The sequence below is a fragment of the Ahaetulla prasina genome, chromosome 1, assembly GCF_028640845.1.
Source record: "Ahaetulla prasina isolate Xishuangbanna chromosome 1, ASM2864084v1, whole genome shotgun sequence".
NCBI lineage: Eukaryota > Metazoa > Chordata > Lepidosauria > Squamata > Colubridae > Ahaetulla > Ahaetulla prasina.
In genome coordinates, this window is record NC_080539.1 from 328202763 (window position 1) to 328274851 (window position 72089).

General features: G+C 39.8%; 1 pseudogene; it reads left to right on the plus strand.

Annotated features, from left to right (window-relative positions):
• Nucleotides 1-964: 964 nt before the first annotated feature.
• Nucleotides 965-49695, plus strand: LOC131187819 (dual specificity mitogen-activated protein kinase kinase 3-like; annotated as a pseudogene).
• Nucleotides 49696-72089: the final 22394 nt, after the last annotated feature.

Sequence of the window (72089 nt, forward strand, 5' to 3'; positions counted from 1 at the left end):
TCGAATCCCAGTAAGGGTATGGCTGGCTGATGAGAACTAAATAGCTCAAAATAGATCTATACTAGTCTCCCTTTATTTCTTTATCAGCAAAATATAAATTTAGTATAAAAATGATTTCTCGTGAATATGACTGCTTGAGGGCTCCTAGATTGGAGCTGAAATTTAAGACAGCAAGTAAAAATATGGAACATTACAAACACTATACTATGGAAAGATACTTTAGAAGCCACATGCCATGTTAGAAGTCACTAACAAGGCAGTGGAAACTTTCTGTGATTGATGAATGTGTTTGACAGAAGGCTCAGCACATGGTTTTAACTATTTTTCAAAACTCACACCATCCTCTTTTCCTTGCTTCACTTGTGCAACCTTGATTCATCTTGGCTGATCAGCTTTATATTTTCTTAATATACCATCCCAAGCTGCTTATGATCATCAAGGTATCACATCGCACTGCTAAGGAACCATTAATGTAGGAATCAGTGGTGAAATCCAATTATTTTTACTACTGGTTCTGTGGGCGTGGCTTGGTGGGGGTGGCAGGGGAATGCAAAATCTGCATTCTCACCCTACTCCAGGGAATGGATACTGCAAAATCCCCATTCCCTCCCCACTCCTGGGGGAAGGATATTGCAAAATCTCCATTCCCACCCTACTCTGGGGCCAGCCAGAAGTGGTATTTGCCAGTTCTCTAAACTACTCAAAATTTCCACTACCAGTTCTCCAGGTTCTGTCACAACCTGCTGGATTTCACCCCTGATAGGAATTTCTACTTCACAATTTTAATACCAGAGGGGTTGACCACTGAATATATCTTTTTTAACTCTTGAAACTATACATGACAGTTACAACTGTTATAATTTATGGATATAATTTATAATCCATATATGACTGTTATAAAAAAGAGAGTCCTCCCTGCAAGGTATGTGTGGTTTGCTGGTTCCATCACTTCTGAGAAATCAGCATGAACAAAAAACAAGATCCCAAAGGATCCTTGGAAAAGCACAAAGTCAGAACAAAGAAGAAAAGATCACTATTTCAATAATTTCATTGGTTAATAAACAATCACCTGTTCCATTAACACCTCCAAGGAATTTTAATTCCAGGACTTTTATCACCACTGGAGAAAAGAACTATGAAGCTGAGGCTGATGACTTGGTGAGCATCTCCGAACTGGGGAGAGATGCTTAGAGGGTGGTGGAGAAAGTGCATCATGTGAAGAGTGACATGATCATGGCTGTGAAGAGAATCTGAGCCATTGTGAATACTCAGGAGGAGAAGATACTGGTGATGGATCTGGATGTCTCCATGAGGACAGTTGACTGTTTCTACATGGTCACTTATTATGGAAATCTTTTCAGAGAGGCTGATAATCTGGTCTGCATGTAATTGATGGCCATGTCTCTGGATAAATTTTACAAGAAGGTCTGGAGAAGAAGACCATTCCTGAAGATATCCTGGGAAAAATAGCTGTGTCTATTGTGCAAGCACTGGAGCATCTCCACAGTAAATTGTCAGTGATTCACAGAGATGTGAACCTGTCCAACATCATGATCAACAAACCAGAGGTTAGAGCAAGGGTGAAATGCTCCCAGTTCAGACTGGATTGGCCGATCTGGTAGAAATGGCAGTGGGTGGTTTAGAGAACCAGTAGCAAAAATCTCTCCCCCCACCACCCATGCCCACCCAATTGCCCGCTTGCCACTTCTTTCTGGCTCGCTTGCTTTTCCTGACCGAATGTTAAGAATAGGTTTTTAAAAATGCTTTTAAAAGTAAAAAAAAGATCATGCACCACAGCTGATCACCCCTCCATGCACTGTTCTATTTACCCCATGCCTTCTTTTGGCATGCACTGTACACGTACTTCGCATTTGATGCGTGGTGCGCACTCCTCATTTGCTCACGCAGCACACATTTGGCGCACAGTGCGTATGCGCAGCCAGCAAACCGGTAGTAAACTGGTTCAGATTTCACCACTGGGTCAGAGTCACAGAAATGAGACGGGCAGTGAATAAATTTAATAAATAAAATTTTAAAAAAATGAATAACCTCTTTGAAATCTTTGTAAAAAGAGATGGGATATCACAAAAACCATTATTCATCTGAACTTTCAGAACAGAATCAGAAACATTTGTGCCTCGTAAGTCTACTCATGAATTAAAGGTAAATGCTTTCATAACCAAAGTTATATATCAGCTTTTTATGGTTGAAGTTTTACAAGCAAAACTCTGACTTCATACAAAATAATATATAGACTTTTACAAACCTTAGCTTTCTGACTCTGACAGTTATTTTGTTGGCTGGTAATACCTTTTTTACCATTAGCCATATACTATTGCCAGGACTAAAGTCTTAGATAATTAAGCAATGATATGATGGAGTTATTTAAATTAACTAAGGGTTATTACAGAATTAAATACAAAGATTTATTTAATGCAATTGGTTGGGTTACAGCCAGAAAGCCCAAACGACCACAAAAGTAGAATGTACTTAAGAAAAATGCAGAGATCTCTTTCCAATAATAGCAACATAAGCACGCCAATCATCTTGAAAGCTATTTTTTTAAAATTATCTTTGAAACTATCGGTAAAATTCTACTATTGTTGAATATAAAGAAGGAAAAGATAGGTTTTATATATAAGAAAATTATAGGATTTTCTATGTACTTTCCTATTTACTATAGAAAGCTATAATCAGTTTTGTTATAACCAGAGAGGGCATGGTGGGACAGCAGCCTTAAAGATGCTGGATTACAGCCCACAACACGACATGGCGGAATGAGCTCTTATCCTTTGCCCCCATCACCTGCCCACCTAATAGTTTGGAAGCATGTAAAATGCAAGTAGATAAATAGGTACCACTCTGGTGAGAAAAGCTATCAAGGTTCTATGCAGAAGTGGGAGTTGTCATCAGACTTGCCTAGATGTAAAACAAGGTCAGCGGAAGAAAGCCTGAATGACCAAACATCCCCAAATGCTGCTAACCAGCTGGCGCAAAGCTAGTTCGCCCCCTGCAGTGTACCGTGGATAAAACACATGTGAGAACAAAATGAACTAGCAATCTTAGGCTGCCAGAACTACTTTGTGGTTAAAAAGCATTGTAGACTTCCCTGGCTATGCATACCATACATTAAAAAGCGGGAAGGATTAGTGTTGTTGATTTATGTAAATCCACTTTATTACAACCTCTGACTGATATCCAGACTTGTCTGTTCTTGATCCATGATTTTTAAATACTATTAGCAGAACTGATATCCCAGTCTATCGATTTAACTCTCAGAAGGGCTACTGTTCTAAGTTTGTGAAGGCAAAGCAAGCAGAACAATTCATGCCAGCGGAATCCTCAGTGGGTTCTTTCCTCCAGTAATCTTCATTGTGCTCACTTCCTGATGCCTTGCCGACTTCGCATGGACTAAGTAGGAGTCTGTTTGCTTTTTAACATGTCAAAAGAATTAGCTGAGGTTTACAATAAAAATTGTCTGAGGTTTTCCTAGTCTGCAGTAAGGATGTTGAGAATTTTGTTTGGTCTAACTTTTTAAATGAATTATCCTGATTTACACTTCCTGGACTATCATGCTGATTAGAATGTAATTATCTTTTGGTTTCTCATTTATCCAGATTTTGTGCTGTACTTCTAAGCGGTACAACCCACAGAAATGGATTTTCAAGCCAATGAGTAGACAGCATATATTTTATTTGAAAAGATATATTTTGGAGGTTGTTTTTTTTTTAAGGAGAAAACATGTATGAAAATGAATTTGAGGCTTACCATAAAAGGTTCTTTAAAGCAGGAGTCTCCAACCTTGGTCCCTTTAAGACTTGTGGACTTCAACTCCCAGAGTCCCTCAGCCAGCAAAGCTGGCTGAGGAACTCTGGGAGTTGAAGTCCACAAGTCTTAAAGGGACCAAGGCTGGAGACCCCTGCTTTAAACTACTCAGGGGTTAAAAATCCTGTCTGGATTTCAGCAGGAGAGATTTTCAACTCCTGAATGGAGCCTCCCAGGCTCTCCTCCATCCCCAGAGATACACTGGCACTCCTTACCTGATACTCTGCTAAATGACCCTGGAGTTTGCTTAATGACCATGATAGGAAGTGCCAGGATTGTAGTTGTTGAGAGAAGAAATTACAAGTCTCATCTAATTACTGTTTTGCTGAATGATCAAGATTCCAGTCCCAATTATAACCATAAGTTAAGAATTACCTTTACAGGAAAAGAGACATCTCTGACAAGTGTGTGAGAAAAGAATATTCAGAGATAATTTTAACATATAATATAAAATAATGTAATTTCTGAGATTCACAAGACATAAGAACACAAGGGGTACCCCGATGGATTGGATCTTTGACCCATTTGGTTAAGCAGTCTATTCTCAGAGTGGCCAACCAAATTCACAGTTTTCCGCTCAGATGGCCTTCAGAGGCAATCCGACTTTTATCAAAGTTAATATCTATTGAGCTCTGTGATTTCCATGAATTGGTCCAAGCCATTTTGAAGCCAGCCAAGTTGGTAGATGGCACCATATCTCGTGATATTGGACTACAAAATTTAATTATGCACTGCATATAAAATATGTTAGTCTGTCTTGATTTTTACAGGATTCAATTTTATAGTGTGAACTTTGGTTATAGTATCTTGTGTGTGTGGGGGGATAACAGCATAACAGAGCTGTAAGTGACCTTGGAGGTCTTATAATTCAATCCCCTGCACAAGCAGGGGACCCTGTACCATTTCGGTATTTTGTTAAAAACTTCCAGTGATGGTGTATCCACAACTTCTGAAGGCAAGCCTTTCCACTGATTAATTATTCTACTGTCAGGAAATGTTTCCTTATTTCTAAATTGGATCTCTCCTTGATTAGTTTCCATCAGTGGTGGGTTTCTACCGGTTCGCCCCAGTTCGAGCAAACCAGTAGCGGTGGCAGTGGGAGGCTCCGCCCACCCGCTCTGAACATGCACAGAAGTGCTGTGCGCTCACAGTTCCAAACTGGTAGTGAAGGTAAGTGAAACCACTACAGGTTTCCATCCATTGCTTCTTGTCCTGCCTTCAGGTGCTTTAGAATATATGTAGACCCTTACCTCTTTGTGGCAGTTTCTTAGCTATTGAAACATTGCTATTATGTCTTCTTTTCATTAAGCTAGATATACCCAATTCCTGCAATCTTTCTTATTCTCCACTTTATCCACATCGTGCATACAGTAATTTTCCACACTCAGTCATGTTCCCTTTCTATGTCGTGTCCCACTCCTCCACTGACGGCCGGGTCAGGGAAATCCGAATCAGGCTTGCCTCTGCAGCTCTGCCCAAAGTCCTAGCAAAGTCCTCAGAGCAGGCAGGAGACCAGTAAGTGACTTCAGCAAGATAAGTTCGACTTTGCCTGACTCAGAGACTGCCAGAAAGCAGATCCTTTTTATAGGCCATGGGGTGTGGCTCCATGACTCAGCACTCATTAAGGCCTGCCCCACCTTTCCTTCTGTTGCCTCCGCCTATCCAATCTTCTGATGCGAGGGTCACTCCAATCAGCTGTTGGAAGTAAACTTTCCTCAGGCTCACATGCTGTGGAGGAGGGGGAGGGGTCTAGCTGCTCCGTTTGCCTGGGCATGGAGCCAGGACTGGGGCCGGGAGGCATACATTCCTTCGTGTTTGGGAGCAGATAAGCAGACCCCGGCTGCGGTGAGAGCGGACAAGACACAACATTCTAGACTAAAAAGCCCCAAAAGTTACTGCCTTTCCTCATGAGGAAGCTGCTCTTCAGTCTCTTGTTCCTCTGAACCTTCCCTAGTTTCATTATACCCTTTTTGAGATACAGCAACCAAAACTGTACACTGTACTCCAGATGCAGTTGCAGCATTGATTTTCATAAAGGCATTTTGGTATTGGCATTTCTATTGTCAATATCATGTCTTATTATTCCTTTTGGCCATTTTTACAAGGGATGTTGACAGCTTCATTGAGCTGTTTACTGCTACTTCAAGATCTCTCTCTTTTCATCAGTCAATGTTAGTTCTGATCTCATTAGTTTGAATCAGCAGGTAGGATTTTTGACATCAATGTCAATCAGCTCACATTGAATGACATCTGTTATTTTGATGCCTTCTCCTTTAAACTAGAGAATTTTTGGAGCTCTTAACAGTCCATTATTATTTTTACTAATCAGGGTTTATGAAGTTCTTTAAAGCTTCCTAGAGTTCTGACTTGTCCAGCCAGAATCCTGAAATTTAGATGGGAAATAAAGAGCCACTACCAAGCTATTCCAACAACACATCTTCTTTTATATGATTCCTCTAATAGTTATTGTTCATTTAGTAATAGAATTAACTTCTTTCCATTTCCTTTCACTTCTCTGAATTTTTAGTCATAGAAACATATTAATTTCCTCTGCTGAATATGCAGGAGGACTAAATGTTTTGCTTGTGTGATTTTGAAGAAAACAAAAAAATCTGGGATCAAATTAAAATTTCACATTAGAGAGTAAGTATGAAGTACATAAACAATTAAATCGTAAATTCACCAAACTGTTGCACTATGTAGCCTACATTTCAAGACAATAAATCACTGATATAATGAAATTCAAAATTAATTATGTTCTCAGCACTTAATGGTTTATGATAAAATAAACAACATATTTCCTAAAACAATGTTTTATAGATATGCCTGTGTACCCATAATCTAAATTGACACTCAAGGTTTTTTTTCCTATTTAAATGTACTCTTAGACACAAGTGCTACTGATTTTTGATTTACACCCTGTCTTTAATGAAATTCCTAGGCTAGGCATTCAAGATTTCAGAGTACATTAAAACAGATTAAAAGCATAGAACAAGAATCAATATGTAGAACATAAATAGAGCAAAACCAGCTAAGATAAAATAGATCAAATCAAATTAAGGGACCTTAAAATCAAATAAGGTATCAAATCCTTATTAGTGTACTCTTCATGAGACCTTTTGTAGTTTAATGAAAATAGAAAAAGTAAGGATTTTACAGACAGCTGAGAGATGATTGTGCAATGGAAAACAGGATCCATTAGTTACTTCCTAACTAAATATGTACAAGAATGTTCCACTCCTTCCATGAGAATTTTGGTGAGCTCATAAGAACAGATTTAGAGAACATGGGAATGAAGAATTAGAGAGAATTACCTGAAAATACTTACATTTCTGCTCCTATTGTGGATGCCATCTGCCATACAAAGTACTATAGACAATGCATTTCTTCTTAATTGCCATTATCTGTATTACTATTCATATAGGTATATACAGTACGTATGAGTACATGCATAATGTGAAATTGATGTTTGCTTATAGAAGATAGGGAGTCACATGCTGAGTTAGTACCAGGTCATGCCATGTATACGAGTCCATGGTTTTGTAGCATACTTTGCCCAGATGTATTCATTACCCAAGAGCAAATTCATATCATTTGCCACTCACATTTCTTTCTTTGTATAAGCAGATAGTTAGAACATTGAAATACCAACAGGTTTGTAGTTAAATAAAATATGCTTATGGTTAGGGAGCTAGGAAAAATGCAGCCAATTATCAGCATGCTTGAATGGGGAAAGAAATTGAACGCTTTGAGCAACAAGAACCTTTGTCTTGGAGCAGAAAGAAGAGCTCTTAATGAATCCACCAGATCCATGTTTGAATTCCCTTCAGGTTTAATTGAAGCAGAAGTGGACAATGTTTGAAAGAATTACAGGAATTACAAATCAGCCTCCCCACCCTTTGCAGAGTAGCAGGAAGCTGTAACAGCCCTGGAAAAAATATGGATTTTAAAAATTGTACTTTTTTTCCTATTCTGTATGTTTTAAGGATAAGAGCAGAAACTAGAGTTTAAGGGTAGGAAAGTAACTGAAAAATAAAATGAAGAAACTCTATTGCAGAAAATACGACTTCAGCAGTAGAGGGGTCAACACCTGGAATGCTCTACCTGACTCCATTGTGACATCCTCAAACCCTCATAGCTTCAACCTTAAATTGTCTACTGTGGATCTCACCCCATTCCTAAGAGGTCCGTATAGGGGACGTGCAAAAGTGCAACAGCATGCCTACCATCCTTGTTCTACTGTCCCCATATACTTGTACTCATTCCTTGTTCATGTCAATGTTTATACCTATACCTGTTATCTAGTATATGTTTGACAAATTAATTAATTAAATAAATAAATAGGCACACACCAATGAACACCATGTTCCTTTGAAGAGGAAAATGTTCTTCTATGAGCTTCCTGAGCATTGGGCCAGGAATACTTGTTTAATGGTATCTATCATTTATACCCATATTTGGTTTTGTGGCATTTAGATATAGGCTGCCTTTTAACAAATGTCACTGTAGTTTATCCAAATTTGTAAGTAGGGGAAAATAAAGCATTAACCACATGTGAAGACAATATTAAAGCAACATTGTAAAATATAGTACATCACAAAATATTATTTTAAAAGGCCAAATTGTTGGATGTTCATTCCAAAACACTGAAAAGGTGGGGATGAATCATAGCTCTGGAGCAAGACTAATTTCATTAAGAAGATACCTTCCTTGTTCCTGACCAGTGGCTCGCCCCTCTTTGAGATCTTAATACCTGAACTAGTTCACAGTGGTATTACTCAGCTACCCAGGATTTGAGCTATTTAAGCTTTGACAGTTAGAATTCGCATTCTGAACTGTGCCTAGAAATTAATTTGCAATTGGAGCATTTTTTTTCCAGAATCATACTTAAATGGTCACCATGACAGGTCACAGCCAATTGAAGTTTCCGGCCACTCTTCAAAAATATCCCTATAGAAAGCAGGCCTACCATAGTCTAAGTGTGATATAATCAAGATTCTCAATGTGGTTTGTCTCTAAAAATGATCAAGGTAGGCGGATCGTGTTCATTGCCACTAATAGTATTTGGAGTATTTGTGTTCATTGCTACTAAGAATATTTGGAGACAGCATATGGTAAGCCAAAGGAAGTATTCTTATGAAACCAATTGTGATTATTAGGGCCGCGGTGTGGCTCAGGCTGTAAGAAGCCTGTTATTAAAACACAGTTGCCTGCAATTACTGCAGGTTCTAGTCCCACCAGGTCCAAGGTTGACTCAGCCTTCCATCCTTTATAAGATAGGTAAAATGAGGACCCAGATTGTTGGGGGGGCAATAAGTTGACTTTGTAAATATACAAATAGAATGAGACTATTGCCTTACACACTGTAAGCCGCCCTGAGTCTTCGGAGAAGGGCGGGATATAAATGTAAATAAAATAAAATAAAATAAATAAAAATAATTATTGGGAAGGGTGCACAAATTGAATCCCAACCTCCACACAAAGATAAAAAAACTCTTTATTCTCTTGATCCGTTATTAGATTGTTCTCATTCATCCAAATCTTTTCAAAGAAATATTCAAAGGACTGCAGTTCCAATGTACTGCTTTTCTGTGATTGATATATATGAATGAACAGGGGAAAAATGAGTCTGAGATAGATGGATTGATTCCTTTATCTCCTCTTTCCCCTCTTAGTTTTCATCCCACCCACTAGGTGACATGATTACATTTCTGGTGCTGCTTTTTATTCTTCCTATCAGTCACCCACAGGATCAAGAATCCTGCTTTAACATAGAGTGACAACTTACGGGCTGAATGCTCTTCGGATAGTTACATCCCTGTAATTGTTTTGAGAGGAACTGAGAAACTTATAGTGAAAAGAGAAAATGACTTACAATTAAAATAAAAGCTTTTTTTTTTTCCCTACTACATTGCCCAGGTACCAAATGCAGAGGCAAGGCTGGTGGGACCAAAAAAGGGAAGAGAAAAAAGATAGGATTTCCTGAATAAGAATGTTGCAAATGTATAAGAATAGTATCTCATGTTCCAGTGGGTATGGATTATTCACAAAACAGAAAGGATATCTGTGTATTAAATTGTTACAAAATGATTTTTTGTTAGAAAATGATTTTGTTACAAAATGATTAAATTGTTACAAATGAGCCAGCAGTGTGCAGCTGCTGCTAAAAAAGCCAACACAGTTCTGGGCTGCATAAACAGAGGGATAGAATCAAGATCACGTGAAGTGTTAGTGCCACTTTATAATGCCTTGGTAGGGCCACACTTGGAATACTGCATTCAGTTTTGGTCACCACGATGTAAAAAAGATGCTGAGACTCTAGAAAGAGTGCAGAGAAGAGCAACAAAGATGATTAGGGGACTGGAGGCTAAAACATATGAAGAACGATTGCAGGAACTGGGTATGTCTAGTTTAATGAAAAGAAGGACTAGGGGAGACATGATAGCAGTGTTCCAATATCTCAGGGGCTGTCACAGAGAAGTGGGAGTCGGGCTGTTCTCCAAAGCACCTGAGGGTAGAACAAGAAGCAATGGGTGGAAACTGATCAAGGAAAGAAGCAACTTATAACTGAGGAGAAATTTCCTGACAGTTAGAACAATTAATAAGTGAAACGACTTGCCTGCAGAAGTTGTGAATGCTCCAACACTGGAAATTTTTAAGAAAATGTTGGATAACCATCTGTCTGAGATGATGTAGGGTTTCCTGCCTGGGCAGGGGGTTGGACTAGAAGGCCTCCAAGGTCCCTTACAACTCTGTTGTTGTTGTTGTTGTTGTTGATTTTAAAAAAATACCACTAAAAATACTAGACACAGAATGCAAACTATCATAATTGATATAATTATTTCATTTTTCCTTCCTTCCCTACAATAATCAAAGGCCTAAATTGTTGATTATGTCAGTAATGAAAGTGATGATGGATACCTGGCAAAAATTCATTTTGATTACACTCTCATTATAAACTATCCAACTGTTATAAAGACAAATACCCCATTTTTACATAAGGGGAATCTGTGCAACTGGCATGTGTGAATGTAGGTTGGCAAGAAAATGGGTTGACAATTATTCTCTGTCTGGGTGATTGTTTATTATGAGTCATAGCAATTCCTATGAATTGAGATTTGCTTTTCTATTTTGTTATGGTAGTTAAAAACTATAACAGGAGTTTTTCTCTTTCTCTTACTCTCTGAATCAGTGGTGGGTTGCCCCCAGTTCAGACCAGTTTGCAAGAACCGGTAGTAAAACCGGCAGGAGGCTCTGCCCATTGATTCAGACATCATCAAGAAGCTTTTGCGCATGTGCAGAAGTGTGCGCGCCCCCATTGCAAACCGGTAGTAAAGGTAAGTAGAACCCACCCCTGCTCTGTATGTGTGTGTGTCTATTCTGAACATCCAGCTTTGCCCTGTCTTCATTTTGTTTGTTTGTTTGTTTGTTTGTTTGTTTGTTTGTTTGTTTGTTTTGTCGATCATATATAAGATAACAGGTAAAAGTATAAACATAATTTGGATACATGAAAAGAGTAAGTAAAAAGGAATATTAGGACAGGGACGGTAGGCACACAGGTGCACTTATGCACACCCCTTAGGAATGGGGTGAGGTCAACAGTAGACAGTTTAAAGTTAAAGTTTTGGGGGGTTGGGGAAGAAACTGCAGAGTCAGGTAGTGCATTCCAGGCATTCTGTGTTGTTTGAAAAAACAATTTCCTATGAAAGAACACAGAAGGAAATAGTTTTTAAAATGCAATATTTGAGAAAAAAATAAGTTACTTTAAATGTTTTAGTGAATACCTGAATAGGTATGTAAGAAATACAGCCATGGGTATATATCTATGCGTAAGTATGGTAGATCAGACTGCAAAATCAACCAGCTGCAGCTTAGAACCTGAACTGAATAGAAATAGAGGAATAGGTTCCTATTTGAAATGAAATACTTCTCAACCATCCTACATCTGATGAAAACTTCAGCAATCCAATGACTGGAATAAATTCCATTTAAGCCACTAAGTAATTTCATCTTCACCAATGGAGCAACTCTTGTGCTTGGTAATGAGAAGATTTACTGTAAAGAAAACTCTCTCTGCTGGCATATTTAGACCTCAATAGAAACATTGCTATTTCCCCCCCTCCCCCCCCACTTTTGAGATAGGAATAAACAACCAAAAGCATTCAGGCTGTATTTCATTCACCACAATGATCTGTGACCTTGACAGTTCTTTCCACCAAGTTCATGAAGCTAAGCATGTTTTCCCTAATTTTAAAAAGGAGAGACCTTTGGTTACAAATATGTAGTTTATATGTATTTTAAGATTATATTTTCCCTCTCCTGTTAAGTCCAAAAGTGAAACTTCACTTTTGAAGTTTCTATCTCCAAGGATGAATGGAATCAGTATCTCTCTCTATGAGTTACATTTTGGAAAAGCTGTGAGCACTGCCCCCCAAAGTGGTCTTATGGACATTGCCAGTTATCAAACAAAGAAGAAAACAAACAAATAAAAAAAAAACACCAGGAGACTGAAAAAGCCTTAGGAGATTAAAGAACTCACTTTAAGATTAAAGGAAAGTCTCACTCAAGAAATCATCAAATTGCAAGACATCAATCATTTTCTCCTCAATTTATCTGAGTAGTGATGATGGTTTCCTTTTTCTTGTCACATTGTACAGAAATGTTTGCTTATCACCAAAATGAGGCTGCTAGGCTCATTTTCATGAAGTTTAACTGAACTCACAAATTGAGTTAAAAGCTGCAATTAGTTTATGGTCTTGCAAACGTCATGCAATCCTTCTTGTGCATTTGCAATTCTTCTGAGCATTTGTCTTTCTGTGCATTTCCCATGTATGTTAAAATTGTACAACCCTCCTTCAACAGAGGTGGAGGGATATGACACTACCCATCTCCTGTTTACCACACAGTCCTTTCAGCAGTCACAAGACAGTTCCACACCCATTTGCATTCTGAGTCGTGTGCTTCTGAGCATACAGATAAACCACCAAGTGGGTCTACAATAACTCACCATGGCCAACTTGTCACAGACAACTTGCCACAGCCAACTTTCCACAGTCAATTCGCAATGGCTAACTCACTGTGGGACAACTCATCATAGTCAACTTGTTGTGGGACAACTCACCGCAAGACAAGAGTTACACTAATATTGAGGAAATAGTCGAATAGAATCATTAAGAAATGGTGCCAAAGGGGGGACAAAATAAAAGGTGAATGACAAAAATTAAAATAATGTTTAAATTATTTTAAATAATTAAATTGAATTGTCCCACAGAAAATTGGCCATGACAAATTGGCCATGGCAAGTGGACTGTGGAGAGTTGGCCATGGTGAATTGTCCCATTCCCCCACCAAGTGGCCTCAATAAATTTCAGAGAGCTAGTAACCGACCTTAGAGTACTAACAGATGACTGCAAAGAATATAAATTCTTCTATTCCCCTTCAGTCAGTTAGAACTGAAAACGCTTCTTGGATGGGAAGTGAAATTTTCAAAGAAAAAAAAAGTCCAATTGCCTTTTGGAAAAAAAACACTTTTGGGACCACCATGACCTGGATAGGTTGAGACTCTCTATAAATGTCTTTTCATTTAAGCTTTTGTTGGGTACATATCACACAGAGAGATACACACAGACATAGACATAAAATATATTAATACATACATACATATGCAAAGTGAAGACAACAAAATCTACATCAATGAAGACATTACAACCAATTTTTTAAAAAATCCATTGTTTCATTTTTACAAAATTAGCTGAATGTTCTTTGTATTATTACCAGAATCTTTTGGTATTCTAGTGGCTATAACTCTTGCTTGCCCCATATTTAAAACTCAGCAGAGCTACGTTGTTTTTGTTGCTATAAGTTTTCTTTATCCAATATAATTACTTTCCCACTATTGCCGCAATAATAGCAACAACATAAAAATTAAAAAAAGTGGAAAAGTAGGTAGTTTGGGAAAAATAGTTATTAAAATCTATGTTAGCTTTGAAACAACAGCATTCTACATGCCAAGTAAGAGTTATAACCATTACACACTGAAAGATTCTGGCAATAATAGCTATAGCAGAGATTAGAGAATTACAGAGGAGTGTCCTTTGACCCAGGATGTGAAACATTCCTGTTTTTGTGCAGTAACCAATCAAAGAGAAGGTTGTATAGAACAGACTTTTCCAACATTTTATTTTAACCTCTGGAGAAATTCTTGAAATAATTTTATTTTATCTGCAGCTCATGGAATGTTAAAATGATTAGTAAACTGAATCACAGTCCATAAAAATCCCCAACTATTGCAAAGGTTTTTTTAAAAATGATCTTTTAAAATCACAATCTCTCACAGAATCCTAGCAACCTTGTTGCAAACCTCTTGGATTCCATGGAACCCCATTTGATAATGATTGGTCAAGAAGAAAGTACCGATAGCAAGCAAATTGGACATCAACACTCGAATCAGTAAAAGCCTTACTTTCAATTCAGAGCATGAAAATGTGAATGAAGGGCATTTGCTTTGAGCAGGAGAGAATACAAGAGAAGTTGTCCATTTCAGGGTGGTTAACGATTAATGCTCCATATTCCCTGAAGGTTTTCAGAAAGAAGTTGAATACTTAATTGTTTCAAAGAGAATTTACACTAAGTTCATGACTTAGACCATCCTTGTCTTTATTTCTGTATTTTTGATAGTTGCTGGTATGGTTTATTGGTGTATGATTTTATAAGCTACATATTCAATTGTCATGTTAGATATACCATGGATATTTAATTAACATTTTCATGTTATGTAAGCAATCAAGAGTCTTTGGGTAACATCAGGATACAAATGCAATAAATACAAACAGTGAAGCAACAGGACAATGTGAATATGGTTGTAGTCAAAGGGACAACGGCTGAAATGTCATTCCTGACCCAGAGGTTATACAACGATAGATCCTGAAACTTCTGAATCACAAGGCCACATTTGGGATAAAACTTCAGCACACCGTTGCTTCTTAGTGCAGCCTTTATGATGATTAACTTGGTTCTATCAATTTTGTTTTTCCTGAGAAATAGAAACATTTGACCTGAGAATGATGAGATCTCTGAAATGCCAGCACAGTCCCTATCTACCTGTTGTCTGTTACTTGTCTCTAGGACTGCTGAGCCGTCTGACAAATTTGTAGTTTATACTGGTGGGTGACACATTCTCCATTGACAGGCTACAAACACTAATGGATTTATCTCTCCCTTACACATGGAAATCAAATAGTGTCTCCTTTTCCATCAAGAAAAAGCTGACAATATCTGCATAGGAAAACAGCCAGGCAAGGGCACAGAGGTGTCAAACATTTGCAAAAACTTACTGCCTATTAGAACTCTCTCCAGAAGGTGCCTGGCAGCTCCCAACAGAATACTGAAGACATGCTATAACATTTGAAATCTTCAATTTGATGTATATCCATAGACCAGGGTAAAAGAATCCAATAACCAAACTGTTGTTGTCTTTTCTATTATTAATATAAATTGCAAAAGCCCAAAGACAAATTACTTTTCAGAAGCCTCAGCTTTCTTATTCTATGTGAATCAATCCAAGCAAAGCCACTTAATGAAAAGCTTTGGAGCTATCTTGACAAGTGTCTCAGTTAGCCTTTCCCTAGTCCAGAGAAGTATTTGGACTGGCCATACAATCACCTGCCTGACCAGTATTGCAGAGACACAAGTATTTGCTCATCAAGGCAAAGGGGAAAAATATCAAGTATAAGACATGGTAAAAACATGTGTTTAGAAGAAATAGTATGCAGTTTGACTGTCCTTTTCTGTACAAACTTAATGGAATCCAATAAATTCCAAATATTTTAATTGTACAAGTCTTAATTTGAGGTCCAGCAACACACTTTTCTTTTATGTATTCTGAGACCGTATGCACCAAGACAAATTCCTTGTGTGTCCAATCACCCTTGGCCAATAAAGAATTCTATTCTATTCTATTCTATTCTATTCTATTCTATTCTATTCTATTCTATTCTATTCTATTCTATTCTATTCTATTCTTACTGTAGAAATCAAAACACACTCCCATTGTCTAGGGCTAGGCAATATAGGAACTTTCATGCTTTATTTGCTCATTGCTTAGGATCTTCATATCAGATTGATTTATTGATAACAAATATCTATAGGAATAATAGCCTTTTTAGTTTTAAAGGATTTAATGAGTTGTGGTACTATCTCAGGTGTCTCAGAAGCTGAATGCTTTCTTGTCCAAAGAAGTTTTTACAATGTCTTACATGGACTAAGTTTTGGGAGAAAGTATTGGATAATATCATCATAACTGTGTGACAAAAGCTAGAATTTTCAGAAAATAATAATCTTTTGAGCTACATACCTAATGCTTGGAATTTGACAATTTGACAATGTAAATGGATTCTTGATATCCTTATTATGGCTAAAGACTGATTTTGCAGAGTTGGAAAGATTAAATTTAAGACTTCTTTCACTCAATGGCTTGAAGACCTGATTGTGCTTGCCACCTATAAGCAGATAAATGTATATTTTATAGGGACAAATATCATGAAATTTGGCACTCATTTAAAGAAAACATAGCAAGTTAAAACATAGTAATTCTATTAATGTACTTTAAGTATATATGCTATTTATAAAATAATGATTTTATTAGACAACTCTATATAGAACTGGAAGTATTTACTATTAAAATGATATACATGTTTTCTTTCTCCTTTGTTTCTTTTAAAAGCACTTTAGATGTACTTTTTCTTTTGTTTGACAAGGTATTCATTTTTATCTGTGTTTTATTTATTTTTTTTTACTTTTTTTCTCACTATTTTAAAAGCAATACAAAATAAATAAAAATAAGTGATGGAAGGCCTTTCTCTGATAGGCTGAAATTGGTCCAGCAAACATCCAGCAACAGTTCTTGGAGGCTAAGGTATATCTCTCACATTTCAGGCTTATTTTTTAAGAATCCAGAAACGTAACTTGCTAGCCTCAGAGAAAAAGGGAAAAGCAAAGATACTCCCAGTATCTTTGGGCCTCTGAGTGGCTCAGACTGCTAAGACAGTCTGTTATTAACAGCAGCTGCTTGCAATTACTGCAGGTTCAAGTCCCACCAGGCCCAAGGTTGACTCAGCCTTCCATCCTTTATAAGGTAGGTAAAATGAGGACCCAGATTGTTGGGGGCAATAAGTTGACTTTGTATTGAAGACTATTGCTTGATATAGTGTAAGCCACCCTGAGTCTCTGGAGAAGGGTGGGATATAAATGCAAATTTAAAAAAAAGTATCTCCAAACAACACATTTACAAAGGAAATGTTTCAAAATATTAGTCACTTAGAATACTGCCCATCAGATCTAGATTTAACAGTAAGTAAATTTTAGTGTCTGAATGATCATAAATTATATTCTACACCAGTGAGTGCCCAAAGCACACATGCGTGCCTGAACCCCCAAAATGCAATGCACCTGCAGCTGTACCTTTGCTACCAGTTCGGAACGGTGAGCGCGCATGCCACCTCTGCGCATGAGCAGAGCATCCATAGGTTCTATCATATTGCAACATCTAAAATGGACAGCTAACATCAAAAACATCATTAAAAAAGGACAGCAAAGAATGTTCTTTCTGTGCCAACTCAGTAAGCTCATACTGCCCAAGGAGCTGCTGATTCAGTTCTACAGAGGAATTATTGAGTCTGTCATTTGCAGCTCTATAACGGTCTGGTTCAGTTCTGCAACTCAACAAGAAAAACACAGACTTCAGAGGATAATTAGAACTGCAGAAAAAATAATTGCTACCAACCTGCCTTCCATTGAGGACCTGTATACTGCACGAATCAAGAAGAGGGCCGTGAAAATATTTACAGACCCCTCGCATCCTGGACATAAACTGTTTCAACTCCTACCCTCAAAACGACCCTATAGAGCACTGCACACCAGAACAACTAGACACAAGAACAGTTTTTTCCCGAAGGCCATCACTCTGCTAAACAAATAATTCCCTCAACACTGTCAAACTATTTACTGAATCTGCACTACTATTAATCTTCTCATAGTTCCCATCACCAATCTCTTTCCACTTATGACTGTATGACTATAACTTGTTGCTGGCAATCCTTATGATTTATATTGATATATTGACCATCAATTGTGTTGTAAATGTTGTACCTTGATGAACATATCTTTTCTTTTATGTACACTGAGAGCATATGCACCAAGACAAATTCCTTGTGTGTCCAATCACACTTGGCCAATAAAAATTCTATTCTATTCTATTCTATTCTATTCTATTCCATTCTATTCTATTCTATTCTATTCTATTCTATTCTATTCTATTCTATTCTATCCATGATGATGTCTGGGTGGGTGGGCAGAGCCTCCTGCCGTCATTACTGGTAGAACCAGCGCATGCACCCCAAACCTCTATGCATGCATGCGGCCCCTGCATGCACCCCACACTTGCACATGTGCCACCCACTCATGGCCTGTGCATGCGCACAAGGCCCCACATGTGCCTCACACACCCCCGCATACGCCCCGCCCCCGCACATGTGCGGCAGAAACCTGAAGACAAGCTTGCTGGCAGGAGGCACGCACACATACGCAGCTGAACTAAACTGGGGTGACAGTTCACATGCCATCAGAAAGGGTGCTGCGTGTGCCACCTCTGGCATGCATGCCATAGGTTCACCATCACAGTTCTACACTATTTATAAAATGCCACAACTTCTATGAAATGATTAGTTCTGAAGGCACCGAGATTTGTTACTGAAAGAATAGTACTGCATCAATTACTGCTATTTTTCCCTCATTTCCTATCTCTCTGACCTTTTCTGTTCTTCTGCTTACAACATGATAGTTATAATTAAGGCCTTAGAATTAAGCCCTACATCTTAAGCTGACATCACTGGTTGTACAAGTTTAGAGATGAGGTGGATGGATGGCTTCAGTTTAGTTCTATGCAGTTCTCTTGTAACCCAGCTTTGAACTATAGAATATCGCCAGATCACTTTCTGGTGAGATGAAATTAATTGCAACCCAGACTCTCCGGAGGGCAAATGAACCAAATAAAATGCTCTTTCCCTGCTACCTTATGGTTCAAATGGTCTTGGACAGATGTTTGGGAAGTTTCTCAATTATCTTGCAAGTTATGTTGAGCATTCAGTTATTCTCCCATTTCATAGGATTGCAACATCCAAAAATGGGCAAAGTTATAAATACATGTACAGTGTGAATATATCTTTGTAACATGAAACATCTCCTTTGTGATTTGATTTTTTTTTCCAGTTAACAGTTTACTTAATCTTGCTGAAACTAATAATCCAGTATATAATTAATTACCTCATCACTGGCTCTTTGACATTCCATTCTATGTTAAATGGGAGTTGAAGACAGATTCTCTGTGGTAAGTGTTTCAGATATCATTATATCCACTTTTTTCACAGTTTGAGTGCATCAAAATGTGACTGCTTTTTCTTAATAAATCTGCAACCTTTTGGCATTTGGCCTTGGAAGACTGTTTGGAAGGCCAAACTAATGTGACCTTAATATTTATTTTCTTCCCTCTGGTTCTTTGGCAGAGATTTTTCTTTCTATTTCCATTTTATCAATCTGGTATTCAAAGTCTTCAGAATCATGGCAGATTCTTTTCCATAAGGGAGGGACAAATAAAATGTTAAATTAGGTGGAACATAGAGAGTTCATGTAGAAAAACAGACCAATCCACTTCAACCCTTTGATACCAACAAGGAATAAACTGAAAGCTGTATCAAACTATGCAAGCTTCATTCTGCAATCTATTTACTACTAAACCTCTCACTGTCATGACCATTGACTGAGTGAACAATGCATCATATGGCAGCAATTTTTGAACTAAGATACTTCAAATGGGCTAGACAGTGTCCAACATCTAAGATCATAGATCCTTCAACCAAGGGATTGAAATTTGAGGAAGTTATGGTTGCTTCAGTACTACTAGTTGATGCTGCACTGATGAGTTGCTACAGCTGTCATATGATCTTCATTTACAATATACTATGACAGTTTCCCAGTCAGTCTTGCAATCCCTCATGCTCTCTTCCACCCAGCAGTCCTGTAGAGAAGGGAAGGAAGGGGAGTGGAGGGAAAGGAAGGAAGGAAGGAAGGAAGGAAGGAAGGAAGGTTTCTGATGCTTCCTCCCTGTTCCCACTCAATAGGAAAGTTGATAGGAAATTGGAAGTTGCTCCCATTCCACTGCTTTTTGTCCACCTGTGGTTATTCGGTTTCTCTGTTTAGGTAAGAATCTATCTCTGAAATGATGACCTAAAGCATCACAGGTTTTCTAGTTTATTTCTGAAACTCTCTTTATTGGAATTCTTGCCAGGTAGAATGCTGGACAAAGAGGGTTTATCTAAAAAGCTGGAGGCCAGTCACACATTTGTTTTATTTTGTTTCTGGCAAGTAATGCAAACATATCACAGAAACACTGTAGCTTATTACACAACAAATATGATACTTCCTTTTCTCTTAATAAATGCAGATTATGAAGAGAAAATCCCACTAAAAGAAGCCTAACATAATAGAATCCATATTTATTATTGCATTATTTTAATACTTCAGTGCCCGTTATAAGATATTTTCTGTTGGTGTTAATGAATCCTGACAGATTCATCTGAAATCTGGACTTGCAAAGTAATTAGCAATAAATCTCATTCCACCATGAGCCAACTCCCTTCTATGGAATTCTTCCTGGACAGGATCTTCTACAGTTTTCCAGGTTTTCAGATACATAACTATCTTTGCCTTCTTCCATCATATACTGAAATCAAGATGTGAAACAGTTTGGAGATGCCAGGGACAACTTTCCTGAGCAAAAGAATCTTATGAACCAAGTTGCTAAGCAGAATGAATAATTAAATACAATCTCTCTTTTTGTAGAGTACAGGATTCGGAATAATGGATTTAAGTTACAACTTCTGATTGAATGTTAGAAGAAATTTCTTAATGGTAAGAGCAGTTTGACAGTGGAACCAATTACCCAGAGGGTTGGTGTCTAAGCAGAAGCTAGGTGGTCATATATCTGTAAAGTTTAATTTGGATTCCTTCATTGAGCAGGAGCCTAGACTCAGTAGCTGAAATGGACCCTTCCATTTTTGGATTTAATCAGAATCTACTTTCTGTAAATTAAATCCATTATTCCATGTCTTGCACTCTGCAACAAGAAAGAAGAGGTCAACATTTTTCTGAGATCTCCTTTCACATTTGAGCAGTGCTAACATATTTCCCTGCACTTGTCTTTTTTCAAAGTCAAACATACCTGGCTCTTCATATCTATGCCTGGGTTTAGTTTCTAGTCCCCTGATCATCTTAACTGATTCTCTTACATTCTTTTCCAATTTTTCAGAATCCTTCTTAAAATGTTCTTCTAGGATTTAAGGCGGGCTCTGACCAAAGCAGAGTATTATAGAATAATGACTTCCCCTGGTAGGTAAATTGTATTGGTGCAGCCTGCAATTGCATTTGCTTTTTCTTTTTTTCTTTTTTCTTTTTTGAGGCTACATAGTCTTTGTTGTCTCATGGTAAGTCTCCAATCCACTATTATCAAGTCATATTTTTTTTGCAAATACTATTACCAATCCTGATATTTGTGCATTTGGTTTTTTTTACAGACTTCAGAATAGAATAGAATAACAGAGTTGGAAGGGACCTTGGAGGTCTCCTAGTCCAACACCCTGCTTAGGCAGGAAACCCTACACCACTTCAGACAAATGGTTATCCAACATTTTCTTAAAAACTTCCAGTGTTGGAGCATTCACAACTTCTGCAGGCAAGTTGTTCCACTGATTAATTGTTCTAACTGTCAGGAAATTTCTCCTTAGTTCTAAGTTGCTTCTCTCCTTGATTAGTTTCCACCCATTGCTTCTTGTTCTACCCTCAGGTGCTTTGGAGAATAGATTGACTCCCTCTTCTTTGTGGCAGCCCCTGAGATATTAGAACACTGCTATCATGTCTCCCCTACTCCTTCTTTTCATTAAACTAGACATACCCAGTTCCTGCACTTTGTGCTTATCTCATTCTTATCTTATTCAGTTTAATCTAGTTATTTCAGCCCATTTCACCAATCTTTAAAGATCCTCTTTGATGTTATTTCTGTCTTTCTAGAAAATTGGATATTCTGCCAATCATATGTATTGTGGAAAAGCATGCCTTCCTCTTCTTCATCCAATTCATTCATGAAAATATTCAAGTAGAGGGCCAAGGACAGATCCTTATGATAACCCACTTGGTATTTTCTCTGTAGGTCGATGAAGTCATTGATAAATATTCTTTATTTAATTTGCTAATCAGCATGTCACGGGTTACTTTGACAAATGCTTGTAAAAATCAATGAATATTATATCTACAGCATTTCCATAATATATTAACTTCGTTTGATTATTATTATTATTATTATTATTTATTTGATTTTTATACCGCCCTTCTCCCAAAGGACTCAGGGCGGTGTACAGGCAAGATAAAACAATACAATATACAGATTAAAATACCATTTAAAAACTTATTTAAATTAGCCTGAAATTAAAATTTCCGTAAACTAAAAACCTTGTTTAAAAATTAATAAAATTTCACATTTAAAAATCCAATTTAAGCCAGCCCCGCGCGGATAAAAAGATGTGTCTTCAGTTCGCGATGGAATGTCCGAAGGTCAGGTATTTGACGTAAACCCGGGGGAAGCTCGTTCCAGAGTGTGGGAGCCCCCACAGAGAAGGCCCTTCCCCTGGGGGCCGCCAGCCGGCATTGTTTGGCGGACGGCACCCTGAGAAGTCCCTCTCTATGGGAGCATACGGGTCGGTGGGAGGCGTATGGTAGCAGCAGGTTGATTGACAAATGGTGTAAGATTAAGATGACAAGATTTGTTTTCAAAAAATCCAAACTGACTTTTTGAAATACCCACTAATTTCAAGCAATATTCAATTTATTTGACGGCATTCCAGTTGGAAGTCTCTATGAGCTATATTCATCTTCTCAGTATCAATATTAGACTGACTGGTCTGTAACTTCCTGGAGCTTCCTTCTTTACCTCTTTAAAGACAGAGAGCCCTTTGTTCCTCTCCAGCCATTTGGCACTTTACCAATTCTCCAGGATTTCTCAAAGAGAATACATAATGATTCATCCAGACCAGTCAGTTTCTCCCAATGTAAATCATCTGGTCCTGGAAATTTAAATTCTTTCAAAATAAAGGTGTATTACCTGACATACACCTATCAGTCTAAAGATTTAAGTCTTGTCCTTTCATCCTGCTTTTTACAAATTCCTGGTGAAACACATACTTTTTTGTTAAAGATGATTTGAACATTCCACCATCCCCCCCAAAAGTTGAATAGCTCTACTTTTAATATAACCTGTTAGCACTTTGATTCATCATTGAGCATTTGATCTACTGATTTTTTCCCTTTTCCATTGAACATATCTAAAGAAGTCTTTCTGTTATTTTTCACATCCTTCTGCTCATTTAGAATTTTTGCTTTCCTGACAAGAACTTTACAGTTTTAAGACACCTGTCTATGCTATTCCTTTATGACCTTCTTCCATTTCCTGTACTTATCCTTTTCTTTTTGTTTTCTGATCTTCACTAAACTTTTTGTGCAAACACAGAGATTTCTTTAATCAAACTCCTGTTTGTCTCCACATTGGAATAGTTGGTAATTATGTTTTTAATCTTTCTTTCTTTAAGAACTCCCACCCAGCTTGAGCAAGTTTCCTGTTACTTCTTCTGCCATGCGATTCAATTTATCTTTGCTTTGATTTATTAAAATCTATAATTAAAGTTTTCAATAACCAATTTATACTTCTCTTAAAATAAAATTAAGAGAATTTTAAAATGCAAATTGATTATACTGTTGTTGAATTTTAATTTTTATTTTTTTTGCTATTTCTGTTTCCTGAATTAAACATTCTTTATTGAATTGTCTCTAATTAAAGACCCCTAACCGTCTTGTGCCTACTGAAATCTTTTGGAGAAAGTTTCCAGAAAGCAAATCTGATATAGTCTGGAAAGACCATGTTTGGCAGAGTTTGTCTTCCAACAGATGAACAGATAATTAAAGTCTCCCTACAACTTCATCTCTCTTTGAAAAAAACCCAACACTCTGCATTTTTTTTGGAAAGCTGCATCTGCATCTTCTCCTTAACTAGAAGAAAAATAACCAACATTAACTATTGTATAATTTTATTTGTCATACACTTATTTTAACCCAGATGTCAGTGCCTTAAATCATTGCTAAGTTCACCTGTTTTAATGTCTGAGCAGGAATGGATATATTTAATAAACAGTACTTTTTTTTCTTCCTGTTGATTGCTTCTTTTCCTTTCAAACAAATGGCCTCCTTCACTTGCTAAATTCCCATCATGTCTCTAGGTCACTATTATACCTATTAAATCTCTGCTTAGAATACAAGCTTATCTTGTTTATTTCCTATGTTGTAAGCATTAGTGCATAGTGTACATAATGAAGGCCATGAACATTATGAGCCAGTATGCTTTATGATTTTTATTTGACTTATCTAAGGGACCTCATTTCAGGAACAATCCTGCTTTCTGTTATGCATAATTTTTCTATGAGGCCTTTATTTCAGGGTTTCCATTTTCACCTCTAAAAGAATTCACTTTAAAGCCTTCCTAATCAATCTTGTTATGCTTTATCCAGACACAGTTTACCAATCTTTGTGAGGTACAATCCATCTTATTTCAGCAGCCCATCTCAAAACATCTCAGGCCCCAGACCTAATAACTCCTGACAACATCATTTATAGCCAGTCATTGACTTCTGATATTTCTCTTTTCTTTTACAATCATATTCCTTGGACAAGAAGAATATTGTGAATACCACCAGAGATCCCCAGCTTCCTTGTTTTGATGCAAGAGGACAAACATTCCACAAACTCTTCAGGTCACAGCTATAGTCTTCTGTCTGTTTAGCTTCACTTTTCCTATCTAGAGCACTGCCAGTAGAAATGTTTCTATTTCTTCAAGTTCTTTTTTCAGGATCATATTAAACAAGGACATTCAAGGGAACTCTTACATTCTCATGTCAAACCCCTTTTAACTAGTCCATTTGCTTTTTCATTTTTTGTATGATGCATTCTTCACACATTACACCTATAGAAACATATTGCTACAGAGTGGGCAGAGTTTGGGCAGAGTCCCAAACTCTGCCCAAAGACAGGAGTTCAGTCCTGACCAGCTCAAGGTTGACTTCAGCTTCCAGCCTTCTGAGGTTGGTAAAATAAAAACCCAGATTGTTGGGGGGCAAAATGCTCAGAGAATACCATGAAGCACTTCAGGGTGGAATATAAGTCTAACTGCTATTACTGTTGATAATTAAAAGTTTGCTCATCTCAGATATAGTTCACCTTGGTATAGTTAAAGAGAATGAAGCAAATACAAAACATTGTTTAAATTTTCCCTGAAAATTCCTGAACAAGTGACCACTTAATCCTATGTAGCCTGAATAGAATAGAATAGAATAGAATTTTTTATTGGCCAAGTGTGATTAGACACACAAGGAATTTGTCTCTGGAGTATTAGCTCTTAGTGTACATACAGCAATAGTGGCAGATCATTATCATAGTCATTGTTACGTTTGGGCAGTAACGAGGCAGGAGACCAGGGTAGTGACAACAGCTCTTTAATATACAGTGAACCCAGCAACCGGGCTGGGGAAAAACCTCTCCTTAAATACAGTTTAGTCGGCGGCTTCAACCAATCAGCAACGTGCTTGTTTCCCGCCAAAACATTTAAAGATACATTACACTCCTTCCCTCCCAGAAAACACTTTACCAATATTTACATGATATTTACATATTATTTTTCAACGTAATCACGCAAATAGACTGGGCGTCTCCTGACTCTTTCGGACCTGCGCAATTCATTCCCTGGGAGTGGGTCGAGCTGAGCGGAGGGGCTGTTTGCTCCTCTCCGCTCCTCCTCTAGGCCATCCGGCCCTGGATTATTTGCCAAGTCGTCCCTGCTGTTTTCTAATGGAACCTGTTGGCATCGCTGGACCTCCTGGAACTCAGATAAGTCCTGCGATTTCCCCGGGTTTGAGTCAGCTGTGGATTCAAACATTGTATAGTCAGGGCCTGTTTCGTCTAATTCGGGTTGTTCGGCTATGCGTTTTCTTATTTGGTCTATGTGGCGCCTCCATACCCGGCCGTCTGTTATCTCCACCAAGTATGATTTTGGACCTGTTATGTTTAGGATTTTCCCTGCTACCCATGACGGGCCTTCACCATAGTTGTGTGCCCACACTCGGTCGCCTATGTCCATTCCTCTTGTTTTGATGCAAGAGGACAAACATTCCACAAACTCTTCAGGCCACAGCTATAGTCTTCTGTCTGTTTAGCTTCACTTTTCCTATCTAGAGCACTGCCAGTAGAAATGTTTCTATTTCTTCAAGTTCTTTTTTCAGGGTCATATTAAACAAGGACATTCAAGGGAGCTCTTACATTCTCATGTCAAACCCCTTTTAACTAGTCCATTTGCTTTTTCATTTTTTGTATGATGCATTCTTCACACATTACATCTATAGAAACATATTGCTACAGAGTGGACAGAGTTTGGGCAGAGTCCCAAACTCTGCCCAAAGCCAGGAGTTCAGTCCTGACCAGCTCAAGGTTGACTTCAGCTTCCAGCCTTCTGAGGTTGGTAAAATAAAAACCCAGATTGTTGGGGGGCAAAATGCTCAGAGAATACCATGAAGCACTTCAGGGTGGAATATAAATCTAACTGCTATTACTGCTGATAATTAAAAGTTTGCTCATCTCAGATATAGTTCACCTTGGTATAGTTAAAGAGAATGAAGCAAATACAAAACATTGTTTAAATTTTCCCTGAAAATTCCTGAACAAGTGACCACTTAATCCTATGTAGCCTGAATAGAATAGAATAGAATAGAATTTTTTATTGGCCAAGTGTGATTAGACACACAAGGAATTTGTCTCTGGAGTATTAGCTCTTAGTGTACATACAGCAATAGTGGCAGATCATTATCATAGTCATTGTTACGTTTGGGCAGTAACGAGGCAGGAGACCAGGGTAGTGACAACAGCTCTTTAATATACAGTGAACCCAGCAACCGGGCTGGGGAAAAACCTCTCCTTAAATACAGTTTAGTCGGGCGGCTTCAACCAATCAGCAACGTGCTTGTTTCCGCCAAAACATTTAAAGATACATTACACTCCTTCCTCCCAGAAAACACTTTACCAATATTTACATGATATTTACATATTATTTTTCAACGTAATCACGCAAATAGACTGGGCGCCTCCTGACTCTTTTTCGGACCTGCGCAATTCATTCCTGGGAGTGGGTGAGCTGAGCGGAGGGCTGTTTGCTCCTCCGCTCCTCCTCTAGCCATCCGCCCTGGATTATTTGCAGAGTCGCCCTGCTGTTTTCTAATGGAACCTGTTGGCGTCGCTGGACCTCCTGGAACTCAGATAAGTCCTGCGATTTTCCCGGGTTTGAGTCAGCTGTGGATTCAAACATTGTATAGTCAGGGCCTGTTTCGTCTAAGTCGGGTTGTTCGGCTATGCTTTCTTATTTGGTCTATGTGGCCTCCATACCCGGCCGTCTTTATCTCCACCAAGTATGATTTTGGACCTGTTATGTTTAGGATTTTCCTGCTACCCAGGTTGGGCCTTCACCATAGTTGTGTGCCCACACTGGTCGCCTATGTCCATTCCTCTTGTTTTTCGAGTCCCCTTGTAACCCTCCGTGTATAGTTTGGATTTAAACGGTCTAGTGGGCACCTGAGCTTCGGCCCATTAATAATTCTGCTGGGCTTCTGCGGTTGTGACACAGGGGTTCTGTGTTGGACGGCCAGGAAAACATCGATTTTTGTTTGCCAGTCGCCTGGCTTGAGTCTGGACAATGCCTCTTTGCGCTCCGGACGAAAACGCTCTGCAAGGCCATTCGTCGCAGGGTGGAAAGGCGCCAAGAGGGCATGCGGATGCCCTCTTCTGCCAAGTACTCCTCAAACTGGGTTGCCGTGAATTGCGGGCCGTTATCGGATACTAACGTGTCGGGCAACCCATGGGTTACAAATAGGTGTCGTAGGACTGAAATCACGGCCTCGGCTGTCATGGATCTCATGAGAATGATTTCCAGCCATTTGGAGTAGGCATCGACTACTACCAGAAAGGTTTGGCCGTGGAAGGGGCCGGCAAAGTCAATGTGGATTCTAGACCAGGGCCCTTGGGGTTTCTCCCATTCCGAACTGGGGCCGTTGGGGGTAGCGGTCTGGACTCCTGGCAGGCCTGGCATTTCCCTACCCTTTCAGCAATTTCCGAGTCCATTAAGGGCCACCACACATAGCTTCTCGCTAGACCCTTCATCCTCACGATCCCTGGGTGACCCTCGTGGAGGAGATCCAACACCCTTTTCCTCAATTTCTCTGGGATCACCACGATCCCCCCATAGCAGGCACCCCCCTTGAGCCGAAAGTTCCCCACGTTTCTTTACAAACTCTTTAAAACGCCGCCCGCAGCGGCCACCCTCTTGTACCCAACCAAGTACAGTTCTCAAAATAATGTCCGGTATGACGCCCGAGCCACCTCCTTAGACGTGACTGGGCCAGAGTCCAGAGAGTCAATTAACAGTATGGGCGTCCCGGTGGGGTCTCGATCGCCCCTGGCAGTGGGCATCTGCTTAGCGTCCGCATGCCCCAACTCTTTTCCTGGCCGATGCCGCAGTTTATAGGAGTAGGCGGCTAAAAAGATAGTCCATCGGGTCAATCGGGGCGAAAGCGCCACAGGCGTTGGGCGATCGCCAGCCAGTAACCCTAACAGTGGTCTGTGGTCTGTAACAATTTCAAAGTCTCTACCAAAAACGTATTCGTGAAACTTTTTTACCCCTGATACTATAGCTAGAGCTTCCTTATCCAACTGACTATAGTTCCTCTCTGTCGAGGACATCGTTCTGGAGTAGAAGGCTATTGGGGCTTCTGTGCCATTTGGAAGCCTGTGGCTGAGCACAGCCCCCACCCGTAAGGGAAGCATCGCAAACTAATACCAATGGCATTGTGCTATGATACTGGATCAGTAAGCTATCGCTCGAGTAGGTTTTTACTGCTTGAAAGCCCTAGCTTCCGACTTTCCCCAAGACCAAACAGTATTCTTTCCCAGTAACTTATGTAGCGGCTCGGCAACGGTTGCCTTATTTTTCAAAAGACCGCGTAAAGTTCACTAGACCCAGGAATGCCTGTAGCTCTGTTTTGTTTTTGGGCGCTGGAGCCTTTCTTATTGCCTTGACCTTGCTCTCAGTGGGTGGATTCTTCCTTGTCTATTCTGTAGCCCAAGAACTCTACGGATTCTACCCCTATTTGGCATTTGTTCACTTTAACCTTTAGACCGCTGACCGAAAATGCCCAAAACTTTTCTCAAACGCCCCCAATTCTTCTAAATTTTCGGCTGATACCAATACATCATCAAAATAGGGACTACCCCGGGAGCCCTTGCAGAAGTCGCCCATTAAATTTGGAATAGACCAGGTGCCACACTCACCCCAAACTGTAACCGGGTACACTTGAAAGCACCTCTGTGAGTCACAATTGTCTGGGCTTCGGCTGTGTTGGCGTCTACAGGCAGTTGTTGATAGGCTTGGGTCAAATCTAATTTGGCAAAAACGTGCCCTTGCGCCAGCGAGTGCAGCAAGTGTTGCACCACGGGGACCGGTAAGCGCTTTTGCAAGGCTTTGTTTAACGTTGCCTTGTAGTCAGCGCAGATTCTAACTGACCCATCTGGTTTCACTGGGGTGACGATTGGCGTCTCCCACTTTGCGTGATCGACTGGCACTAGTATCCCTGACAGATGAGTTTGTCTATCTCCCTGTCAATCTTGGGTTTAAGAGCAAAAGTGACCCTCCTTGCTTTTAACTGTATGTGGGCTACCTGGGGGTCTAAATTGAAAGAAATAGGGGTCCCCTTGTACTTGCCCAGGCAGTCCTTGTAAACGTCTTCGAATTCGCCCATGAGTGTGTCCTTTAGGTTAAAGTCATTTCTGTAGATGCCAGTTACTCCCATGCCCAAAGCACGGAACCAGTCTAGTCCCAACAAACTTGGCAGGGTCCCTTCGACTATCGTGATGGGCAGGGTCTTCTTGTGTGGTCCGTACTCGACGCGGACGGAGGTGGTCCCTCGAACAGGGATGCGATTCCCTTGGTAGTCTTGAACTTTTAGCCGCTGTGTTTGCAGTTTGCGTTTGGCGATTTCGCAAAGCTGCAAAAGTGTCCCAGGACATGATTGTGATCGCTGACCCTGTGTCCACTTCCAGTCGGCACGGCACTCCTTCGATTTTCGGTTTTGTGAAGATTTTCTTCTCGCGGGTTGCTGCACGACCCACTATCACGGTCGCTCGATTGACTTCGCGCCCTTTTGTTTTGACCAATCACGGGTCGCCTTGCCGATCCCGCGCCTGATTGGTTGGTTTGAATTTTCGGGAAGGTTGGGGTGCTCGACAGACTTGAGCCAGGTGCCCTTCTTCTCGCATCACCGACATGTAGCGCCCTTGAACTTGCATTGTTGACGCTGGTGTTGCCCTCCGCAACTTCCGTGATTCATCCCGGTCTTTGCCCTTCTCGGTGTGAAAACTCCTTCCTCATCCTCGCCGCCTGATTCGGTCTGGATTTCTTCTTGTGGACCGGGTTGATTTCCGCCATTGGTGTGAGCGGCTTTTGTAGGGTTTCCGCCGCTTGGGTGGACATCTCATGAGCTCTGGCTTCGCCCAGAGCGCTTTGCCAGCGTTAGATTGCTTTTTGATAGCAGCCGCCCGCAAACGAATGTCTCTGACCCCACGGATGAGTTGCTCTAACAGTTCCTCATCCAAATCTCGGTACCCACAATCCTTGAGGCTTTCCTCAGGGCGGCCATGTATTCGCTGATGGATTCGCCTCTTGCTGTCTGCGCCTCCAAATTCAAAACGCTGCATATTTGGACGGTGTTGGCGAAATGGTTCTTCAATAGATTCTGCAGCGTTTGCCACGATGCCGATTGTACCGGTGTTGGCTCTGCCAGGGCTTCTGCGATGTCGATGACCTCGGGACCGCAGTGGCTCAGGAAATATGCCCTTTTTCTGTTATCTGGAACTCCTTGCAGTTCGTTTGCCTAGAAGCTCGAAACGGGTCATGTACGTTCCCCATTTCTCCTTGGATGGGTCAAACGGTGCGGGCAGTGTGTAGCTGGCCATCTCTGCGTTTCCGCCCTGAATTTGCTGGGTTCGGTTCTTTCGTGTGTTCAGCTCGTTCCTGGTGCTTTTAGCCTCGAAATCCCATCCTCGTCGCCAGTGTTACGTTTGGGCAGTAACGAGGCAGGAGACCAGGGTAGTGACAACAGCTCTTTAATATACAGTGAACCCAGCAACCGGGCTGGGGAAAAACCTCTCCTTAAATACAGTTTAGTCGGCGGCTTCAACCAATCAGCAACGTGCTTGTTTCCCGCCAAAACATTTAAAGATACATTACAGTCATTGTAAAAAAAAATCATCATAAAACAATAGATACAATACTTAGTGATAGTCATGGATGTTAACTAAGCAATCAACATAAATCATACTAGGATACTAAGTAAACAATAGAAATCGTAAGATACAAGCAACATAGTTATAGTCATAAGACTATAACTTTTGCTCCTTTTCTGCAGGAGCAAAACAACCTATAACAACACTGCGAAGTGCTGTATGTTGGTAAGCAAGGTAATGATTAGTCCATAGTTACCAATACATTTCCATGATTGATGATGGTTTAAGGTAAAGGTAAAGGTTCCCCTTGCACCTGTGCTAGTGGTTCCCAACTCTAGGGGGTGGTACTCATCTCTGTTTCAAAACCAAGAGCCAGTGCTGTCCGACATCTCCATGGTCATGTGGCTGGCATGACTAAATGCCAAAGGCACACAGAACACTGTTACCTTCCCACCAAAGGTGGTCCCTATTTTTCTACTTGCATTTTCTATGTGCTTTCAGACTGCTAGGTTGGCAGAAGCTTGGACAAGTAATGAGAGCTCACCCCATTACGCGGCACTAGGGATTAAAACTGCTGAACTGCCGATCTTTCTATCAACAAGCTCAGTATCTTAGCCACTGAGCCACCATGTCCTTATGGTGAGTTTACCAGCCCCTAATCCAGCACTCTAAGCACTATATAATACTGGATACTGACAATCCAAGACAATTCCAATGTTTCTGTTTTTTCCATGTAATCATAATATACCAGGCTGGCAAGACCAATGGTAGTTGTAGTTCAACACGTTTGGAGAGTCTCAGGATGGGGAATGAATATGTTGATTGTTAATGCTTCCCAGTTTTCAGATACTCCTGAAGTTATCTATGTTCATCAGAGTGCAGAGGCAGCCAATTTGAAGCCTATCGTCTGACATCATCCCTGTAATATAAATAATAATACTGCCACAAAGTTTTAAAACAGGCATTGATATCATTTTTGTATATTTCCATTAAGATATATTTCTGTGGTTTTGCTCATTTGTTGAATTGGGTAGGTTCAAAACAAACAAAACAAGTCACAGCAGGTCACTGATTTACTCATCTCAGCACAATTACATGTGGTCTTCTTTATTAAAACATTTCTCTTTCACATTAGTAATTTATTAGATGCTCCCTTCTGCATGGTAAGCAGATGAATTTCTTTCATGCTTATTGTCTATGGAACTGAAATGAATACTCTATGGCTTTAATGGTGGGGGGAGAGTACCACTATATCCTGCTATCGTAGTTCCCATCCCTTCTCCCTTCCCACAAATCAGTAGATAGTGATGTAGGTTTCTTTTGTCTTTGTCTTTTTTGCAGGGGAAAGGGGAGAGAGGGGAGCATTTCAGACATGATACATTAAAAACATAGCCTTCATCTACATTTACTCTCCCATCCTCACACATAAGGAGATCATAATTCTTTCATGAGTTTGCTTTGGTATTATTTTTCATATGGAAAGGGAGAGCAGAGAGAATCTGCCACGTTTATGGGTTAAAATGTAATGATGTCAGTGGTGGGATTCAGCCAGTTTGCACCACTTCAGGAGAACCGGTTGTTAACTTTCTGAGCAGTTTGGTGAACTGGTTGTTGGAAGAAATCATTAGGGCAGAGAACCGGTTGTTAAATTACTTGAATCCCACTACTATCTGGTAGCTCTGAATAGGGGTGTCTGCACATTTCACAATCAGCTCCCTAACTCAATAAGCAAGAAGCTTGAGTCATGGCCAAGGTAACCAAAGCAAAGTAAAGAGTACAGAACATTGTTCAAGGCATAAGGATCCCTTCTATAGAATAGAAGGGAGGTCTGGGTAAATTATGGTATATGGTATAGGCTTAATGAAAAGAAGGACTAGGAATGACATGATAGCCATGTTCTGATATCTCGGGGTTTGCCACAAAGAAAACGGAGTCAAGCTATTCTCCAAAGCACCTGAGGGCAGGACAAGAAGCAATGGATGGAAACTAATCAAGGAGAGAAGCAACCTAGAACTAAGAAGAAATTTCCTCACAGTTAGAACAATTAATCAGTGGAACAACTTGTCTCCAGAAGTTGTAAATGCTCTAACCCTGGAAGTTTTTAAGGACAACCATGTGACTGAAATGGTATAGGGTTTCCTGCCTGAGCAGGGGGTTGGACTAGAAAACTTCCAAGGTCCCTTCCAACTCTGTTGTTCTGTTCTATTCCCCAAGCAGATTTAGAGTTTCTGAATGCTCTCATAAAATGGCTGCCATAGTGAATACCTATTTACTACAAAGCAAATGGGAGAATTGCTTTTTACTATCTTATTGAGTCCTCTCCTACCATGATTTATCTTATTCTATATAGGACAAGTGTGCCCTATATATACAAATGGGGAATGGGTTTTTTTTCATTGTTGAAGAAAACCCCCCCACCATAACTATTTTAGTATTATCTGGCATTATTTAAAAATAAGGTAAAGAGAATCAGGAAGAGTAATGGGGAGCAAAAGAAGTATGTCTAGGTACATAGATGCTCGAAGGACCCAGATTGTGTATCTCTGGTCCAGGAAGACATGGTGCACCATTCATTTATTGATTTGATTTGATTTTTAGGTCCCCTTTCTATAAAGAAACTGATAAAATTACAAAGCAAAATGAAAGCAAGGGAATGAATAATAAAACCATGGATGCATGTTAGGGAAACTATCCTGAAAAGGGAATAATATGTTTTCTTCTCTTGTAGGAAGAATATTTTGCAAAACACATACAAAGATTTTTCCTGGGTGCAGAGGAAAAATCAGTCAGGACAATGGCAATCACTTAGGATGATCTCTTTAAAATTATGATCGAGGTTTTAAAAAATTGTCACAGAATACCAATAGGAATAATTTAAAATTACTGTACTTTTAAAAAAGGATCTGAGGATTGGGCCTTGCTTCTTCTCTAGCAATTCTTTCCTGAGATGATACTAAGTAAACTTCAGAAGAGAGGTTTTTTTATAATAGAAGTGAACTTGAAAGCACATTTGAAAGTCAAATAGGATTCACAGCATACTATGGGTGAAAAAGCTTTCAAGCATGGCTCAAGTCTGTGAAAGACTGAGCACATGTTATGCATCAGCTCATCACTGCTAGCAGAAGTCGAGGAGGTATAAATACCGCAGAATCCTCCCTTAGCATTCATAACAACACTTGAAAATTCGTTTTCAGAGTTTCTGAACACATGTTTAAAAAGAAAGCATACAATAGCTATAGCAACTAAGAGAGCATAGGGGAACCATGAAAACCTAACATAAAAAGAAACAGACTTTAAGATAACTGCCACAAAACTACAAGATGCAAGATCTATAGACTGCAGATATTCTAATTAAAAATTTGAAAGGTAAAGCAATTGATACTGAAAGAGCAAACTTAAAACAAAGTGAAATGAAAGAATTACATATGGCAGATTAGATTTTACCTATCTGGATATTTAGATGGCTATTCTGTGTTATTCAACAAGAGCTCCAACAGAGCTAATGGTTCTTAGATGAGAAGCGAAACATCTTCAAAAAAAAACAAGAAAGTTCAGTTGGCCTGGATGACTGAGAATCTCCATAAAGAAGAGTTCCAACAAGAAATAGATATTATTCTTATGGAAATAGGAACAATAGTCCAAGTGTTGTTGTAACACAAGTGTTATTCTGGCTTCATGGCTGTTATGCCACATATTTCCTTTTAGAGATATATTCATAAGGAATGCTGCTGTCACTGAAAAAATTCATGACAATCCCATATTATAGAAACACTCCAACTTTCATTAGCAACTTGGTTGTCAACATGTTATTTTGCTTTTAGTCATGTCCATTAAACCTAAGCTATGAACTCCATCCCTTGGCAAATAGGCATCCCATCAAGTTAGGCTTTCATCTTGATCTAGAAATAGGACTGCAGAAGGAAAAGAGAGTTGTGATGCAAAAAGATTTAGGTACTCATTGCCATTCTCCAGTACAAAGTGAAGGTCAGTGAAATCTGTGGAATGCTGCCTTCTTAGGCTGAGCGGACATTCTTACAAATAAGCAAAAATGGGTTGGTTGGAAAGACAGATAAGAAATGGAACAGAAGCACTTTTTATTGGGATTCTTGAGGCTTATTGCTCAGTGTAAAACACACGAGTAAGATATAGGTCACTTTTGGATTGAACCTCCCAGTCTGCCTAGTATTGCATAAAGGGTCTCATTGGGAAAGGGATGTAGTCTTGAGGACATTGTCATCTATATCTTCTAGCACAGGGGTCTCCAACCCTGGTCCCTTTAAGACTTGTGGACTTCAACTCCCAGAGTTGAAGCAAAGCTGGCTGAGGAACTCTGGGAGTTGAAGTCCACAAATCTTAAAGGGACCAGGGTTGGAGACCCCTGTGCTAGCACTATCTTCCCAGAGCCAATTTTTAACCAAAGGAATGATATTAAGTCGTGTACATTAGCTTCATTGCTCTAAGTTCCTCAGTGTGGTGTCCATAATGCTGCAGAATAAATAAATAAATAAGAGTTATAATGAAAGGACAGCTATAACAGCAGTCAAATGTCACGCTCCAAGTGATAGAATCAATCTCCAGGGAAAAGAAGGCACTGGCAGATTGTGACCTGGGGAATGCAGGGATGTCTTGTGCTTTCCTAGATTCAAGAAAAGTATTGCCAGGACCATCTTACATCAATACAGATGCACACATGCCAGCAGACATGAATGCCAGGTTTGGTAAAAACATGTAGCACAACTGAAGTGGTGACTCATAAGAAGGATACAAATGCTTCTAAGACCTGATAGTTAACATTGTTATCAACAACAGCTGTGTGAACTTGCCTGGCAAAGGAGTTTAACCAAAGAATTATAGTCTCATAGCTGTAGGACGCAATTTTGGTCTCTGGCTGTTACATTGTGCTCCAGATATAGATGAGCTGTAGCTTCTATTCGGCTCCCATTACAGAAGCTCCCATTTCTTATGCTTCACTGATCTCATCTGACTCCTGCTTATTATATTGTGGCAAGATGGGTGACAAATTTAATAAACAAACAAACAAATAAATAAATAATATTGGCAACTTAGCGCATCTTTTCTTGTGCCTTTTGTGGTATACTTCTGCAATTGGTCATGGCTGGACTCCAAAGCCAATTAGCCTAAGATATTTTAAGAGCCCAGGTTATGTATAACAAACCTGGGAACGTAGGAATGAGGCTGGAAGTTCATTTAATTAATTCAAAAACTGACCATCTTTCCAGGAAATATTAGGGGACAACCCCCTGTCCCCCCAAAAATGCCATAGCCAAACTATATGAGTCAATATTAAAGAAACTGCATCAAAGACCCCTCAAATCACATCCTCAGCATATCAGACAAAACACACTTATGTCAGAGCTCCATTAACATCCTATTCCCAGTACCTAGGAGACAGATCATTTCTTCATCGCTGGAAGACAAACGGGGTTGAGACTGCTCCTTTCTCAGGCACCAGATTGCTCTACAAAGCAGGTGCCATTAATGAAATTATGTTTCTAGGGGCCTACCATTTACCAGAATGTCTTAGTTGAAAACCGCTGGCAATTGGACAGCACTAGAATTGGAAAATATCTTTCCTGGATAACTGTTAGGGTTTGTAAAGCCCAAACATGACAATTTCTTTTCCAGACACCTTGGAGTAGCTTAATCTATATTTTAATTTCTGACAGTGCCCTGACTGATACATAAGAATTAAGAGAAATAAAATCAATATCTAGCTCTAGTTTATCAATTCCACTTTGCGTCTATTGTTTATTGTTGAATTCCAGGAAGTCCAATAAATTGCACATAGGTGAGGGCCTGCAAGATGCATCTTTGTTCCTTGTGTATTCATGAACCAGGAAAATACAATTAAACCTTATTCAGAATATATGCATTGATGTGGCTGGCCCAATATAAAAGATGTATGATATGTAACAAATAATGATATGAAATGAATAAAAAACTGCAAGGATGATAATAGCAGAGATCACATATGGTCATGACAAATTAGACTTGATGAACACTTATGGATAAATAAAAAATTGATAAATAAAAGATTTGCCTGACTTGTATCTGTTAAAATGTCAAATCAAATATTGGTAAATGGCAGGTTTGCATCTTGGAAAACATAAGAGTATCCTTAAGGAGCCGTGGCGGTGCAGTGTTTAGACTGCAGTATTACGGGCTAACTCTGCTTAGTGCCAGGAATTCAATACTCTCCGGTTGATTCAGCCTTTCATCCTTCTGAGGTCGGAAAAATGAGGACTAGATTGTTGGGGCTAATATGCTGACTCTGTAAACTTCCCAGAGACTGCTGAAAATCACTGTGGAGCTGTGCATAAGTCAATGTGCTATTGCTATTCCTATTAATCACTGCCATGCCTTTGTACTGCTGCAGACTACCATGAGAGACTACCATAATTTGCTTCAAATTAACATTATACACCATCACAATTCATACTGACTCATTAAAATTACCATAAATAAGTTGAAATGGTTGAAATGACTTCTCTTTAATATCTACATTTTTTTAAATATGTGTTGAGCTGCATTTGAGAGTTTACAAGGCTGTGGAATGACTTCATAGAGAGGGTTTTTTTTTTAATAATCCTGTGCAATTTTGAAAGAAATTAATGTTTCAGGGCTGAATTTGATTCAAGCAATCCATGGAAAAAATATAATGCTCTGCATTCAGTCCAATTTTTTTCTGATGCTAGCACTTCATGAAGCAAGTTTTGCAGCATTCTGTAAAAGCTTGCGGAAATGATAAAGTTAGAAAACACCTATATCAATGTGAGATGCAGATGTTGAACCTGTTGTGCCTTAAGAACTATGCGCATAGGCATAGAAGGAATTTGGTTATGAAATGCTCATCAGAGTACGAAAAGGGCTGATTTCCATCACTGCATTCCTATTCTTTGTATTTACCGTTCCTAGATTGATTGTGCCATAGGAATATCAAAGCAGAACTTCGGAGCTGAACTGTACAAGTCTCTCTCTCTCTTTCTCTCTCTCTCTCTCTCTGTCTGTCTCTGTCTGTCTCTCTCTCTGTAGTTTATTTAAAAGATTGTACAATTCTACTACCTTCAAAACAATTTTATTTGATGGTCTTGGGAGAACAAATGAAGAGAATTTGGGAAGTGAGCTTTTGAGCACATACACAGTTTTTTTCTCAACGAATGTGTTTTGATTTGATAATATATTGCAAAGCTACTTTATCTGAATGGGTTTCAGAATTCTGAAGAATATTATAAGATATATGTGTTGGAAGGAAAATCCATCTGATTCAATTCCAATCTGGGAGAAAGGCACTGGAAACATGGAGGCTAATTGGAAAGAAGGGTTTATTATTTATTAACCACCAACCACATGTGATTCTGGGCAGCTGAAAAAATGGATTCGAGAGTGGGTGGGTTTTATATCTTCTTTGGGCTTTGTATTTGAGCTTCCTGTTCCTGTGCAAGAACATGTCCTTTAATATTCTTTTGGCTGTTGTCTGATACCTTTGGGGTCATGGCTGGCTCTACAGACAAAAGGGGAAATGCAAGTCCTAGATGCTTCTCTGAGCTAATATGGTCAACCTCTGGCTTATTGTTTATCTGAGCTCTCAGGTTTCGGTGACTTTGAGGTTTGGACTGCTCTCAGGGTGGTGCAATGAAGGGATTTGTGTTCTGAAAAAGATTTGGATAATTCCTATTGTGGCTAATGGCTTTCACCCTGTGTTAGATCTTGGGTGAGGGGCTGCTTTCCAATCCTACCATTCTGCCAAGGAGTTTCAAAATATCCTGTCTTGGATATTTCTGCCTGCAGTATTTGATTTGCTTATGAATAGAGCTATATAGATATTAGTCTTCCTCTTTCAATAAGCTCTTTATTTGTTAAGTGCTGGCATCTGCTGTGGGCTATTAAGAAAGACCTGGGGGCTGCTTTCTGTCTTTAAGAGCATATTTCTCCATTTCTCATTTAGGGAAATATAATATTCTGCCTTTTTACTATTTCCCAAAATATTTCATTCTTCTAGGAGGGGGTCTTCCCACATATGAAAGCAAAAAGCTTCATAATTTTTTCTCGTGTTTTACAATTAGACTGATATATTGAGAGATTTGGATCCCTACAGAACAGCAAACTGAACCACTGTTTTTAAAATAAAGTCACTTAAAACATTGGTCAATTTTTTAAATGAAAGCAATTATTAATTTATTTATTTCCCTCCTGAGGTTTGGTTTTTATCAGTTTCCATTCAGTTCTCCCTATCTGGCTAATTTTTTAAGCCAAACATATCCGTGTGAGTGAAATCAAGTAGGAATGAAACCTTTTCTACTGTTGGGATCTCACAGTAAAATAGTTTTAATATGATCATGATAAAGATGCTTCAGTGAAATTCCTGCCTCAGATAAATCTATCTAGTTCAGTTGGCAGGGAGCAGACATTCCACTTCTATAAAAGCCTCCTTGAAACTTTTTGCTGAATTTGAAGAGGTCAGAAATGCAGGAGGAGGGGCCAGCACGTGCAGAGAAGGAGATGGGGAGCTGGCAGGCACAACTTCCTTCTGGGAATGACATGTGGAGCAAACAACTTGGAGCAAACTCCCAAAGCAGATAAACCATCTAAGAAACACTTTCCAAACTGAAAAGCAATGTGACACAGAATTAAAAACAAATTAAAGCAAATATAGAATACGCTTTGGTAAAACAATGCATTAAATTAAACAATACAGCAACTAGCACGGTTCAGTGTTCACAATGAATTAAAATGACAGGCATAAAAACAGAGATATGGAAAGCCAAAAACAATAAAATCTTGGCAAGGGTCAACTATCTCTGGAGAGAAGTTTCCTAATATCAAGGCAAAAATTCTGACACTATAATCTCAAAAGGGATAGCTCATCATCTTTAATCAACCAGAGATTAAAAAAGTTATACAAAATGGTTTCTGAGCATTATCTTAATTCTCAAGAAGATTGATAGGTACAATGTAACCATTAAAAAGGGTTGCACCGTAATTGATTTTAGTGTTGCTGATGAGTGATATTTGGAAAATGTCTGTTCCTAGAGCCATTTGTGCATGTGCAAACACGATGGCTGGAAATAAGAAGTTACTTAAGTAGCATCTCAGGAGCCACATACATACATGCATGTTGGTGTATGTATGTTTGTGTGTGCATGAATGCATGCTGCAAAAGAATCAGTTACGTTGTTTATTAATTTTATTGCCTCTACAAGATCAAGACAATTTATAGGTGGATTGCACTTTATTTTGTCCTCACAACAACAAATATGTGAGGTTGAATTGGCTGAAAGAAAATGAAAGAAAATAACCCAAATTCTCTGCCCCAAACTCAATATCCCCACCTACACCCCAGAGATATACATAGACATATACATACATACATACATACATACATACATACATGCATGCATACATACACACACACACACACACACACACACACACACATACACGTACACATATACATGGAAAGAGATGGAGCTATAATAGTAATAGCTAATAATAGTTACTAGTAGTAATAGTAGTTACTAATAATAGTAATAGCTATATAGTAGATGGAGTTTGGAGAGAGGGAGAGAGAGAAAATAATTTGAAATATATTGTTATGCAGCTTATCGAATATACTTTAGCTTATTAAAAATGCACAGAAACTCATTTGCATCAACTTTTATAGTAAAAAATTAAATTTGATAAATCAATAATTTCATATAGTGTAAAACAGGATTCAAGATAATTATTAAAAACTCAAATTAAAACTCTCAATTTTTGGTTTCATGAAATAATAGTATGTTAAGATTTACGGACTGGGTCAAAAGAAGAGGGGGAGGTGTTTGTAAAAAGAGTAACTTTAGTGCCTTTTTCCAGATGTTCTACTGAGTATCAACTGAAACCCTTAATACCTCCAAGCCAGATGTATTTTAATTTTATAAGCATACAACTCTGCTACTGTGAATACAAAGGAAAAGTAGACATCATGGTTCCATTACATTATTCCATGGATTTTTTTTTCTCCTACATTTCACTTTATCATTCTTGTTTAATGTGTCAGTTCTGGAGTAAGTTTCCAGATATTTTGAATTATTTTAGGAGTAGCACAATTCTATAGGTTTCTCATTAAATTCAGTAAAATATTTCCTAACTACTAAGGCAATGCATGAGAGTTGGGGAGACTGATGACTGCAGATAAAGAGTTATTATCTCCTTCCCATGCCTCTGTATTTCAGAAAAAGGTGGAGAAGTTCTGACTACTCTGCTTTCTGCCGTCTTTGGCTCTGTTCTTTTGCCATCTGTAGTGCTGACTTTCAAGTAAAAGAGCTTATGCCTACTTCTACAATGACATTCCACATGGTAGTTAAATTACTCCTTGGCACAACCACAACAAAGGTCCTGCATCCATTGGCCTGCTTCCACCGTTTATGGAAAACTACTTTTTCTAGTATTGCCACAGCAACCAATGCCATTGTTTATTCAACTAACAACCCAAATTATTCTGGGCTGAAAACCCACTCTGGATCTAAAATCTTTTGCCTTGATCCCTATAATCAAATCAAGATTCTTGTCAGCCTCCGCTCTAATCTTCATATACTTTTGAATAGTTTATAGCAGTAGATAGAATGTGAAATGTTTATGCTGTATTATCTAACAATTATAGGAATCAGATGTATCATATCACTGTACAGGGTAGGGGAAGGGAGCCTATTATGAGTGTCGGCTGACATAACCTTGTGGGGGGGGGATTAACGGCTGAGGATGAATAACGCGGGGTTTTCCCAACTGAAACTGCATTCCTCGAATGACTGACAACTAGAGACCTGTGGAAGAAGATTACCACGAGGGGCCGAGAAGGAGTTGGCATTGGACCAGACCAGCCTGACCTCCTGAAGGAGGAGGGACAATTGGGGGGGATATGATGTGTTAGCCTTATTCTGTCTCAGATCCAACTTTATACGCTGCCATCATGACTGTAGCTAGTAAAAGTACTTGTCTTTAATTCAAATGAAGTCAAGGTGTTTTCTTTCTTAGCTATAATCAGAGGTAGTCTGACATTAAGTTGGATCTCACAGCATGTCTTCTAACCAGGATTGCAACCGCAATACCGAGGAGGAGAGTTTAAAATGTGAGGAGAGCCAGTCGCTGGCTGAATCGGGAGGCGTCCGGAGGAATTCCTGCTGCCACTTTTAACCCTGAGCTGGAAGATTGCAGAGATCGGTGGATGGAACAACTACAGCTGGAAGATAAAAGTTGGAAACCAGACACAGAAGAGCTTCCTCTGGAGTGACAAAAGGAAGAAAAAGAGAAGTTTAGGTTTTCGGATTGGCAGGAGAGCAAGAGATAAAGGACAAGCTCCAGTTAGAGGAAGCCTTGCGTCTTTTCCGTGAAGTGAAAGTAAGGCAAGCAGCCGTCAAAGGTATGGAACCCGACCGGGCCTCCTGGGGAGGGAGAAGAGGAGGAAGATGACACAAGGGGCCAGCTGGAGGAGATTCCCTGGGCAGAGAGATTTCAAGAGCCAGAGCCACGAACCCTCTCCCAGAGGAAGCTGAATTGGATGTGGGTCGCGCCACCTGCTGACCAAGCAAGGCTGCGAGGGAAGGAAAAAGCCAAAATTCCCCATATTAGAAAAATTTGATGGAGATGCGAAGGAGCTGGAATTGTTCCTGGCGATAGTGAATGACCACATGTTAGACTGGGGAGATTATTGGTCACAGGCAGCACAAGTTAGAGCTGTGACCCACAATTTGACCGGAAGAGCAGCTGCATGGTTTGTGTCGCTGTATAAAAACCACTCCCCCCTACTGCAAAATTACGAGCATTTTATTACGGCACTAAGGAGGAGGTTTGAGGACCCCCTGGCGGAGCAGAAGGCCAAAGGTCGAATGAAAACCATCAGGCAAGGGAGGAGACCGGTGGCTGATTATACCCAGGAATTCAGTGATCTAGTCCCCTTGATGAGAGGGTGGTCGGAGGTGATCCTGGTCGACTTTTACAAAGAGGGCCTGAATGGAGATCTCTATGAACTGTGCCGGGCACGAGCGTCTCCAACCACATTGTATGGCTGGTATACCCTGGCAGCAGAGATGGAAATTGAACTAGCGAAGGACCGTAGCAGAAGGCAGCGCACTGGAAGACCGTGCCGGCCCATTCTCCTGGGTGGCCCTCAAGGGACACGCCTAGACCAGAGGAGGGAGACAACGATCGACTGCGTGCTACAGATGTGGAAAAGAGGCCATCGGGCAGCCGACTGTCGAGTGAAGTTGGTTCCAAGCACGACCCTGGTGGTGGGAAGGAAGCAGTGAAACCAACTGCTAAGGCGCGAAAACCGGCAAAAGTGGAGGACGGCATTGCCAAGAAGGGCACGCCCATCCAGGAGGACATGAGCGTCGACCGACACTGATGACAGCAAAACCACATCGGAGTCCGACGAAGACTTTCTGGTGAGTTGGGCACGGGCCCTTGGACATTCCAGTCAACCTGCATGTTCCTCCTCGGGCAACAAGGGAAATGTTAGCATTATTAGATTCGGGATGTACTAGGTGCATGATCAGTCCCGAACTAGTAGAAAAAATGGAACTAAGGTTGAGAACCCTAAGCAGGCCCATAGCATTTGCCCAGTTGGATGGCAGTGTGGCAGGGGGAGGACCCGCCCATTTCGTAACAGAACCCATAGAAATGGAAATTGGAGACCATCGCGAGATTTTAAACTTCATAGTAGCCCCTGGAATGGACCAACCTTTGGTACTAGGACTGTCATGGTTGCGGAAATGGAACCCCCATATTAACTGGAGAACGGGAGTCTTACGGTTCCGCTCCAGAGCGTTAAAAGGAGGAAAAGGGGGATCCAAGAAGAGTCAGACTATGGCCATGCTCCAAGATAAGTGGGGGGCAATGGTTGAACGGATAGATGGGGAGGAAAGGATACCTAAGGAGTACTGGGACCTGCGGGAAGTCTTTAGTGAGAAAGCATCAGACGTTCTACCTCCCCATAGGCCTATTGATTGTGCCATCGACATCCTACCGGGGGTAAAACTTCCAAAACCAAAAGCTTACCCCATGACCCAAAAGGAATTGGGAGAGCTGCGAAAGTTCATAGACAAAAACCTAGAGCGGGGCTTTATCCAACCAGCTAGGCCTCGCGTGGCGCACCTGTGATGTTCCGGGAAAAGAAAGACGGCTCATTTCGCCTGATAGTTGACTATAGAAATTTAAACGCAGTGTGCGCGCAAAACATATACCCCATGCCGCTCATGAAAGATATGTTAGCACACTTAGCGAAGGGGAAGTTCTTCACCAAATTGGACCTGCGAGAAGCTTACTACAGAGTCCGTATAAAGGAGGGGGATGAATGGAAAACCGCTTTCAACTGTCCACTAGGGTGTTTCCAGTTTCGAGTACTGCCTTTTGGTCTACAGGGGGCGCCTGCAGTTTTATGCAACTGATAAATGAAATACTCCATCAGCATTTGTTCAAAGGGTTCTTGTCTACCTTGACGACATACTCATCTATACAGAAACTATGGAAGAACATATTAAACTAGTAAGAGCAGTTCTCAAAAAGTTATTATCTGCTGAACTGTATTGCAAGCTATCCAAATGTGATTTCCATCAAACTAAAATAGACTACTTAGGGTATCGCATTTCAGCGGATGGATTGGAAATGGATCCAGAAAAGGTGAAAGCTGTTTTGAATGGGCCCCCACGCACCCGCAAACAGCTACAAAGTTTTTAGGATTCGCAAATTTCTACCGTCAATTCATCCCTCCTTTGCTCAAATTGCTTTGCCAATCACCAACCTCCTAAAAACTAAAGGAGACACTAAACCCAAACCATCACTGCCCTCGAATGGACAATGGAATGTCAAGCAGCATTTGAAAAATTGAAACGACTCTTTGCTGCGAACCAATTTTGAAACACCCGACATGAATGTTCCTTTGTAATACAAGCAGATGCCAGTGATGTAGCAGTCGGAGCCGTTTTGCTCCAGAACAATCCTGATGGTAAACTACAACCCTGCGCTTTCGGAAATTGACTGAAACTGAGAGACGATGGGCTATTTGGGAAAAGGAAGCATTTGCAGTTCATTGGGCCTTACGAACATGGAGACATTTCTTAGAAGGTTCAAATCATCCGTTTGAAGTTTGGACTGACCACAAAAATCTAGAGGCCCTAAAAACTCCTAGAAAACTTTCACCTAAACAAGCCCGCTGGGCTCAATATTTTAACCGTTTTAATTTCACCTTACATTACATTCCGGGAGGAAAAAACTTCTTAGCAGATGCTCTCTCACGGTTGCCCCAATACAATTGCACTCGCTCCGAGGTAGTTCAGCCAATACTTCCCGTGCAACAGTTGGCAGCTCCAGCTATAACTAGAAGCCACTCCAAACCCGAATCCTCTCTCCCAGATGAACTAACCAAGTCATTTAAAGACGCTTTAACCACCGATGACTGGTACTTAGCGCATTCCCATGAATGCACACTCCGTGATGGACTAGCTTGGATTGGAACAAAACTATACGTTCCTCTCTCACTCAGAGAAACCATCCTACTACGTTGCCATGATGCCAAAATGGCAGGACACTTTGGATTTGTAAAAACCTTACATCTTCTTAAAAGACAATTCTGGTGGCCAAGTCTTAAAAAGGATGTACAAGCATATGTAGCAAGTTGCCCTATTTGCATTGTCAAAAAGACCTCCTGGAAAGCCTCCTGGACTACTACAAACGGTAGCCAGGCCAGGAACCCCATGGAAAGAAATATCCATGGATTTCATAGTGGAACTACCTGAAAGCGCAGGCAATACAGTTATATGGGTTGTAACTGACCTTTTCTCCAAACAAGTCCATTTTATTCCATGTTCAAAAATACCCTCCTCAAAGACCCTAGCAAAATTGTTTGTACAACACATTTATAGACTCCACGGAGTTCCTGACCGCATTATTTCAGATCGAGGAGTTCAATTCACTTCTCACTTTTGGAAAGAATTTTTACGACTTATTGGTTCCGCCCAGGGATTAAGCTCCGCCCATCATCCCCAAACCAATGGAAGTTGTGAACGTTCGAACTCTGTACTAGAACAATATTTACGTTGTTATATTAATTACCAGCAGGACAATTGGGCAGACCTCTTACCTTTCGCTGAGGTTGCCTATAACAACTCAGTTCATAGTAGCACCGGATTTACTCCTTTTAAAATAGCTTCAGGTCAAGATTTTGTACCTATCTCTGAACTTCCAAAAGAAGAAACCACAGTTTCCTCTTTGTCAGAATGGATAGATCAAATACAAAGCACCTGGAAAATGACTCGCAAGGCAATTGACGATGCTCACCGTGCACATAAACAACAAGCAGATAAGAAAAGATCCCCTGAGAACAAATACAAAGTGGGTGATAAAGTTTACCTTTCCACAAAATATCTTCAAACCACCCAAAAATCTAAAAAACTTGGACCCAAATATGTGGGACCTTTCTCCATAGTGAAAATCATCAACCCCGTGACTGTACAACTGGACTTGCCAAAAACACTTAGACGAATTCACCCCGTTTTCCATGTGAGCTTGTTAAAACCAGAGCATACTTCCACTCTCCGTGCGACCCATACACCCCCTCCTATACCTATTCTCATAGAGGGAGAACAGCATTTTGAAATTAAAGAAATATTAGATTCACGGAAACATAGAAATAGAATTCAATATCTCGTTGCTTGGAAACACTTCCCCTTGTCCCAAGCTGAATGGGTAAACAAAGAAGATGTTCGTGCTTCCGAAAAGATAGCACAATTCTATAAAAAATATCCTGACAAACCCTAACTTCTCTTTTTTCCTTTCTAGGACTGACGTCCTTGTTGCAGGAGGGCCGAATGTCAGCCTCCGCTCTAATCTTCATATACTTTTGAATAGTTTATAGCAGTAGATAGAATGTGAAATGTTTATGCTGTATTATCTAACAATTATAGGAATCAGATGTATCATATCACTGTACAGGGTAGGGGAAGGGAGCCTATTATGAGTGTCGGCTGACATAACCTTGTGGGGGGGGGATTAACGGCTGAGGATGAATAACGCGGGGTTTTCCCAACTGAAACTGCATTCCTCGAATGACTGACAACTAGAGACCTGTGGAAGAAGATTACCACGAGGGGCCGAGAAGGAGTTGGCATTGGACCAGACCAGCCTGACCTCCTGAAGGAGGAGGGACAATTGGGGGGGATATGATGTGTTAGCCTTATTCTGTCTCAGATCCAACTTTATACGCTGCCATCATGACTGTAGCTAGTAAAAGTACTTGTCTTTAATTCAAATGAAGTCAAGGTGTTTTCTTTCTTAGCTATAATCAGAGGTAGTCTGACAATTCTTCTGAAACTGTGATGTAATTGTCCATGTCAATGTGGGCAAAAGTAACTGCAACGGACTGCTTAGTTTATCCCACAAGACCAGACCACTATTAAAGGAGAAGCTTGGAGAGCAAAAAAACATTGTTCCTACTGAAATGCTGATTGTTAGAAAGTGAAATACTTATAGGCTCTTATTACCTTGATTCACATAAATTGAACACTGAGAAATGCTTGGGTACGTTGTAAGAGGAAAATGAATCAGATTTCAGATTGCTGGTATTGATTTCATTGGCATTTTAGACACTAGTATTCTAAACTGCACATTCTAGTTTAATTTTACTGCTTTTATTATTTGCCTGGAACTGGGTTGTCTGCAGGAGGAACTTAAAGATAACCAGGTATGCAAGAGCAGTTAAGTAAACATCAATTCAGCCCTTAGAAATAAAAATGGGTGAGAAGGAAACTGAAGATTATCCTGCCTTGATTCTTTCCGCCATAAGAGGGACAATTCTGCTAGATTTTCCATATTCTGTTTTTATATACTACAACAATAAAGTTCCAGTAGACTTTTATGCATCTTTTTTCCTGTCCTGGCCTACCTCAGAAGATTGACAATTGAAAAATCAGTGGAGTAATTAAATTGCTTGGCCATAGACTCAATGCATTTCGGTATATGTCCATGAGTACCAAAAGGCTTGAGCCTAAAGCCAAGCTCTATTGATTCTTCAGTTGTCAATTCTTCTTGTCAACTCTTTGAGGTAGACCAGGCAAACCAAAAGCAGAAATATCACCTTGCTGACAAAGGTCTGAATAGACAGAAGTAAGGTTTTCCCAATAGTAATGTATGGCTGTGAGAGCTGAACCATAAGACAGGCTGAACACCAAAATAATTATAATAATGATGATGCTTTTGAATTATGATGGAACTTCAAGGAGTTAAAAATCAGTCAATCCTTAACGAAACCAACTTTTTGGAAGGACAAATACTGAAGCTGAAGCTCAAATACTTTGGCCACCAAATGAAAGGAGAGGAGAATGAACCTTGTGAGCTATTTTTTGAATGATGTCAAACTAGCCCTGGAAATAGTTTACATGTAAGAACACTAGAAAACATGTTTTTCTTTTTGTTATATACAAATGGCGAACACATGATGGGAAAAGAACAGTGGATTGGTTCGTTTGCCAGCAACCAGCTACTGGGAAATGCCACTCGCTCTCCATGGTATCACCGTTCCAAGGTCACACATTCATGGTCACTGTGGATGCTTATTCTAAGTGGGTTGAAATGGTATCAGTTAACTCAACCACGGCTGAAGCCATAGTCCAGGCCATGCAGAAGTTATTCACAACCCATGGCCTACCTGACATCATAGTGAAAGATAATGGCCCTCAGCTAATGTCAGCCACCTTCCAAACGTTCTTGGCAAAGCATGGCATTAGGCATGTCACAGTGGCCTAGGCAAGCAATGGCCTAGTTGAACGAAGCCCTCACCAAACTAGGGCCCAGGAACTGGCAAACCACCTACTTATTAACTCAGCATGCAACACCATGCCCAACAATAAATAACAGCCCAGCTGAGTTGTTAATGGGCCACCAGTTGAGAACAGACCTGGACCATTTACATCCTGACTCTTTTCCTGAGAAGCCCCAGGATTCAATTGGCAGGGCCCATTCCTTCCTGGAAGGAGAGTGAGTGTATGCCCAAAATTATGGGTGAGACCCTCATTGGTTGCCAGGCCAAGTAATTGATGTGACAGGACCCCTCTCATACAGGGTCCTGTTGGAAGATGGCTGCTCCTGGTAGAGGCACATGGACCAACTATGGAACGCTTTTTGCCTCCATTAGAAACTATTACAAGTGAGCCAATCACTCCAGAGACTGCTGGAGACAAAATAGCCAAAGATAAACCACTTCCTGACTCTCAATCCGGCAACAAGCAGGCCGCAGACATACCTTCTGTTCTGGTGCCAGTGCTGCCAAATGAGTACCTTGTTGAAGTTGCTGAAAAGTCTCAGGGAGTTCCAGAAGCTCCAAATATAAGTCCATCTACTCCAACTGTAACTGTTTGACTGCACAGATCAGGGAGGAGCCAGCGCCCAGCCTACCTTGCCGACTACACATGCGCCATCCAGGGAGAAAGTGGTGTTACATTAAAATGGCGAGCACATGATGGGAAAAGAGCAGTGGATTTGTTCGTTTGCCAGCAACCAGCTGGTGGGAAATGGGCACCTCCTGATTGGCCCAGCCACTGACAGCTCGGTATAAAAGAGCTGTCAGCACCTCAGAAATGCTGCTCGCTCTCCAAGGTAGCAAACTTAGCAAACCAAGTGAGTCACTGTTAGCTTATTGTGTTAGCAAATAAACAATTTGTAAATGTTTACCCTGCCTCGTCTACTTCTTATGCCTTGTTCAATGAATAGAATAGAATAGAATAGAATAGAATTTTATTGGCCAAGTGTGATTGGACACACAAGGAATTTGTCTTGGTGCATATGCTCTCAGTGTACATAAAAGAAAAGATACGTTCATCAAGGTACAACATTTACAACACAATTGATGATCAATATATCAATATAAATCATAAGGATTGCCAGCAACAAGTTATAGTCATACAGTCATAAGTGGAAAGAGATTGGTGACGGGAACTATGAGAAGATTAATAGTAGTGCAGATTCAGTAAATAGTCTGACAGTGTTGAGGGAATTATTTGTTTAGCAGAGTGATGGCCTTCGGGAAAAAACTGTTCTTGTGTCTAGTTGTTCTGGTGTGCAGTGCTCTATAGCGTCGTTTTGAGGGTAGGAGTTGAAACAGTTTATGTCCAGGATGCGAGGGATCTGCAAATATTTTCACGGCCCTCTTCTTGATTCGTGCAGTATACAGGTCCTCAATGGAAGGCAGGTTGGTAGCACTTATTTTTTCTGCAGTTCTAATTATCCTCTGAAGTCTGTGTTTTTCTTGTTGGGTTGCAGAACCGAACCAGACAGTTATAGAGGTGCAAATGACAGACTCAGTAATTCCTCTGTAGAACAGAACACTCTGTGAACACTCTGTGAACAGAACACTTTTATTCACTCTCAATCTCCTTTTACCAGAAGTGAAAGCAACTGGACATTTTAAAGCCTTCTGACTCTGTCCAAAATGCAGAAAGGGAGAGGTATTTATCAAGGTACCAAACTGTGAAGACAATACTATCCAAAAAAGACATGAATAAACAGGGCCTTAAAAATAATAGTTAATGTTTCCATGGTTTCTGGTAGCCATCTTAGGACTCTGTACTTTGAGCTACTCATCTAATGAGTAGTGGGAGACAATATACATTGCTTTTTCCTAGTTGCTGAAAAATTGCTTCATGGTTCTGGTGCTTGAAAAATTAATTTCAATGTACAGTTACTAAATATAAGCTAACCTCACAAAGTGGCAAGCCTTGAGTCCATTCTGGAAATATTCCCATGCCAGCCAACACTCAACATCTTGGTCTAAAGGCTGACAAATGGAATTTGGAAACAATTTTCATTGATTTCTCCCTCCATGTGGAAACTTTACATTCTAAAGGGAAGACAAAGATATATGTTTTTTCCCCAAGTGAAAGTTCCTTGCACACAAGGATCTCCTGGATCAGAGCATTAGGAATAAGCAATGAAGTTATTTATTTTCAAAGGAAGACAAAGGATTACAAGAAAAGACGCCTATGAACATAACACTGAAGTGGATGTTTCAAGGAAATTTCTAGATGCATGTAGTATTATTCTGGCATGAATTAAACAAACATTATGCAAATAGTTAGTGAACAGCATGAAGCATTACTAACATTGGCCTATTAGCACTAAGGAAAATCTCTATAAATATTTGAAGATAATAAACACTAGGAAGGTAGCTTAATGCTAATAATGATGAGATGCACTAAATTCACTGTAATATCAGGAAGCTAAAATGTATTATTCTTAAAAGAGGATCTTTTATTGGCAGAAACAAGAGCAGTGATCTGACCTTGCAGTTAGAAAGATACACACAAGTAAATTCACACTCAAACATACTGTTCAAGGATTATGACCTTGCCATCTACTGAAATCCATTTACTTACCGTCTTAGCTGATGAAACCTTAGTGGCTGGGAAACAGCTATATGATACCCAAGGACAGAGTGAACTCAAGAAACATTATGAAAAGTCAAATATGTTTTGCCTCTGTCTGTCATTTGTAGGAGACTACATACTACAGGTGAGAAAGATATAGCTTAGGAAAGTCTCCATTGTAGAAAGCAAGTTTGATGAGAAGAGAAACCAGGTACTGTATCTCTTAATACTCCCTCCTCTCAAGGGACTTGTTACCCTTCCATAACTTTTTATTTTATTTTATTTTATTTTATTTTGTCACAACAATATACACAAGCATCAACATAAAATAACTACATATCATATAAGCATATATATGAGCAAAAGTATGCAATAACTATATTAATTTGATATAATGAAAGGAAACAATAGGACAGGAATGGTAGGCCCTTTTATGCTCTTATGCATGCCCCTTATAGTCCTCTTAGGAATGGGGTGAGGTCAATAGTGGACAGTTTTTGGTTAAAGCTTTTGGGATTTTGAGAAGAGACCACAGAGTCAGGTAGTGTGTTCCAAGTGTTAATAACTCTGTTACGGAAGTCATATTTTCTGCAATCAAGATTGAAGCGGTTAACATTAAGTTTAAATCTATGGGCCTCTGGTGGCTCAACAGACTAATGCAGTCTGTTATTAACAGCAGCTGCTTGCAATTACTGCAGGTTCAAGTCCCACCAGACCCAAGGTTGACTCAGCCTTCCATCCTTTATAAAGTAGGTAAAATGAGGACCCAGATTGTTGGGGGCAATAAATTGACTTTGTATATAATATACAAATGGATGAAGACTATTGCTTGACATAGTGTAAGCCGCCCTGAGTCTTCAGAGAAGGGCGGAATATAAATGCAAATAAAAAAAAAATTGTTTGCTCTTGTATTATTGCGACTGAAGCTGAAGTCGTCTTCAACAAGAAGGACATTGCAATGATTCTATGAGTTAAGCATATGTCGTGTGTCCCCCCCTCCGACGACCGGGTCTAGGAAGTCCGTATCAAGCGGGGCAACGAAGCCTCTGCAGCTTTGCCAAATTCCTTCCAGGTTTCTCAGGGCAGGCAGGAGTCCAAGTTGTGACTTCAGCAAACTAGATGAGACTTTGCTTGACTCAAGGTTGGAATGCTACAAGCAGGTCCTTTATATAGGCTATGGGGTGTGGCTCCATGACTCAGCATTTATCCAGGCCTGCCCCTCCCTTCCTTCTGCTGGCGTCACCTCTCAGATCTCCGGAAGCGAGGATCCTCCCACTGTGAATTCTCTTCAGCTGAATCTGCTGTCGTTAATTCCAGCACGTGGCTGGCTCCCTGCTCACACACTGTAGGAGTGAGGTTTGTTTGTTCATTCCTGACATCCTGTCTAGGCAGGGGGCCAGGGCCGGGGGCTGGAGGCATGACAGGCCATTCATCTTCATTATCAGACTCCGAGTCTGATAACAGGCCCGGGTGTAGACGGGAGGGGCCCGGCTGAGGAGAGGAGGGAGGACGAGGCACAACAGCATAGGTCTTGTCGGAGTCGTGAGTTCTAAGTTTTCTAAACCCAGGATTTCAAGTCTTGTAGTATAAGGTATTTTGTTGTTTTCAGAGGAGTGGAGAACTCTTCTTGTAAAATATTTCTGGACACGTTCAATTGTGTTGATGTCAAAAATGTGGTATGGGTTCCAGACAGGTGAGCTGTATTCAAGAATAGATCTAGCAAATGTTTTATATGCTCTGGTTAGTAGTGTAGTGTTTTTGGAAAAGAAGCTATGCAAAATTAGGTTTACAACTCTTAGAGCCTTTTTTGCTATGTAGTTGCAATGGGCTTTGGCACTTAGATCATTTGATATGAAAACTCCAAGGTCTTTAACAGGGTGGGGGTCATCTGTAAGGTAATGTCCATCAAACTTGTACTTAGTGTTTATGCTCTTATGCATGCCCCTTATAGTCCTCTTAGGAATGGGGTGAGGTCAATAGTGGACAGTTTTTGGTTAAAGCTTTTGGGATTTTGAGAAGAGACCACAGAGTCAGGTAGTGTGTTCCAAGTGTTAATAACTCTGTTACGGAAGTCATATTTTCTGCAATCAAGATTGAAGCGGTTAACATTAAGTTTAAATCTATGGGCCTCTGGTGGCTCAACAGACTAATGCAGTCTGTTATTAACAGCAGCTGCTTGCAATTACTGCAGGTTCAAGTCCCACCAGACCCAAGGTTGACTCAGCCTTCCATCCTTTAAAAAGTAGGTAAAATGAGGACCCAGATTGTTGGGGGCAATAAATTGACTTTGTATATAATATACAAATGGATGAAGACTATTGCTTGACATAGTGTAAGCCGCCCTGAGTCTTCAGAGAAGGGCGGAATATAAATGCAAATTAAAAAAAAAATTGTTTGCTCTTGTATTATTGCGACTGAAGCTGAAGTCGTCTTCAACAGGAAGGACATTGCAATAGATGATTCTATGAGTTAAGCATATGTCGTGTCCCCCCACCTCCGACGACCGGGTCTAGGAAGTCCGTATCAAGCGGGGCAACGAAGCCTCTGCAGCTTTGCCAAATTCCTTCCAGGTTTCTCAGGGCAGGCAGGAGTCCAAGTTGTGACTTCAGCAAACTAGATGAGACTTTGCTTGACTCAAGGTTGGAATGCTACAAGCAGGTCCTTTATATAGGCTATGGGGTGTGGCTCCATGACTCAGCATTTATCCAGGCCTGCCCCTCCCTTCCTTCTGCTGGCGTCACCTCTCAGATCTCCGGAAGCGAGGATCCTCCCACTGTGAATTCTCTTCAGCTGAATCTGCTGTCGTTAATTCCAGCACGTGGCTGGCTCCCTGCTCACACACTGTAGGAGTGAGGTTTGTTTGTTCATTCCTGACATCCTGTCTAGGCAGGGGGCCAGGGCCGGGGGCTGGAGGCATGATAGGCCATTCATCTTCATTATCAGACTCCGAGTCTGATAACAGGCCCGGGTGTAGACGGGAGGGGCCCGGCTGAGGAGAGGAGGGAGGACGAGGCACAACAGCATAGGTCTTGTCGGAGTCGGCGGAGTTCTAAGTTTTCTAAACCCAGGATTTCAAGTCTTGTAGTATAAGGTATTTTGTTGTTTTCAGAGGAGTGGAGAACTCTTCTTGTAAAATATTTCTGGACACGTTCAATTGTGTTGATGTCAAAAATGTGGTATGGGTTCCAGACAGGTGAGCTGTATTCAAGAATAGATCTAGCAAATGTTTTATATGCTCTGGTTAGTAGTGTAGAGTTTTTGGAAAAGAAGCTATGCAAAATTAGGTTTACAACTCTTAGAGCCTTTTTTGCTATGTAGTTGCAATGGGCTTTGGCATTTAGATCATTTGATATGAAAACTCCAAGGTCTTTAACAGGGTGGGGGTCATCTGTAAGGTAATGTCCATCAAACTTGTACTTAGTGTTTGCGTTCTTTTTTCCAATATGTAAGACTGAGCATTTGCTGGTTGAGATTTGGAGTTGCCAAGTTTTAGACCAATCGGATACAAAGTCAAGGTCTTTTTGAAGGATAGTAGTATTGTTGGTGGTGTTAAATAGTTTGACATCATCAGCAAAGAGAACACAATAGCTTGAGATATGGTCACAGAGATCATTTATGTATAGTATGAATAGCATTGGTCCAAGAACGCTGCCTTGAGGAACACCACTCTTGACAGGAACAGGATTTGATAGAGCCTTGCCAGTTTTGACCACTTGTTGTCTGTTTGACAGGAAAGCAGTTATCCAATTGTGAAGAGGTCTTGAAATCCTGTAGGATTTTAATTTTAGAAGAAGTTTATCATGTACTACTGAGTCAAAAGCTTTGCAGAAGTCTATGTAGATTGCATCTATAGCTTTGCCTTGATCAAGATTAGTAATCCATATGTTTTTGCAGTGGAGAAGTTGTAAGTTACATGATAATTTTTTTCTGAAACCAAATTGTTTATTAGAGAGTAGGTTCTTTGTTTCTAGGTGGAGTGTAATGGATTGGCTTATGATAGATTCCATTACTGTGCATGAGACACAACATAGAGAGATAGGTCTGTAATTTTCAACTAGGCTGGGATCTCCTTTTTTGAAGATAGGGATGAATGTGGCTAGAGACCAAAGTTTGGGAAGGCAACTAGTTGTGAAAGCTTTATCAAAGATTATGCTTAGGGGTTCTGCTATATTAGTGGAAAGTTTTTTTAAGAAGTATGCACATAGTCCATCAGGCCCAATAGATAAAGATGGTTTCAGGTTGCGAAGAGCTTTTTCAACATTATCTTCTGGGAAGTCTATATGTGTTAAGTCGCTGTACTCATTGTTGGTATGATTGGGGAATGTTGTATATAGCCATCACTGTTAACAAAGACTGAGCCAAAGAATGTGTTAAAGAGGTTTGCTTTAACTGTTTCATCATTACATTCTTTGCCGTTAGATTCTTCTAGTAGTGGGATGGATTTTGATTCTTTAAGTTTATTGTTCACAAAATTATAAAAAGCACGATTGGAATTTGTGTGCAGAAGGTCTTCTTCTTGCTTGGTGTGGTAAATGGTGCATTCAGATTTTATTTAGTTGCAAATATTTCTATAGCGATTTTTGAAATTAGCTACATATCCCTTTTTGTTTCTTCTCCAGAAGGATTTTTTTTTGGATTGAAGCTTTTTTATTGATATAGGTAATTTGCTTTTTTTGATTTTGGTGGTGATTTGTGGTACATATAGTTTAATGATTCTCTTTTTTTTTTTTTTATTATAAAAAGTTTTTATTGGTCAAAAAAAAATTTATGCAAATACATATCAGGTATGGTAAATTTTCATTTTTCTTATACATGATAAGAATTTTACTCAAAATTTTAAACACATACAACAGCCATATGGCAAGCAGGTGATACGAAGTAGCTAAGTTTCAATCTTACACAATAAGGAAGGGTCAAGAATAATTAGAATATCATACGAAAGAGAATAAGGAAAACCAACACAATACCAAATATCTTTGTCACTTCCTAGTTTTGGATCTCAGAACTCTGGGTTCAGCCTGACCCAACTCCAGGGCGCAACAGCGGCAGCCGCCCGCCCCATGGTCTATAACCTCCCTTCTTCAATTCCTGGGTCATCTAAATCCAGGAGGGCTTTGTGTTCCTCCACGTAGGCCGCAGCCTCCGCAATTGTACTAATTTTTTCGTAATGCCCTCCCGGAAAATCATCAATCCTCTGGCATCAGCCATCTGAAGCCCACTCCTTCTGGTACAATTTGCTTGATAAAAATAATATTTCTTTCTCATTTCACGCACCTGTCTGGGAATCTGCCTCAGAATGGCTATCTCCTGCCCCTATAAGTCAGTGCCCCACTCCTATGTTTTCTAAGAATTTCATCTCGCCTCTTTTCACAAATTTGACATGAACCTCTCTAGGAACTGCATGCGTGCATATTGTGAATTAACTCTATAAACTCGATCCACATCCCAATTCATAAAATCAACACCTCTCCCAAGAAATTCTCCCAACAGTTTAGTCACAACATCTCTCAAGTCTTCTTGGTCCACTTCTTCCAAATTTTGAAACCTAAGAAAATAAGACATTTTATCCATCTGTAGTCCAAGCACAGCATTGCTTGTCGTCTCCCCTCTTTTCTGCACTGCCCGCATCTCACCCTCCAGACCTTCCACTTTCTGCTTATTTTCTGCTGAGACTTGTTGAGTATCCTTTAAATCCTTTTGGATAGTCACAATTTCTGCTCTTATTTCATCCAGTTTCTTGTCCATATTAGATAACTTTTCCAGAATTCTCTCCATTTCTCCAGCAGTTGGTCTCTGACCTTTTGCCATTTAAAAAAAAATTTTTAAAATCCTCAGGCAAGCACAGTATCCTTATAATTTCCTCCGGATCCACCAGGGGGCACTCACAGGAGCAACGAGTCCAGAGTACAGTTAGTCAACCAGGAAGCCGAAGGGAAGTGATGTCATCAAGATTCTCATAGTGAAGGCGGAAGCTGGACGCCACCATTGTTCCCCAGAGGGAGGGGGGGCCTCAAACCCTCCCTCCTAAATTTCTCCATCACCTCTTTCTCCAGAGCTCCACAAAACCGGTAATCTTGTTATTTTAAGTTCTCCTCTCTCCAAAGTGATTCGTACTCCTTCCAGTCGCAGGGGAGAAAAAACCCCCCCGCACTCCGGAGTACTCCACTCACATTTGCCGATATCCCCTTCCCTTCTTCATTCCTCAATTCTTCTCCGTTCCCTGTTCACCACCAGGCTGCTGCAATTATAAATCCAAAGCCCGGTGTCACGAGCACAGCGGCCCAGGCGACGACCAAAATAATGGCGCGGCCTGTGGCCTCGAACCCCGCCGAGCCTAGACGCCAGCATCGGTCCCCCAGTCCTGTATATCGGCTGGGAGACCCCTGGCGAGCCGTCCGTGCGGCAGGTGTCCTTTTCGGAACACCTGGCCCCTAAGGGCCTCGGCGGCGGCCGGATTCGGACACTGGAGGCAGGAGAAGCCTTCCAGACGTCCGTTGCCACCGGATACCGGAAGTCGTCTCCAGTTTAATGATTCTCTTGATTTCAAGTAGGAAAACTTTTTAGTGATCATCGGCAGTGATACAGGTTGAGAACAGATTTTGCCAGTCAAGAGATGAGAGGTCGTTGTTTATAAGGTCATAGTTGGCTTTTTTGAAATTGTAGTTAGGAGTACTATTATTATGACGATTTATGTGAGGGCGTATATTGAGACAAAAGTCTATCATGCAGTGGTTGCTGTTGGAAAAGGGTTCTTTTATTTGTAATCCATAAATTGAGTTTGTGTTATTGCAAAAGATGAGGTCAAGGCAGTTGTTGAGTTTTGTATTGTTAGTTACTAACTGTTCAAGACCTAGGTTTGTAACAGCGTTGTATAGTATTTCACCTTCCTACAACAGCAAACTCATATGTGGTACATCTGTATATATATATTCAAAGAAATAATAGCTTTCATGTCATCAGAGCTAGGTCGTCTCGTAATGTGTCAAAAGTAGGATAATCTGAGCTTGATCATTTCAGTTTTTAAAACCATGCTCATCTTTTTCCAATTCAACTTCCATCATAAATAATCCACATATAGGTGGAAAAATGAACGGAAAGTATGCAGCCTTGATTCACTCTTTTGACAACCTGAAACAGTCTATTTCACCATTTTCTGTCATGGTCTCCTGATCTATATATATATAATGTAACACATTAGAACAATGAGATATAGATTTCTCATTTTTCTAACCATATTCCATCACAATCAGCACAAAGACTTTCTAAAATCAATGAAGCACACAGTGATTTCTTTTTGGTATTCTTTGGCTTTTTCAGTTATCCAGTATGCATCAGCAATATTAGCTCATGTTCCTCAGCCTTTTCTCAAGTCAGCTTAAACATCTGGTAACTCTTTTTCTATGCAGGGCTCTAATTTGTGTGGGGTGGTTCTAAATATTATTTTACTAGCAAGTAAAATTGTGGTTCTTGTATAGTGGTCTACACACTTTTCTTTCTCTTTTGGGGTATTTTAATAGATTAACTTCTTCCAGTGTGTTGGCCACTGTATTATTCTCTACATTTGCTAGTGTAGCTTGGATAGAACCTTGAATGATTTTTCTTCTAATGCTTGCCATATTTCTGTGGCTATTCCATCATTTCTTATGTCTTCTGACTTGTAGTGATCAGATCTAAATTCATTTTCTAGTACTAGAGTATCTAGCATAGGATTTCAGTATATTCTTCCCATTTTTGTTTATTTGCCTCCAACCAATTACTCTCTATCCATCTACTCATCTTTAGCATACCAATTCAAGAATGGAGTCTCTTTCTGAGAGAACAGGGAAGAAAAAGCTTATGAAACATTTGAAACTAGAGTTTTACCAAATTATATATTGGAAAATTGCATACATATCTATCAGAGTATATTTATGAACTGGAATAGGGCATAGCAACAAGTCAGCCAATGAGGGATGTTTGGTAACTGAAACGTAGTATTTGTTGTATGGGACCATAAGAGACAATTTGGAGCCTGGGTGTAGCTTAACTGTTCTGTATATAAGCTTGAGGGGACTAGCTTCTCTCTCTCTTCCATTTTGCCTTCTCCATTTTGTGCTTCCATTTTGTACTTGTACTCTTCTCTACAACGTGGAAAAACCTACAAGGGTATTGTATACCTTATGTGTTGTTATGTATATAAAGATGTTTTTAAATCCTGCTTAATAGTCTGCCTGTGTGTGCTGCAACAACTCTGACAATATTGAATTGTGAGAAAAGTAATATTGAGATTTTTTAAAAAAATATTTGCTCATCTAAGACACTTAAACCAAAGATGCACTTCTCTACAAAACCGAGTTGTAGGTTTTGAGGTTTTTTTATTCCTGTTGTTCAACCATGACTATTTCTCAGAGACTAGCTGGATAGTCCTGCAGTCCCTGGACCTTTCTTGGCAAAGTTTACTATTGCCTCTTTTCTAGGGCTAAGAGAAAGTCACTAACCCAAGGTCACCCAACTGGCTTGGTGCCTAAAGTGAGAGTAGAACTCATGGTCTCCCAGTTCTAGCCTGATGTCTTAACCACTACAACAAACTGGATTTTTAGATACGATATAATTTGATTTTTGGATATATTAATATATTACACAATATATACTACAGCATATACTATAGATCTTTGGATACTATGCAACATAATAAAATATATATTTAAGTTTACTTTGATTCACATCGGTTCCTGTTCAAAGGTTTCTTATGAACAATCTTGAATAAAGAATATGTTGACAATATTGACCATCTAGTAAATAACTCCCTCAAAAAGAAGTAAAAAAAATAATTCAGCAAGTAGCTTTTTGAAAATAAAGGGTTAAGTGTTTCATATAATCCCAATCGTGGATGTTTCTTGCTAATTTCCCTCAATTTCTTAATTAAATTTTTACTTAGATTTTCATTTTTACATCAGTTTCCACACTGCAGATAGAAGACTGTAACAAAATTTGTGCATATGTTTCTTCACATTTTTCCTAGTATTATCATTTGTGTCAACTCTTCTAGATTTTTTTGGATCATATAATTTCCTATGTTTCCTCTCCTGGTTTCTATACGTAAAATTAAGAGGAAAGTGAGTATAGTCAGACAGGGCATTAGCTTTCGGTATGTGTCAACTTTTCAGGTCTGGCAGGTCAGGAAATGGAGTCAGTCAGAAATACCAGATTCCTATTGGTATAAGATACAGTAACAGAACCATGGAAGCTTGACAGAATTTTTCCTCCCTCCCTTTCGCACCAAAGAGAGTTAAGGCAAAGTCAGATTAAGTGTCTTTCTAACATTCTCTTCTTTTCTTGGACTTAAATCATGTTTTCCTAACTGTCACTTTATTCCTCCAAGGTCATCTCAGTGGTTCTCTGCAGTGAGCAAATCTCATATGGCATACACCCCAAAGCTGGATCACTGTCAGAACTCCCTTCCATTCTGCCAGCAGCAAAGTCAGAATTGTCTACAGTTAGTGCTATAAAAATCCAAAATAAATGTGGAATTAGAAGTGAGAACAGCCCTCAGAAATACAATCCAGATTTCAGTTTTTTTGCAAAAGTAAGGCACTTTATCTTTCCCATTATATTTTACACATAGGGGTGTGTGGGTATGTGTCAGTGGTGAAATCCTCTGAAGTGTGCTACCGGTTCTGTGAGTCTGCTAGCTTGAGGCACACCTGTGCAGCGCTAAAAAAGGAACATTTTGAAGCCTTCCGAGTCTGCAAAGTTAAGTAGAACAGCGAGGGGAGGGAATCTGCTGTGCCACGCAATTTAGATTATGTAGAAAGCAGGAAATCTGACGATTGTAGCTAATATAAATTGTGTATCACAGCTGATCATCGCCCAGCTGATTGTTGGAAATACCGGTTCGCCCAAACCAGTAGCATTTTTTACTATCAGTTCAGGAGAACTGGTCTGAACCAGTAGCATTTCACCCCTGGTGTGTGTGTTTGTGTGTGTGTGTATGTAGCTTATACAGGTAGTCTTTGTTTAGCGACTGCCTTGTTTAGCAATTGTTCACAGTTATGGTGGTCATGAAAAATTACAATTTGCAGACAATCCTCACATTTACAATCTTTGTACAGTGTAGGTCCATAAAGCAAAGGAAAGCTGAAGTAAGATCATAAGGACGATTATAATTTCACTTAGTGGCTGTTTTGTTTAATGGCCAAATTACTGGTCTAAATTGTAGTCACTAAAACCTGTATAGTTTTTAATTTCATTGTTTCAATGGTTGCTTTCAAAGTTCTGTTATTTTAGAACATTGCAAAGTTCTGTGATTATTTTGAAGAAGAAGAACTGGGAGAAAGAGTGCAACATAGGTCAACAATTTTTGAACCAAAATGTTTCAAATGGGCCAACTTACAGAATGCATCCAAAATCTGGGACCCGTGGCATTTAAATTTGGCACATTTGTGGTCATGTCTATGTTGCTGTTTTGTTGGGCCATTTCTCAGAGGATCAATGGACTGGTCCTCTGGAGGATGGGTAGATCTGTCTCACTATCAGCTACTAAAGGGTGGTTAGCTGAAGTCAAGCCAACACCCACTCCCACTACATTAATAATAATGAAAATAATGATGGATAATAATGAAATGATGGCCCAATGGGTCCCAAGTTATCTAGTATATTTATTCAAAATGTTATATTTATTTCCCAACTCTGTCTCCAAAGAAATCATTAATTTTATACATGAGGTGAAAGAGTTTCACAAATCCATTTATCATTTTAGTGGGTCACAGCACTGCCAAGTTTGAGAAACCATATTTTCATATTGATGTGTTGCAAAACAATAAAAAAAAGTGAAGACAAGGAAGAATTAAAAAATATATATCATTATTGTGATTACAAATAATTTATGGCTACATGATCTGGCTGGCTGTCAGGCCCAAGCCCAAAGACAACACAGTGAAATCCAATCAAGTCTAATCCTTTATTTGCTTAAATCTAACAGAATCTTGCCAGACTAAAGCTGTGACTCAGTGTTTCTCAAACTCGGCCACTTGAAGATGTGTTGACTTCAACTCCAAGAATTCTCCAGCCAGCTGGGAATTGAAGTCCATCTTCAAGTGGCCAAGTTCAAGAAACACTGTTCTAACTAATAGATTTATCCTAAGAGATTCTAGGGTGTGGCTATGCTGAACCTCTTCTTCCATCCCCTATCCAGCTCAGAACTGTGCAGTCTCTTAATTTGGGCTTCTCTCCAGAATTAACTGCTCTCTCCCCATGAGTAATCATGGCACTAATACTGGGATTTTTCCCCATTCCTTCGCCAGGTACACCTTCTGTCGTATCTTCAAAAAACTAGATGAGTGTGCAATGACATCCATAAAATACTTCTTCCTGCCATCTCATGGTCCAGCCCCTGTGGTAGCCCTACATAATTCAGATTGACTACCATAATCATTGCAGTAGGACATAGGAATACATGGGTTGAGTCAAAGATTTCACTGAACTGACTGATAAGAATGAAACTAGTACAGTAAACTGGGTTTAAGTTATATATGAATGTTAATTGGATGATATAATATTGAAACTATACAGTCTGATCTCATTGGTGCGTACTCTTGGGGTGCAATATCAATGGTAATATTAATGGAACTCCATAACAGTTATGATTTCCCAGAATTGGAACAGATTCTTTCAGAGAAAATCTAATCATACCCAAGACAGGCAATTTTCAGACCTAGTAGCCACTCATCTAGAGGGCTGTGTCTGTGTTAGGATTTATGTTCAGTTTTCTACCATTCATTCAGCCCCCGAACCGAGGTAGCTATTTTTTTAAAAAAAAATATCTTGCATTCTTTCTTATTTCAAATAGAAATAGAATAGAATAACAGAGTTGGAAGGGACCTTGGAGGTCTTCTAATCCAACCCCCAGCTTAGGCAGAAAACCCTACACCACTTCAGACCTGCAGGTTCTAACAGGTTCTGGAGAACTGGTAGCGGAAATTTTGAGTTGTTCAAAGAACCACCTCTGGCTGGCCCCAGAGTGGGGAGGAAATAGGGATTTTGCAATATCCTTCCCCTGCCATGCCCACCAAGCCACGCCCACAGAACCAGTAGGGGAAAATTTTTGAACTTCACCCCTGCTTCAGACAAATTGTTATCCAACATCTTCTTAAAAATGTCCAGTGTTGGAGCATTCACAACTTCTGGAGGCAAGTTGTTCCACTGATTAATTGTTCTAACTGTCAGGAAATTTCTCCTTAGTTCTAAGTTGCTTCTCTCCTTGATTAGTTTCCACCCATTGCTTCTTGTCCTGCCCTCAGGTACTTTGGAGAATAGTTTGACTCCCTCTTCTTTGTGGCAACCCCTGAGATATCGGAACACTGCTATCATGTCATTCCTAGTCCTTCTTTTCATTAAACTAGATATACCCAGTTCCTGCAAGTTTTCATAAAAAACTTTGGAACTCAAGCATTTTGTTTCTGTTCTAAGATTGCATTTCATTTTATTTCTTGTCATCTAAATCTTCACTAGCATGCCAGGCATAGAAAGAGAGAAACATTCCTATCCAAACGGATCAGTATAAGGAAGGCATAGGGATGCGGTGGCTCAGGGGCTAGGTTGAGCTTGTCGATTGAAAGGTTGGCAGCTCGGTGGTTCGAATCCCTAGTGCTGCCGTGTAACAGGGTGAGCTCCCGTTACTTGTCCTAGCTTCTGCCAACCTAGCAGTTTCGAAAGCATGTAAAAATGCAAGTAGAAAAAATAGGGACCACCTTTGGTGGGAAGGTAACAGCTTCCTTTGGCGTTGAGTCATGCCGGCCACATGACCATGGAGACATATTCGGACAGCGCTGGCTTTTCGGCTTTGAAACAGAGATGAGCACCACCCACTAGAATCGGCAACGACTAGCACGTATGTGCGAGGGGAACCTTTATCTTTATGGAAGGCATCTAAAGAAATAATGAACACAATGTTGACTTGTAATAAAAGGTATTAATTTCAAATGTTTCCTTTAAAGGAAATACAACGGCCAAAAACGATCATTTTTATCTTTCTTCTCCTCAAGAGCTCAATTGTCTTAGAATCATTATTCTGCATTCATTAGAGGATTATCAACATTCCAGTGGTGAATCATATTTTTCACATCTTATACATAATTTTTGATCCATGTTTACATTGCTTCTCCTGTGGCTTTAGTAAGATATAAAGGCAACACACTTTATGATAAGCTGATTCATCCCAATAAGATTTAAAGTACCATAGGTCACCTGAGATGCTACCTATCTATGCCAGCACTTAGATCAGGGTGCTTTATGGCACCTATAAATTCTCTCTGGACAGAGAAAATGCAAGAGCTCCGGAAAACAAACGAAGCTTGCCTCAAAGTTTCCTTGCAGACAAACTGAGACCTAGAATCACAGCCAAGTATAAGCCCAGAGTCACCTTGTAAGGGAGTTGGGTGGCATAAAATTTAATTTAAATTAATTTAAAATTAAATAAATAATAGCAATAGCACTTAGACTTATGTACCTCTTTATAGTGCTTTACATCCCTCTCTAAGCGGTTTACAGAGTCAGCATATTGCCCCCAACAATCTGGCTTCTCATTTTACCCACCTCAGAAGGATGGAAGGCTGAGTCAACCTTGAACCTGGTGAGATTCGATCTGCCAAACTGCTGGCAGCCGGTGATCAGCAGAAGTAGCCTGCAGTACTGCACTCTAACCACTGCACCACCGCTGATCTTTGTACCAGTCCAAAGGGAATTGGAAATATTCAGGGAGTGAGGTCTATAGAAAGTTGTTTACTAACAAAAAGTGACTTCCAACATGTTCTTTCATAGCATGCTTATTTTCCTGGGACACTGCCTCTGTCTTTCAAGGAGCCTCATCGAACATCTCAATCCTGCTCATTGGTTTTTTTCAATTCATAAAAGGGCTGAGAATCTTTTCTTGCTCAGGCTCTAGGTCAGGTGACTTAGTTTGCTGCTGTCCTTCTGCAACAGGTGGCTGATTGCTGACTGTTCAAGATCTGCACACTTATCCTACAAAAGGCCCTGCTCATTCTGAGTCTTATCTGCAGAGATGTGAGATCTGTTGCCTCTTAAATTGCAAGGTCAGAACTTATTAATACCTTGCAAAGAGGAGGAAGATGTGAACATGGAGGTGAAGGTAGAAAGAGAAGTAGTGGCGGGGAGGGAGAAATAGGACAATTTTATTGTTGTGACATCTGCCAATATATATAAAAAAATATGTGTGGGTTTTTTTTTTTTTTTTGAGAGGTCTGTGTACAAATAAAAACAATTATCTGATCAGGAGGGGATTCCTACAGCATGGCTATCCAAAACTAAAGTTTCCTTCAAGCTAAGGTCAATCCTGCTAATTTCATGGATAGTGACAGTTCATGACAGTAGCACCAGCATCAACATTTTTGGCTGGTGGGTAGATATCAAACAAAGGTAAAATGGTGGCCAAGTAACAGGAAAGCCATTTTTGTTCAATGCATCTACTGAAGTTCAAATAAAAAGGGGAAAATAATGCCATTTTACCATCAGATGCCACTGGCCAATATATTTTTTTTATTTGCATTTATATCCCACCTTTATTTGCTTTTATATCCCTTCCGAAGACTCAGGGCGGCTTACATTATGTCAAGCAATAGTCTTCATCCATTTGTATATTATATACAAAGTCAACTTATTGCCCCCAACAATCTGGGTCCTCATTTTACCTACCTTATAAAGGATGGAAGGTTAAGTCAACCTTGGGCCTGGTGGGGCTTGAACCTGCAATAATTGCAAGCAGCTGCTGTTAATAACAGACTGTCTTACCAGTCTGAGCCACAGAGGCCCTATTAATATAATTATATATAGAGGCCCTATAATATTGTTGGACGGTAATATTGCTCTGTTATTCCCAGCTCATTTTGGATCCAAATCCAGACAAAGATCTTTTTGTTTGTTTGTTTCTATCACACCTTTCATCATGGAGCAGAAACCTACATGTCTAGTCCTCCTTCTTCCCATGTTATTCCCACAAAAATTTTATAAGGTATGCCAAAGTCACCTAGTTTTTTTTGGCCAACTGCTCAGATTGCCTACTGAGACAAGACAAATATAGACATTTTTAGAGAGAGTCGAAATAAATAAAAGATTCTTACTACATGGAATGTATATGAAGTCTTCTATTTAGAATGAAAAAAGTATTTCACGTGAGTGATAATTATGTGAAACATTTTTGCACTAGATTCAGCTAAAAAGAAGACACAATGACTAAATTAGCTAAAGCTACAGTTTTCAGCTTGTTACTTTGAAGTGGTGTTCATTGAATCCGCACCAGTGTTATTTACAACAATGGAAGAAAAATAATCATCTGTCATTTCACAGATATGTGAAATATTTTTTTGATGATGATGATGATGATTTGTTTCTATAGCAGTGAAGAGAGACAGTAGCCAAATAATTAAGGTTGAAGACTGATTCTTTCTTACAAAGAGAAGTCTGCAAGGCTCTTCAGCTAATTACATGTGCAATCCCCTACAAACCTTGATATTCATTCAAAGGTTTGTAGCATTACCTAGCTGACAGAAATGTATCAAAAAGAAGTTGTAGTTATATCTTTGCCTTTATTAGAGAGTGCTGAAAATGCATTCCCATAGTAGGTTGAGAATACAAGTCATAAGTATATAAACATATATTTTTGAAAAAAGTTGAGTCTGAGCAGCATTTTAAAAATGCTCAAAATGGATATAATCAAAGAAGGATGTTTTTATGGATTATTTCATGCATTAACAATAATTCCACCTACAGGTGAAACTCAAAAAATTAGAATATCGTGCAAAAGTTCATTTATTTCAGTAATGCAACTTAAAAGGTGAAACTAATATATGAGATAGACTCATTACATGCAAAGCGAGATAGTTCAAGCCTTGATTTGTCATAATTTTGATGATTATGGCTTACAGGTCATGAAAACCTCAAATTCACAATCTCAGAAAATTAGAATATTGTGAAAAGGTTCAATATTCTAGGCACAAAGTGTCACACCCTAATCAGCTAATTAAGCCATAACACCTGCAAAGGGTTCCTGAGCCTTTAAATGGTCCGTCAGTCTGGTTCAGTAGGAATCACAATCATGGGAAAGACTACTGACCTGACAGTTGTGCAGAAAACCATCATTGACACCTCCATAAGGAGGGAAAGCCTCAAAAGGTAATTGCAAAAGAAGTTGGATGTTCCCAAAGTGCTATATCAAAGCACATTAATCCTAACAAACAGGAAGCAGCAGGTGAAGCTAAGCAGGATCATATCAGATACCTCTACAACTAGCACAGGGGCCCCCCAAGGCTGTGTGTTCTCCCCACTTCTCTTCTCTCTGTATACCAATGACTGCATTTCCAACGATCCATCTGTTAAACTACTGAAGTTCACAGATGACATAACAGTGATTGGTCTTATTCGAGACAATGACGAATCTGCATATAGACGAGAGTCAAATGACTAGCCTTATGGTGCGACCAAAACAATCTGGAACTGAACACACTCAAAATTGTAGAAATGGTAGTAGACTTTAGGAGAAACCCTTGCATACTTCCACCTCTCACAATATTAGACAACACAGTATCAACAGTAGAAACCTTCAAATTTCTAGGTTCTGTCATATCGCAAGATCTAAAATAGACAGCTAACATCAAAAACATCATCAAAAAAGCACAACAAAGAATGTTCTTTCTGTGCCAGCTCAGAAAGCTCAAACTGCCCAAGGAGCTGCTGATCCAGTTCTACAGAGGAATTATTGAGTCTGTCATTTGCACCTCTATAACTGTCTGGTTTGGTTCTGCAATCCAACAAGAAAGACACAGACTTCAGAGGATAATTAGACCTGCAGAAAAAACAATTGCTACCAACCTGCCTTCCATTGAGGACCTGTATAATGCACGAATCAAGAAGAGGGCTGTGAAAATATTTACAGATCCCTCACATCCTGGACATAAACTGTTTCAACTCCTACCCTCAAAACGACAATATAGAGCACTGCACACCAAAACAACTAGACACAAAAACAGTTTTTTCCTGAAGGCCATCACTCTGCTAAACAAATAATTCCCTCAACACTGTCAAACTATTTACTAAATCTGCACTACTATTAATCTTCTCATCATTCCCATCACCAATCTGTTTCCACTTTATGACTGCATGACTGTAACTTTGTTGCCGGTAATCCTTATGATTTATATTGATATTGATTGTTCCTGATTGCTTATTTGTACCCTATGATTATCATTAAGTGTTGTATCATTAAGTGTTAAATTGTACCCTATGATTATCATTTGTGTTGTAAATGTTGTACCTTGATGAAGGTATCTTTTCTTTTATGTACACTGAAAGCATATGCACCAAGACAAATTCCTTGTGTGTCCAATCACACTTGGCCAATAAATTCTATTCTATTCTGTTCTGTTCTATTCTGTTCTATTCTATTCTAATGGAAAGTTATGTGGAAGGGAAAAGTGTGGAAGAAAAAGGTGCATAAGCAGCAGGAATGATCGCAGCCTGGAGAGGATTGTCAGGAAAAGGCCATTCAAAAGTGTTGGGGATTTTCACAAGGAGTGGACTGAGGCTGGAGTCAGTGCATCAAGAGCCACCACACACAGATGGATCCTGGACATGTCATATTCCTCTTGTCAAGCTGCTCCTGAACAACAAAAAACATCAGAAGTATTTTACCTGGGCTAAAGAAAAAAAGAACTGGTCTGTTGCTCAGTGGTCCAAAGTCCTCTCTTCTGATGAGAGCAACTTTTGCATCTCATTTGGAAACCAAGACCCCAGAGTCTGGAGGAAGAATGGAGAGGCACACACTGCAAGATGCTTGAAGTCCAGTGTGATGTTTCCACAGTTTGTGTTGATTTGGGGAGCCATGTCATCTGCTGGTGTTGGTCCACTGTGCTTCATTAAGTCCAGGGTCAACGCAGCCGTCTACCAGGAGATTCTGGAGCACTTCATGCTTCCTTCCACAGATGAGCTTTATGGGGATGCTGACTTCATTTTCCAGCAGGATTTGGCACCTGCCCACACTGCCAAAAGTACAAAAACCTAGTGCAATGCCCATGGGATTACTGTGCTTGATTGGCCAGCAAACTCGCCTGACCTGAACCCCATAGAGAATCTATAGGGCATTGCCAAGAGAAAGATGAGAGACATGAGACCGAACAATGCAGAAGAAGCATCCTGGTCTTCCATAACACTTCAGCAGTGCCACAGGCTGATAGCATCCATGCCACGCCACATTGAGGCAGTAATTGATGCAAAAGTGGGCCAAACCAAGTACTGAGTACATATGCATGCTTATACTTTTCAGAGGTCCGATATTGTTCTATTTACAAACCTTGTTTTATTGATTTCATGTGATATTCTAATTTTCTGAGATTGTGAATTTGGGGTTTCATGAACTATAAACCATAATCATCAAAATTATGACAAATCAAGGCTTGAACTATCTCACTTTGCATGTAATGAATCTATCTCATATATTAGTTTCACCTTTTAAGTTGCATTACTGAAATAAATGAACTTTTGCATGATATTCTAATTTTTCAAGTTTCACCTGTAGAACAAAAATGGTATGCTGAACAAATTCTGAGGTAAAAGCACTCTAGGCTGGGAAATGGCATAATTAGTAGGGTTGTCACTTAGTGTAAAGAAAGTTACCAAGAAATTGCCTGTGTTTGATTACTTTGCTTAATTAATAAATGTGATGTGACAAAATAATCAAAGTCACTTCCTTTGTGGTTTGAAAATCTTACTTCAGGGGAATATTGCTGGCAAATGCAGCTATACAGAATAGGAATTTAAATGGCCCTTATATTGAGAAAGGTTTGTTCTGGCTCATTATAAGTTGCTTGCATCTGGGTCTTTTGTCTCTGTTCTCCATGAACACGTCAAGAAATTAGACATGTGATAACTATTTCTGCTCTACTGGTAATTGTGAATACCATTTTGATATGCTAATTCAAGACCTTGAGGAGGTTTGGCTTGAATGATTTTCCTTCTTCCTTCTCACCTATTTCATTATTCACCACTTCCACTTTCTAAGACAGAAAACTGATTGGGTATCTATAGAGCCTGAACTGGATTAATGAAGCAGAATGGATTTTAAACTGCAAAGGCATTTCCTTTTTCGTCTCTGCTGCTGCTTGGGAATCCATCTAGCAAACTCTTTACAGGGTCAGGGCAATTGTAGAGGCTGGTTAATGGCTTCTGTCCAGCGGCATCTCCTTCCTGATTGAGGAAGGTCTCTGCTGTTTCTAATGTTGTTTTCTTTCTGGCAAGTAAGAAAATAATACTCTGATAAAACTTAATACTCGCATACCAAAGGATGAATGAATAGGGCATTATCTCCAATTACAAGATATTCTACTAATGAATGGCCTTTGATGCATTGAACTAATATCATCCAGTGGCTAAGTAACATAATCCCAAACAAATGCAACTGCACAACACAAATCTGTCTCTTTAAATGATTACTGAAAAGAACACAATGCAAAATATTCCTCTCCACATTTGCATTCTAAATACTGTGCAAGTCTTATATTCTATTTTTCAGTTCAACATCTACATTGTAATTTTACTTTTACACCATATAGAAATTCAGTCTAAAGAGCTGAGATATCCCACTCCCATTCCATCTTATTTTATGATGAATAGAGAAATGATAAGAGACTAATTTACCAGGTATTCCCCAGGGAGAGGGAAAGAATCAACCTTGCCTTGGAAGCAGAGATCATCATTAGTCGTATCAGTAACAGTTAAGGGTAAAGACAACCAACCGGGAGTCAAGACTGGCTAGGATTTACACATCCATCCATCTATTCAACGGTGTTAGGAATGGCTTGCCACAGCCTTCTGAAGTTTTAAAAAAACTTTTCAGTTTAGCCATCAATCCCAATAATTTCAGTTGTCCCAAAGATGCTTTTTTAAAAGGCAATTGGACTTCCTTTGTTTTTCCTTGAAAACATTTTACTTCTCATCCAAAACCGAAGAAGCTCCTTGAATGAGAAGCAAAATGTCTTCAAGGGAAAACAAGAAAAGTCCAGTTGCCTTTTGCAAAAGTATTTTTGGGACAACCATGACTGAGAATCTCTATAGATAATAATTTCAGTTGCTCTCTCATCCGAATCCTAACTAGGGCTAATCATATTTAATTTCCAAGACACAAGGTGCTTCCCCCTGCAGCAATATTAGAAATGTTCTTTGATTTTCCTCCTCTTATTCTCACTTTTGTATCTGTGTTGGCTGTCACTTTGCATCCAGCACAGGGCTTTGTATCTAACTTTATTATAGTGACAGTATCAAGAAAATTCAATCATTTACCCATACATATACAAGTATGTCCATTTTTGAAAGCCTTTCAGCATATAGTAACTACACAGTAATCTACAA